General features: G+C 33.1%; 3 protein-coding genes and 1 long non-coding RNA gene across 4 annotated transcripts; 3 read left to right on the plus strand and 1 right to left on the minus strand.

The window, feature by feature from the left end:
• The first annotated feature begins 25,687 nt into the window (after positions 1 to 25,687).
• LOC145559493 (uncharacterized) lies at positions 25,688 to 28,477 on the plus strand. The gene is made up of 2 exons (XR_014092734.1): positions 25,688 to 26,130; positions 28,110 to 28,477. It is a non-coding gene; the product is annotated as an uncharacterized LOC145559493 (long non-coding RNA).
• On the minus strand, positions 26,407 to 37,882 carry LOC145559492 (uncharacterized). The gene is made up of 4 exons (XM_081620911.1): positions 37,463 to 37,882; positions 28,653 to 28,767; positions 28,095 to 28,202; positions 26,407 to 28,000 (listed from the first exon to the last, which is right to left on the minus strand). Coding segments are annotated over exons 1-4 (378 nt in total). The 5' UTR covers positions 37,465 to 37,882; the 3' UTR covers positions 26,407 to 27,847.
• A 13,399-nt stretch (positions 37,883 to 51,281) lies between these two features.
• Positions 51,282 to 55,914, plus strand: LOC145558332 (E3 ubiquitin-protein ligase RZFP34-like). Its single transcript, XM_081619544.1, has 12 exons — positions 51,282 to 51,495; positions 51,976 to 52,063; positions 52,157 to 52,216; positions 53,364 to 53,396; positions 53,487 to 53,564; positions 53,679 to 53,722; positions 54,286 to 54,326; positions 54,416 to 54,498; positions 54,628 to 54,719; positions 55,191 to 55,260; positions 55,379 to 55,417; positions 55,499 to 55,914. Exons 1-12 carry the CDS (start codon positions 51,386 to 51,388, stop codon positions 55,604 to 55,606), a joined length of 846 nt encoding a protein of 281 aa, XP_081475670.1. The 5' UTR covers positions 51,282 to 51,385; the 3' UTR covers positions 55,607 to 55,914.
• A 10,911-nt stretch (positions 55,915 to 66,825) lies between these two features.
• Positions 66,826 to 68,983, plus strand: LOC145558333 (benzyl alcohol O-benzoyltransferase-like). The gene is made up of 2 exons (XM_081619546.1): positions 66,826 to 67,359; positions 67,904 to 68,983. The coding sequence occupies exons 1-2, from the start codon at positions 66,910 to 66,912 to the stop codon at positions 68,783 to 68,785; spliced, it is 1,332 nt and encodes a 443-aa protein (XP_081475672.1). The 5' UTR covers positions 66,826 to 66,909; the 3' UTR covers positions 68,786 to 68,983.
• The last annotated feature ends 3,106 nt before the right edge of the window (positions 68,984 to 72,089 follow it).

The following is a 72,089-nucleotide window of genomic DNA, read 5'->3' on the forward strand; positions in this document are numbered from 1 at the left end:
TATCTTATATAAATTAAATAAATGTGTTAAAATTAGAAGGAACCCATGCCATTTTTTAATGATAAATTAGGGCTTAAAACAAGCTTGATTTAGACCCGCTAGCTCCAGCTCGAACTCAAACTTGAAATGCAAACAATTAAGTTCGTGAACAAAGGTCGAACAAGCCAAATTCTTAATGAGCCCAGTTCGAACAAGATTTTTAAAAGCTCTAGACAGTTCGAATACGAATAATTCTTATCAAGCCGAGCTCGAATAGACTAAAACTCAGCTCGACTCGTATCATTTGTGGCCCTATTAAACACCTATATATCCATTCCTTGTTAGTTGAATTTTTTTCTGGTTATGTTAATATTCCTTTTGAATAGTTATCTTTTGGTATATATATCCATTACGAAATTTAGGCTGAAATTTACACCATGGTACCCTGGATCCCTGGATGAAAATTGTCATTGAAAAAATAAATTAAAATCAGCTTCCTAAATTTATGCTCCTTAATTGAAAGATTTTTGTTATTTTCTTTCTATAATTTTAGCTTGCCATATCCATAATTGTTCATAATCAGTTTTTGAAAAAATAGAGAATTTTTAGGCCCTATTCACTTCACCTTAAAAAAAATAATATTAAGTAAAAATAATTTCAGTTTAGTAAAATTAATTTCAGTTCAATAATTTTAATTCAGTAAAATTAATTTTAGTTTAGTAAATATAATTTCAATTTAGTAAAAAATAAGTTTAGTTCAGTAAATTAATTTAAAATTTAGTTATCTTAAAGAAGAATTATAATAGAAAATCAATTAAAATAATTTTAGTTCAGCAAAAATAATTTCAGTTCAGTAAAATTAACCAAAGTTCAGTAAAAAAAAAAATTTAAGTTCAGCAAATATAATTTTGTTTCTGTAAATATAATTTTAGTTCAGCAAAAATAATTTCAGCAAACATAAGGTGAAGTGAACGGGGCCTTAGAGAAAAAATAAAATTTCAAGAGAAAGAAATAAATTTTTTAGAGAGAAAATGAGGCTCATGGTTAATTTCGTCACGATCTATGATTTTCGATTTGCACTTGATGATCAGCAAATTGATGTTTTTTACAATTGTTTTTTACAATTGATATTAAATTTAGATTTTGTCTCCAAATGAGAAGTAGTTTTTAATTATTTTATTCAATTTATATTTCATAATTTTGTTGCTGATGATGATGTTTAGAGATTATTATATTTGTTCATGGATAATTGTTAACGAATACATCACTGAAAGAAAAATGTAATTTTTAAAATCTTATTTTAGTTGTTTTTACAAAAAAAAAAAAAAAAAAAAAAAAAAAAAAAATTGTGTTATTTTCAGAGGATGAAGATGAAGTTCATTTGGATTAGGATAAATATTCTTTTATCAATTTTTTTATCATATTGATTGGAATGAATTTGTTCATTAAGTTTTATTAATATGCTCTTTGAGTCTAAATTCTATAAGAAAAATTGGCCGCAACATCACCAACTATTATAAAGGTGCGTGTAGCAGCACAACCTTTTAAGGGTGCGGTCTATAACACAAACTATGTAATTGGGTGTACATATTAGTATAAATGACACTGATAAACTAAGCTTCCATGGAAAAAAAGTGGAATCTTTATTATTTTATATAATTGTTTAAATATTATTTAAACTTATATGATTTTCCATCATGCGTACCGTGACTAAATTAGCCTTACCTTCTATTTTTTTTTAAAAAAGCATTTCTTAACCTTCACCATTTTATTAAGCGGATTCCTTCAAAAAAAATTGTGATATTATTTTCCTTTGTTCACTTCTCCAACTGTTTTTTCTAATATCGATCTTACATGATTGACTTAATTTCCTTTCCCTTTTCACTTAGTTAAATACTAAATTGGTAAATTAAAAAAAAAAAAAATCATTTGAATAGCTTATAAGATTTCAGGATACATAGGTAACTTTCTAATACCAAACCCCACAAAATGATTTAAAATACTTAATTCAAAATATAATTTTAGAATGGAATTTTAGGATATGCCAAATTGATTTTCTTGTTTTTGATGTATACAACACTAAAATTGTGAAGGTTGAGAGAGAATAATTTAAAGGGAAAAAATTAATTATAATGGAAGAGAAACTAAGTCAATCATCACAATTCACACGAGAAGTAAACAAAAGTAATTGAAGAAACAAACGATAGAAAATAATGGCGAAAACTTTTTGAAATAATTCAATTTAATGGTTACTCAATTACATGAGATGGAAAATTAAGTAGAATGGAATTAAACAAAAATATATTCAAACAAAAAGCATTAAAAATATTTAAGATTTCACTTTCATAAGAAATCTAAATTTTGCCAATGTTAGTTTGTGATGTTGAGTGCACCCTCGAAAGGTTGTGCTGCTACACGCACCTTTGTCATAGTTGGTGTTGTTACGGCCAATTTTTTCAATTCTATATGTTCTTTATAGTCACAAACTATATTCTTTAGATTTGAACATGTGTTCTTTACACTACAAACTATGTACATCTGATTGCGTATTTTTTTCAAAAAAAAAAAAAAATCATCTAATTGTGTATATGTATATTTTTTTAAATCAGGAACATAAAGGTTGATGAAGACGATATACTTTTGGTATCCCTTTTATAAATGATTGATTTTTTGATAGATCTAAAGAACATTCGCTATATTAATAAAGAACATGATAATATTACTTAAAGAACTTTACTTATTATTTACCCAACATAATTCAGAAAATATTTCACAATAAGTAATGAACATTATGTGACAACAAAGGTACATTAAATTAAATTACAACCAAAGAACATGGATATTTAAAACCATATAATGAACATCATAATAGAGACAATGACCAAGATGAATTTTATATCAATATATAAAAATATATAATTGGTTTTTTTTTAAAAAAAAAAATAAAAAATAAAAAATATTAGAACTTGAAATTTTGAAAATGAATTTGAAATTTCAAAATTTGAAATTTGAAATTGAAATCTTGATAAAAAAATAATTTTATAGAGAGAAATTATATTAAACTGGATTTTTTGAAATGATTTGACATTATATACGTGGTAAAAATCAATTGGTAATTATTTTTAACTTTTTTAAAAACTGTTTCACCAAAATTATCACGTTATTTATATTTCAATGCTATGTTATTTTATAAAGTCGTGATGTTCATTACAAATATAAGTTATGTTCTTTCCGCTAGTTTTAATCTAGGCATGGTACACCTGGGTGTACCAATCAACAATTAATTTAGGCAAGTTAGGGTTGACTATATATGCCGTTGTGAACATCAATAGAAGTTGAGCTGTTTTCTCCAATTCTTCTCTACTTTAACATTATTGTTTAGCCTCTTAAATATTAATTATGATATTGGTTTTATTTGTTGTACAAGTAAGTAGTTATTTTTCTGCTACTTTTTATAAAATTATATTCTTATTTCAAATTTAACACAATTTCTAGTACACGCATGCATGCTAGTATATGATCAGAGCAACTTTGATGGTTGTACGTAGCTATTTTAGGGTCTTGCTTGCAATTTTTTGAAGTCCATAACTACTAGTTTGACCATTGATCCTAAAAATTTGCTTGAAAAAAAAATCCAAAATATGAGAGGTCGATTATTAATAAAAATTTAAATTGAAAAATCTAATTTAAAAATTGGAACTCACTTAAAAGTAGTTAACCAGGCCATTGGGACACAAATTAGCTATAAAGAGATTAGCTTAAAATCCTATATATGTGGTATTATTACAAGCTAATTTAGCAATGAGCATATCACTAGAGGTGCTCTTAATATTGTATATTTTAATAAGTATTATTAACAGTATTAAAAATTGATATTTGCAAATTATGAGTTAAGTATAAAACAAGGGACTCAATTCTTGCAAAATGTGGGGAAAGGGGACTCTATTTATTTTACAGAGGGAAAATGGACTGGGCTAGAATAGGTTTGGGTTTTTAGTGGGTTTTAATTAAATAAGGGAAAGAATTGAGTCCCCTTGGTTAAAGAATTGAGTCCACTTGGTTAAATGATTAAGTCCCTTTGGGTTACCCAATTAAAAAAAAAAAAAAAGTATGTTTTTTATTTTTATTTTTTTAAAAAAATATTTTAATTAAAGACCAATCTAAAATAGAGTCTCTTCTTCCTCTTTATAGAACAAAAATAAGGCATAGAATTACTATACTTTGAATGTTTATTTCCTTCATCATCTTCGATACATCATTGACACGTTAACTCCACATTTCTCTTTAAAATCATGACCATCCCATAAGCTGACTCACCTAGACAGTCAACTCACTATCACCTAATATTTTTTTGGTGTTTAGAGAGCCACAAAGGCGGGTGATGAGAATCAGTCCCAAGATTATCTTTTGGAATTGGGAGGGGAGCTCTAACCACTTGAGCTATACCTCACTCTCCTTAATGACCTCCTGTTGCAATATACAATTGATATATCAATAATTAATTTTTTCTTTTTCCTTTAACTTTTTAATTTTTTATTTTAGGGCTCTACAAGCCTTCACTAAAATTATTGTGATGTGCACTTCTGCTATAGATGCAGGACAAATAAGCTACAAACCAGAGAGATAAAGAACATAATTTGGCTTATTATTATTATTGAAATTAAAGATTTTTTTTTTTTTTGTTTTTTTTTTTTTTTTTTGGTAACAACTATTAAAAAAATTTCAAGAGCAAATATTTTGTATTACTGTTGCACTTTCTTAATTTCAAATGGTTATAATTTTGAAACAATCAGCAGGGATGGTTAATTAAGGGATTGAATTTGTCTGGTTTAATCAAGACAATAATGAAGAGACTCAATTCTTTACAAGGGACTTAATTGTTCTTGGGTTAAAGGTGAGTTAAATCACCTGAAAATGCCACTAACCACTGGAAATTTAACCCCAATCCTCTTTTCCTCTATAAAATAAATAGAGTCCCCTTTTCTCACATTTTGCGAGAATTGAGTCCCCTGTTTTATATGTATTACACTCGTTGTATCAGAGCACACACCATTTTGACGTACTTCACGTTTAGTCCAATTTTCTTTGCAGATAAACATAGGCGGATCTAGGGGGTGGCCTACCCGGGCCTTGGCCCCCCCTATGCCCAGATTTTGATACATATAAATAAAAAATCTTGTGTAGAATGTATAAGTTTTGTAGTTGGTTTAGTTGGTTAGTTACTTGATGTATAGATGTGGGAAGGTCAAGAGTTCAATTCCCCTTGTTTGCACATTTCTTATAAATAAATTCTAAATCCGCCCTTGCAGATAAAGAAAACTAATTACTCCGTAGAACCTTAAATTATTACGTTGTGTAATAATTTAATTTCCCAAGAATCGACAATCGACACGTAGCATTGAAACAATGAATCAAGTCTTCGATTCTTGAACTCCACATTTCTAGGATAAATCATTTAATCAGTTTACTGTTCTTTCTCATGGGATTTATTTGTTTAATCAATAATTAGTTGAACTAACTATATGACAAAATATGTCATCTACTTACTAACCCAAAAATCTATTTATGTACAATCTTGTCGGATTTCGATTTACAGATTCCTTACTAATTAATCCCTTCAATTTAATTGATTAATTAAATAATCTATGGTTACTACTTTCCTAATATGGTGCTATTGGTGAAGCATGCCACCTGCAGGTGGCTTAATTCATGTCGCTAATCTTTAATTTAAATTGTTGTTATTATTATTATTATTTTTTTTTTCTATAAAAATTGTTATTAATACTTAAAATGTGTATAAACCACATGCATTCACGTGTTCTACGCAAGCCGATAATCACAAACATTAATTTAATTTCGTAATTAAAATCGAAAATAGGATGGGTTGTTATTTTATTTCAGCAAATTTGGGTTTTAAAATTTGGGTTTCGGGCCACACAATTTGGAATTTGGGCCATGGATTTTCGGATTTAATTTACAATATTTGGGCCTACAAGTATGAGATCTTGGGTTTTGAACCTCGTATATTGGGCTACAATTTCAAGCTTACATTTTAATTTGTGGTTTGTTATTGTATGAACTACCAAGTCTAAGGTGGACAAATCATAAATCCTTAGGGTGAAAGTTATTTGAATTGTATCCAAAGCCCAATACAATCCAAATCGAATTAGTAATTTACTAGGTTAAGTCCCGTGCCATGCACGATAATTTTTAATACTCCCTCCGCATTCAATTATTTGCAACATTTGCCATAAATAGGTGCTACCTATTATCTGCAACAAATTTTTTTCTTTCCCTTACTTTATTTTATACAATAAAATGACCACCTTACCCTTACTTTATTTTTTAAACTTTGTTTAACATCTTATAATTACACTTACATACCAACTAATTACCACCTTATCCCAATCCAACCATGCCTACCACCACCCCAACCACCAGCCCAGACGAAACCGGAGCACCACCCCCACCGCGACTATACCCCATCCCCGCGCCAATCTCTGACCACACCCTAGCTCGCCGCCCCATTCTCCGACCAGACCCTATCGCACCCTAGACCAGACCCCATCGCACCCTAGACCAGACCCCGCTACTCCACCACAACCACTAATCAGAGTTCGTGGGTTTTGCGGTGGGTTTCGTGGCTAGACTTGGGGTCGTGGGTTGGGCGACAGTTTCGATTCAAGACCTAGGGTCGTGGGTTGGGCGGTGGTTTAGATTTAAGATCTGGGGTCGTGGGTTGGGCGGTTGGTTTCGATTCAAGACCTGGGGTCGAGGCTTTCGTGGTGGGTGTCGGTGGTCTGAGTAAGTGGGGCTGGTGCGTGAGTGGGGGTTGCGTGAATGGGAATGCGTGGTGGTTTTGGTGGTCTGATTTCGGTGGTTTTGCATCCGTCAGTGGGGGTTACGTGGTGGTTTCGGTGGTCTGAGGTCAGTGGCTCTGCGTGAGTGGTGAGGGTTGCGTGGGTGTCGATCGGTGTTTCGTGGGGTTGCGTGGTGGGGGTTGTGTGGGTGTGGGTGTTGGATTAATTATCCCTTTCCTTTCCTCTTAATTTTCAATAATCATGCTTAAGAAATTTTGCCTAGGAGTCCGTAAAAAGTACCATTGTTGCAGATAATTGAAACCGGAGGGAGTACTTAATACTTGTCATTAGTTTAACACTATTATTTAATTATAAAAAATTATACCTAATTGCAAAATAGGATGAAAGTTCTATAATTACAAATTTTTTTAAAAAAATTTATTACACTAAAGAAAACAGAGAGAATAATATATGCACGACTAATAAAAATAACTATGAATTACATTACAAAGTTATAGATAGCAAACTATTATTGCATATTATTGTATAAAAAAATAATATCTTTGTTTGAATGTGTACAAATAGAACATACTTATCAAATAAGAAATGAAATATTATTGCATAGTTTATATTAAAAACTTCTTTAAGAAGCTTTGGCCAAAAAAATAAAAATTAAAAAAAAAAAAATTGGAGGGAAATTTTTTAACCAGGAGATGACATGTGTCATTTCTGGTTTCGCCTTTAGTATAAAGTTATAGATACTGGATTAAATTTTAAATCAGATAGTATTAGACTTAAATTATCTTTATAATTTAATTTTTAGATCGGAATCGTTTAAGGGTGTTTGGATTTAAAAACTGAACAATTCGAAAATATAAATCAATACATTTTACGAGTTATTTCCTCTGTTTCGTTAATAATATGTAATTACAATAGCAGGGCTTGCACAAAATTTTAGGAAATTTATACAGTATAGATCATAGAGTGAATATTATACCATAAAGTATAGTTAGTGAAGATGTATTTAATTATTAGAGAGAAATAATAAATAAATAAATAAATAAATAAATAAATAAATAAATAAGGTATTGGAGTAAGAAGGAGAGAGAAAAAAAATAAAATTACAGTATTTATGTAAGTAGAAACAATGGGAGAGAGGAATAATAAAATGATAATGGATCCTTATTAAATCAGAAGTGTTGCAATTATTATGAAACAGATGTAAAAAAAAAAAAATTGTGATTATTACGAAACTAAAGGTGTATAACTTATACTTATTTAACTTTTACTCCATATTTATACTCTTGAGAAATGGTAATGTAAGTTTTCAATGATTTTGTAAGGCTTGTGGGTTAGTGTTAGGCTTGTAAAGGTTAATTAATTAAATTATTTAGAAAAAATTGCCCGGAATAATCCCACCTTTGGGTCGTCCACTAAAAATAATCCCACCTTTGGATTATTTTTAAATAATCCCACCTTTACCCTCAGTCCGCTCAAATTGGTCCCAAGTAACTTGCAACCGGTTGAGTAAGTTTTTTTTTTTTTTAATTAAGTTTAATTTACATGTGTCACTGCGTGATTGGTCAAAACATAACTTTAAATTTTAATTTTTTTAAAGATGATTATTGGAGTAATTAACATTAATTAATTCTTTTAATAAATGATTAAAAATTTTAACAACCACCACCATCCCCAGCCACCTCTACGCCGCCACCATCAACCCAGACCAAACCCTTCGTCACTCCCAAATCCGGGCCGATTTCTGCTCCTCTACCTACCCCCGTCCATCGTCTTTAAGCTGATGGTGAAGCCGAAACAATTCCCGTAACAATGGTGATGCCGAAATTGATGATGAGTCGAATTTGATGTTGCTGGCCGAATTTGATGCTTTGGAAAGGAAGGGGGGTCGGAATGGGACGAAGGAAGGGGAGGGGGTCGAAATCAGGGTGAGGGTAAGGGTAGGAGGCCGGGAAATGCAACGGGGGAGGGGATTGGGTTGAAATCGACGGGATAGGGGATTGGGTCAAAATCGGGTTGAAGGGAAGGGGAGGGCGTCGGAAAAGGGACATGGGAAGGGGAGGATGCCGGAAAACGTGGTGAGGAAGGGGAGGAGGCCGAACCGCCGAAAATGGGATGGCGGAAGATGACTGGTTGCCGGCGCAGCAGCCTCCCAGCGGTGGCGGCAGGGGCTGCGGGCTTGGACTTTTTTATTTTTTAAAATGTTTTTTTTACTTTTAATTTTTTTTTATTTAATTCTTTATTTAACCAATCACAAGCCGCCACGTGTCACGTAACTTGGTATAACAAGTTAAATGACCGGTTGGGACCGATTTGAGCGGATTGAGTATAAAGGTCGGATTATTTAAAAATAATCCAAAGGTGGGATTATTTTTAGCGGACGACCCAAAGGTGGGATTATTCCGGGCAATTTTTCCAATTATTTATTATTTGGACTAAGATTCATTGGTTAATTTTGTTTAGGCTTCTAAAAAAAGTTGTTTTGATTGATCAGAATTTTTAAATTGAATCCAAACTAACTAGTCCATAATTAGATTGGTTTTGGTGAAATCTCAAATTAAATTGGACTCGAATTCCAAAAACTGAATTTTATTTAAGATTGCATTGAACAACAAGTCCCAAATTCAAACCGAAAACTTTCACCTTCTTCTAAAATATGACGTTCAAGATTTAAAATGTTACGTGACTTGTGCCAGAAATTGAGACTTTAATGTCAAAAAATCCTTAAACACTGTTTGGATAATAATAATGGAGGGAAAGAGAGGGGAAAGAAAAAGAGGGAATGGAAAAGGAGGTGAAGTGAGGGGAGAGAGACGATGACATTCCATTTCCCCTCCAATCTCTCCACTTTCTCCTTTCCTTACTTAAAAGGGGAGGAAAATGGATCCTCCCATTTCTTTCCCCTTTCTTTATTGCATTAGGTATACCTACATAATGGATGATGCATCCCTCCTTTTTTTCTTCTCTTCTTTTTCCTCCATTTCTCTCTATCCAAACATAGTGTAAGGCCTTGGCACTAAAGCCTTGATGTACTTTGACTTTTTTTGGGCTTTAAAGAGGACCTTTCAATCCATTGGCGCGTAGGCCTTTTGGTTGTAATTGAATTGGATTATATCGGCTTTAAGGGGATAGCATGTCATTGTCCTCATTGCTTAAGAGACCGTCTGTTTTTTTTTTTTTTCTTCTTTTCTGAATACTATAGAACTATAGAAGACAATAAATAAATAAATAAATAAAGTACTTTGCATTTTTTTTTTTTTTGTCATTTATTTTAAGGGTAATGTTATATGTAGCCCTGAGGGCTATATATAAGCATTAAATATACTCTTGAAATTGTATAAAATTAGGAATTCATGACAAAAACACACGTAAATCAGTGTTATATTAATGTTTATATTTTGATGATTTCTTAACTTTTTACGATTTTCAAGTGTAAATTTAATGCTTATATGTAGCCCTAAGGGCTATGTATAACATTTTCCTTATTTTAATCCAATGGTTCTAATCAATAAATTTTTTAATCATGGAATTAATGCAAAATTCGAGGCATTACCCGAGCCTAAATACTAGTTGGTTCTTGAAACACAGCAAACACACACTCTTGAATAAGGTGTTCAATTATTAATCTTAACCACTCCTAAAAAAAATATCTGATGTTTGTGTATTACTCTTGAAACTGAATAAATTCTATAATTTTTTTTAATATTGTTTTATTAATCTACAAAACACATTACATTATTACCTTGTATAAGAATTAAACTAAAATAATCTCTGTAATAAATAAAACTTTAACATGACTTCTAATATTTATTACTAGATGTAAGCCCGTGCGATGCACGATTTTTAAATATTTCATTTTGTATATTTTTTTTAGTAATTTCTTAATATTTTTTTTTTGTTTTTATTTTCTATTATATTATTTTAACATTAATTTAAGGTAAAATACTTTGTTAAGTTTTAAATTATTCTTATTCAAATTTAACGTATATAGAACTTGAATTTATAAATTGAAATAAATATTATCTCATTCATCGGATAGTTAGATAAAATCATTAAATTAAAATATATTTTTTAATTTCTAATTATTTTTTAAAATAATATAAATCCTAATGTAAAAGATAATATAAAAGATAATTTTTTTTTTCATAATTTAAATCTTAAATTACTATTTTTTGTTTTCAATTCTCAAATTTCATTTGTTAATTTTTTCTTAAATGGCGACTGAAAATTAAAATTCTAAATTAATATATAAATCTAATTTTTCATTGGTCGAAATATTACTTTTGCTTATGTGGCGTGCGATGCACGGATTTTTATATACATTTTGTATATAAATATTTTTTTGGTGATCTCTTAATTTTTTACTTGCATTATAAGTTTTAAAATTTTGTAAAAAGTATTAACATCAAATGATAATTTATATTTTTTAAATATCAAAATATAATTTTTAGTTTTTTAAATAATATAAATCCTAATATCTAAAGATAATTTTTAGTTTTGTAACAAACAAAAATGATAAAATTTAGTGTTCTTAAATAATTAAAATCCTAATAAATTACTATTCGTCGTTTTTACCTACGTGACAAAAATTTAAAATTTCATTCGTCATTTTTGTTTAGGTGGCGAGTGATTTTTTTAATTCTAAAATAAAATAGAAATCTAATTTTTAATTGGTCGAAAATATACCTTTTCTTATGTGGCGCTCTCAATGCTCTCCAAAAATGCCTACTTTATTTATATATTATTATTATTATTATTATTATTATTATTATTATTATTATTATTATTATTATTATTATTATTATTATTATTATTATTATTATTATTATTATTATTATTATTATTATTATTATTATTATTATTATTATTATTATTATTATTATTATCATTATATCTCAAAAACATACAAACTTATACAACCTATAGAAAATTAGTGGGAAGCCGAGATACAATCTGGGCCCCCACTCCTCTAGCTATAGAAAAGCCGATCCTAGTAAAGATATGAGCTACAGCACGCGCCCCAATATCCTGAGTCTTCGAGAACCTCTGGACCCGCTTCAGCAATGCAACAGCCTCCTTTTCTAACTCCCCAAGAGAAGAGAAAGAGAAAGAGAGAAAGCCATATCCAATCGCTCGACAACTGGATTCGTACTTGACCCGCTTCCGATTAGCCGCATCAGTCACTACCCGTCTAGGAACAAAGTCAGATAGTCCAACTGTGTCAATGGAGAAGACCCTATCAAGTCAACACAGACATCGCGACCACGTTCCCATGAATAAAGTAACACATCTGCAGGTGTGAGAGCTTCGTCGTTCCCTCTAGACAACCCAATGTCCACCTCTTTTCTAGCTGAAAACCTTGACCGATAGCAAACATCAACAAGGGTATCCCGAAAAATATTATGCCGATGTTTAATGCCTACAATACCAGCACAAGACATCACGTGATCACCGAAAATATCTCCAGGAAAAACCCTTGAACAAGCAGAGCACGGCTTCGTGATAGAGAACAATGGAACACCCAATCGGTAGCACAACACACAACAATAAGTCTTGGCGTTCATTGTCTGACCCAACCCTGAAATAGGGACCCCCCGAAGCCAAGCAGAGGTGTGATCTCCCTGCTGAGATTTCCATAATGCTAACTGTCGAGGAGTTAAAGAATAAGCAGATTCTGCAGAAGCGGTAACCTTTGTGAAATATATATCTGCCAATTTCTTCATGAGTTTAGGGGCAGCGACCTTGCTAGGATTACTCAAAATGTCAGACTCTACTGTTCCATTAAACAGACCCAACGCATCCTCAAAGGCTTGTCCAAGACCAACAATGCCAGCATGCCGAAGAAGTAGTAACTATACGCTCCAAGGAAGATCGAAGAGCTCCGTCGAAAGAGCGCTAAGCCGCCTCAAAGCTACTAGGAGGACAAGTACGCAATGCAAAGTAGAGTTTAGAAACTCTGGTACATGCCCTAAGTAACAGCAGCTCACACTAAGGATCATCTAGCATAACAACCTTATCCATAAGGGTAATGGTCTTGGTCACCCTTTGCATCACAAGCTCACCACTAAAACAAGAATCAGAACTAGCGGAACCACCAAGATCGAAACTTAACACCATGCAAAGGTCGAACAATATTAGGTGGAAAGACACCCACAAGCCTGCTTTGAGGGTCTTCTGTAGGCTAGAAAACTTCAGTTTTTTCCACGTTAAGATGTAACCCAGTATGAGGCCTTTCCTCCATAATCAACTGTAAAACCTTCTCCACAATCAACGTGTCACCAATAATAGTGCCGTCATCCAAATACCAAGCCTGAAGACATACATCAAAAGTCTCTCTGATTTTACACACCAGGGGATGTAAAACCAAAGCAAAAAGCAAAGGACCAAGGGGATCACCCTGCTACACCCCTTGAGACGACCATAAGGTTTAGTCCCCATAATATAATCTGGCTGGATTAGAATAGCAGAATTCAACCCATCGCGAAATGCCCGGACAACGGCGACCCTAATATTATTATTATTATTATTATTATTATTATTATTATTATTATTATTATTATTATTATTATTATTATTATTATTATTATTACTACTACTACTACTATTACTATTACTATTACTATTATTATTATTTTATTTTATATTATTTTAACACAAACTCCTAAATACGCTTAACCCTATGTTATTGAGTCCACGACTTAATAATGCTATTATCATGTGTATCATTATTCTGACTTGTAAAATAAACCAAAACCAATAAGGAAATTTAACCAAATTAATTATTCAGAACCTCAACCATCCACATCATTTAGCTCTTCATATCAACATCACATAGCTTCAGCATATCTATATGCAAGATATATAGGAAAAACTATATTAAATGCAAATTATTAATTTTGTTTCAATATATGTTTTCAATGCGAAAAGGGTACACATAGACTTTGTCTATGTGTACCCCACATAGACAAATATTTTTATTGGCTGATGAGCGTGGCCCACTTGGTCCCACCCCAATAGTTTTGAAAATTTCATTCTGAAAAATTTTGAAAAGAAAATTTTGAAATTCAAATTCTAAATTTGAAAATAATTGTACTTTTGGGATGAATATTTGCGAGTAGAGACTTAGGATGGCCGACGACGGTGGGTTTAAGGCGAGGGTCAACGCCGGTGGCTTGCTTTAAGGCGATGGTCAACGATGGTGGGTTTAAGCTGAATACGGTGGCTTCAAGGAGAACGATGGTGTGTTTAAGGCGAGGGTGGACGATGGTGACTTAAAGATGACGGTGGACGACGGTGGCTATAAGGCCAATAAGGTGGTTGAGAGTAAAAGAAGGGACGATGGTTCGATGTAATGAAAAATTGATGTGGTTTAGAGTATGAATTGATGTTCGGCGAAATCATACACTGATGTGGTACATAAGATGGTGTAGAACAACGGAGGGTGAAATAAAAGGTGCCGGTGAGCAAGAGAAAGAGACGACGGCGACCAAGTGTATTGTTGTACTATTGAAATTGTTTAGAAAAATTATGTAATGCATCATTTGTGTTATTTTAGTATAAAAATATATTGTTTTAGGAGTATATGTAATATATTTGTATAAAAAAGAAGAATGTTTTATTTTAAAAATTCATATCAAATTCTTAGTTGTAGTTATGGATATAAATGACAAAAAATGTTATGATGTATGTTGGTCAATTTTGTTAATTTAATTGTTGGACTAGTTGTATAATATGTGATTTTGAACTTGAGAATGAAAAGAGTTTGTGAATGTAGATTACAATTAGTGAATTTAGAAAAGTTAATTATTGTAGATCTGTTAGATGATGAATTGTGCTTTAGTATAGAATTGAAAACATTTGAGAAGAAATGGTGGGTATGTGATCATTGTTGAATTGGTGATATGCGTTGATGGTAGACATATAAATGGAGGAAGTGTTACCATTATGGTGGTTTCAAAATAGGTGTAATTATTGTTGGGTAACTAAATTATTATGAAAAATTGAATAGTGTAATGTAAATTAGAATTTGGACATGTATATTTGGTGAAAAGTTATATAGTACCTACAAGAGTACAAGGTGTGGAATGAATTGAATTGATTTGTGGGTTATTAGGCCTAATTAAAAGGTTAGTTATTATATTTGTGGGTTAGTGTCTGTTCTCATCAGATTAATTAGAGTTTAGTTCATAAGAGTTCAGTTTATGTCTAATGATATTGCTAATGATATAAAGCCACATTTCATACTTTTAAGCTTTTATGACAATAATAATAATTATAATAATAATTATAATAATAATAATAATAATAATAATAATAATAATAATAATAATAATAATAATAATAATGATGAGTATTAAACTTTTGTTCTATATTTCACTTAATGACAATTATACCATATTTCATTATTTGACGAGGTAGGAGTTAAAAACTTAAAATATGATCGAGTTAGTTTTTAACTAAGACCGGGCCAATTGTTTGGTTTTTTTTTATTTGTTACTAATTTATTTTTTTATTTCGAGAATTTTTTAAAAAGAGTTTTGTGTTCATGTGTCATTTTTATATTTGATTTTTTTTTTTAATTATGTAGTATATGTTTTTTAAATGTTTTGGGGTTCCAACTCTTTCAAATGGATGTTCCAATACAATTTTTTTTTTTTTTTTTTGTATATATATATATTTTTTTGTTGGTAGTTTATATATGAAAGGGGAAAGTCAATGGATAGTTGGAAAAAGAAAATCGGGCTTAAAGTAATGGGTCGAAATTCGGTTTGTAATTTGTATTTTTGTTTTTATAACCCCAAACCGAATCCAATATGTAATCCATATATTTAATTTATTCCAATTCAATCCAATCTGAATTTTTTTAAAAAAAAATCAAAACCAAAATACTAATAGGGTTTGGTTTTGGATTTAGTTCGATTTATATCCGAATTAGTTTCACCCCTAAGTGAAAGTAAGTTATAAATTCTGAAAATTAATGAGAAATATGTTGGTAGGCCCATTAATGAACTTTATATAAAAAGGTTAAATGGTAATGGGCTAGTGTATTAAAAGGATAGAAATTGTTGGATAAATGTTAATGGGCTACTAATTAGGCCCATTTTTGTTTCATATTAATGGTTGTTTATTTGATTTAAGTCGTTCTTTAAATTTTTCTTAAGTGGGAGTAATTTTAGTATTATAAACTTTATATTTGTAGGAAAAAAGCAGAGTATAGTTTGTGTCCCATATTATTATTGTCCAAAATAGGTTAATATTGTATTTTCGAATTTAGAAATGAGATTTGTAGGAAGCAAAGAGTGATAAATTTAATTATAAGCATAAAAATACTACATAATGATAGGAAATGTCATTACAAAAGATTTAGTTACATAATTCATAATCTACCTATAAACTATAACATATAAAAGAGTACCATATGATAACACACAAAAGGATGTTGGTAAATCAATACATAGACTTATCAAAAGTATTTACCTTATCATTTTTCATTGTGAGCAAAAGGAAAAAGGGTAAGATAAATGCTAAGAAGATATAACTATTTTAAAACTTAGAACAAGATGATTGTTGTAGATGAAGTTTCCTAATGGTCAGCAGTGAGATCAACAAACACAATTATCCTCTGCCTTTTGAGTGAGAGTAGGTTCTCATCTTCATCAGGTTGTTCAATTTTGACAATCCTGTCATCCACCTCAGGAAGTGAGATTAGCCTTTGACCATTTCCAGTGTCTTTTAAGTCTGAAAAAAGCCAATTTCGTAAGTTGTAATGGTCTAGTTCCTCGTTGAACATCTTCTCTAGGCTTGGTGCAAAACCAGCCTTGGTGACCAATTTCCCAGTTTGAAAAGGGCCAAGAAAGAGGATGTGGTAATGGTTTATATAGTGTCTAGGAGTCATAAATGTGATAGAATATTCCCGCGCAATAAATGAAGCTGATCATTGTAATGATTTGTTTTGTATATAAGGTAATGGAGCATAGAATTGTTAAAGGCGGTATGAAGTACAATATTTTAGTATGAAAAACGAATATTTTGGTATGATGTCACAATTACCAATGACTACAATTTTTCCCACCAATTGGAGTGTAGAATGTTCGTGAAGTAGTGAGATCACATGAGTTTACTCCGTATTGTTTCCATCCTAGTAATAACTAGGCAATCCTGACCCAGATCAGGTAACCCAACCCGAATGTCTCGACCCAGGATTCGAATATAACCCAAAAACATTGACTTACAAAGGACTCGTAATCAGTATTATTCCCGACGCGACCCATACCAGACCCGAAAGTGTAGTTCACCGAATTATTACCCGACATCTAAACTGACCCGAATTGTTTGAGCCGAACAGACCCGATTCCCGAAATTGACCCAAACAAACCCGATACCCAAAATGTCCTGAACTTAAAATAACCTTATAATTTCGGGAAATTCTCACTGGTAGCCTTGTGTTTTTGCTTTTTCTCAATGGTAGCCAATTTTTTTTCCAGTTCTCAATGGTAGCCTCAAACTTTTAAAAAGTTACAAACGTAACCTTATTGTTACAAAAACGTTAGTTGGCCGTTAACTTTTAAAAGTTACGGTTATGATTTTGTGGTTACATTTAAATTTAGTCAGTAATTAAAACTCCCACCAACCCTCTAACTCTCACTTAACCATATCATAATAAAATTAATATATAAAAAAATTAAAAACCGCCGACTCCACCACCAGCAAGCCACCATCGCCCTTTCCCCCTCCCCTGGCTGCAGCCCCCTCATCAACTGAGTCGTGCCGCCATAAATCACCCCAATCCCGGCGACTCACCTCTTCCGCCGGCCGTGACCTCCATCAAATGGCGTTTAATTAGCTTCCATCAACATTTTCCGACGAAACTATTAACGCTGCCGCTGAAATCCTCTCAAACTCCGGCCTCAATTCCATGTCATTCACCCTCCCTTTCATCTCTCAACCCCTCATCTTTCGTCTCTTCCACCACCCTCTTCACTCCATCCGACTACTCCTTCTCACCCTCTAATTCGTCCAAGCAACCCCCTCTCTCCTCCAATTCCATTTTTATTTTAAACTTTAATCCCTCTTATGGAACCCAACTTCGATCCCTGCTCTCCCCTCCCTTACAATTCTCTCTCCATTACTTCCTCCAATTTCAGATGACAATGTCGCCATTAATGGCGTCAAGTTCCACCGCTCCCCTGTTTTCGACGATGGGAAAGGGATGAAGTTTGGTCAGCAATGGAGGTGCGTCGCCGGAGTGAGGGTACAAAGCGGCAGATTAGATGGGGAGGGGGGCTGTTGCCAAGGGATGGGGAAAGGGAGGAGGTGGCTGCCGGGTGAAAGGGGTGGTGTTTTTGGTTTTTTTTTTAATTTTATTTATGGGCATATATGTAACCGTAACTTTTAAAAGTTAACGGCCAACTAACGTTTTTGTAACAATAAGGTTACGTTTATAACTTTTTAAAAGTTTGAGGCTACCATTGAGAACTGGAAAAAAAATTGGCTACCATTGAGAAAAAGCAAAAACACAAGGCTACCAGTGAGAATTTCCCTATAATTTCTTTTGACAAATGTGGTTTGTTAATTTTTTTTATTTTTTTTATAGTGGTTCGGTTTCAATTTGCAAAATCCAGAAACCGAAATCATATGGTTCGGTTTCGGAAATTAAAAAACCGAATAACCGAAACTGAAACGAATGTTTGGCCGAACCCTAAAATACCCTAGCCGAACTCTACATATTATATAAAGAAATAAAAAACTTAATCTTTCTCTAGCCTCTTTCCGCCCTTTCTGACTCCGTTCCTTTTCTCTTCTTTGCACTGCGGTGGATCTGGATTGGTTTGGTTTGGTTTTATGTAGTTGGGTTTGATTAGTGTGGTTTGGTTTTGTTTTTTTTGCTAAATTTCATGTTTATGATGCTTGATAGGAAATTCGGTGCGGTTTGGTTTTATATCTTCCATAAAACCGAAATTTTGGTGGTATGGTTTGGTTCGGTTTCAAACTGAAAGTGGTGCGGTGCGTTTTGCAAAATTCCAAAATCGAAATAAAGTGGTTCGGTTTCGGTTCAGCCAAAAAACATACCGAAAACCGAACTTCACCCCTACAAATTATATACTGCGTAATAAATTATTGATTTGAGGTTGATTCACAAATTAAATAACCCATACATGACCCGACCATATTTTGACATGACCCGAATATGACCTGAATATACGTGACTCGAATTGAAGTTATCTAAACTTAGGGTGAATTCTAACTTATTTTAGTTGTAATTTGAAATTTGGGTAACTGTTATCACGATATATTACACATGAATTGAAGCAATCTGAACTAGGGTGTGTTCTATTCACCTCATTTTGTCTATTCTGAATTTCTCGTAACTTATCTGAAGTTACATGAACTTATCTGAACTTATTAGACGTTATTCAAAGTTTTTTTAGATGTAATTTTACTTTAGTAACTCTTATCTAAACTTATTAAACTTGTACCGACTAATGTGAACTTGTTACACCTAAAATAAGTGAAAATAAGGTATACTAAACATACCCGTAACTGAATTTATCTAAACTTGAAACACCTGAAATACGTGGAAAAGAAGGTGAACAAAATAGATCTTAAGCTTAGATAAGTTCTCTGAAGTTTAGATATGATAGTTTGTTATTTTAGGAAAAATGAGTTTTGATAAGGGTTATCCATCCTTTTTACTAGACTCTATTAAACTCAGTAGAGGAAGCCGGTGCGATGTATGGTTTGTTTGAGTTCTTTTTATCATTCATTTTTGTTTATGTGCTAAAATTTGTTACATATTAAGATAAAATTCCTAATATGAAAAGATAATATTATATATTTAATTAGTTTATACTTAAAAATCTCATTTGTCAATTTCCCTTAACTTAAAGAAATAAATAATCTCTTATTTGTTTGGCTACAACAAAAATTTATAATCCTACATGGCGCACTAAGAAAATAAAATCCTACGTAGAGGTGTTAATTTGGTTAACCGGATGGAGTTCGGGTCGGGTCTACTCGAGTCGGGTATGTTCGTATCGGATATATTTGGGTCAAAATTATTCTTTTAACTCAGATCGGGTCGGGCCGGATCAAATTCGGATCATGGTAAATCGATTCCGAGTCAGATATGAGTTTGATCAACTCTAGATCGGTTCACTTTCGGTTCGGATTCAAAAGGGCTTTTACCGAGTTATTTCGTGTCGATTGGATTTGTGTTAGGTTGATTTCGGTTCGGATGATTTCGATTCGGTCAAGTTCGGTTTGATTAAGATAAGGTTGATCTGTACCCTTGATTCATCATTAGTGTTCAATTTCAATTCAATTCCTTTTTGTGCTTGGCTGGATTTTGGTCGAGTTGACCAAATTCATATCCAAATAAGGTTCCTTTTAAACTAGAGTAGTAGAGTTATTATTGAGTTTTTACCTTATTATTGGGTTTATATGAAGTCGTATCATATAAGTGAAACGATAAAAAATATAATGAGCTAGTGATATATTGACAAATGATAGTTACATATAGTGGTATATAGTATACATATAAGAATGTCATCTTTTTAAGGTTATTATAAATCTTGAATTGTACAATCTTCAATTTCATCTTTTAGATGAGACAAATGTAAAGCTTAGAAAGTAATTTTATACAATTGGTATGTACATGAAGTAAACTTGTTACTCTGGAATATTTTTTTTGTAGTAAAATAAGTTAACTTATTAGTAATTAGTTAATATAGTAGTATAAGAACTAAAAAAAAAAAGTTGATAATTAATTGTGATCGGGTTTTTCGGATCGGGTAAAAATCAAATTGAGTTAAAATCAGGTCGTGTTTATCAGTTCGGGTCAAAACAGATCGGATTTGATCAGTTATTTTTCGGGTCAACTTCGGATCGAGTTGTACTCGGGTCGGGTTAAATCGGTTCGATTTAAGTTCAGGTCGGGTCAAATCGGATTCGTGTTGTGTTCAGTTTGGATCAAATCGGTGCCGGGTTAATTTCAGATCGGGTCAAGTTCGGATTCGGGTCGAGTTCGGTTCAGTTACTGATCGGGTTTGGGTGTTGATTTTATCGGATCAAATCGGATCGGTTACAGTTCGAAACCGATAATTATTTTTGGGTTGGTTCGATTTTGACACCTCTAATCCTACGTCGTGGGTCTCTAAAATGAAATCCTACATTAGATTGGAATTTATAACACCTAATTTAGCTTCATTGGACCTTATTAAAGACCTTTTAGAAGTTATGAGACATTATATTAAACTTATTGGAATTTGTTGGGTGTCATTTATGTTATCATAACCTATTGGACTATATTAAAGTTATACCACTTTATTTATACTTGTTAGATCTTATTAAAGGTATTGAAATTTATTAGACGTGAAAAAACTTATGTAATTATAGTTAATTTAATTTCCATGTTTAGTTAACAAATATCTTCCTAACTATTTTATTTGATATATATTATACCTTTCATATTAGGTAATTCTTAATTTTCAAAAATGATTACATACAAAATCAATAATATAATATAAAAATAGACACCAGAAATGACACGTGTCAATTCCTAGTGTGGTATTTTTCGTCCAAAAAAACCCTTCTCTTTTTTGCTAACATTTTTTTTGAAAAATTTGGTACTCCATATAATATAACTATCATATTATTATTTGAAATATTTTATACGAACTTTTTGTACTGACTCCGTTTTTACATACTTGTTCCACTTTTCTTTTGCGGCCGTTTTTAAATACTTGCTCCATTTTCTTATCTGGAAAGCTTTTATAATATGTAATTCATTTTTCTCAACTAGTAGGACCCAATTTTATTACTTTTAAATTATCTCTCCTTCAATTTACCTTCCATTAACCCCACTACCTCTGTATTTTAATACTTTCTCCAAATTCTCCTAAAACTCCGCCCATGGAGAAATGGAGCAAGTATTTAAAAACGGAGGGAGTAGTAGATATATTGCTTTTTGTTATGATAATATCTAAATATGGATGACTATTATCCCATGTACAATCTAGAATATTCTAAAGTTGGGTATTTGGTCTTATCCATTGATGTAACCCTAGGTAATGTACATTATATATATCCCGTACTAGATGGACTATAAAATACAACGTAACAATCTTCCCTCATCTCTCTTTATTTTCTCTTCCATATTTAACACGTTATCAACACCATTGCTAGTCAACTGAGTAGGATTACCAAACATTTATCTAGAATCCCATATTATTATTATCATGTAAGTATGATCGCAACCCATAACAATTATAATTTTACATTTATCTACTTTTGATGCTTATTTATAAGAATATCAACATATATAACGAATACAGAGCATGATATATAATTTAAGGTTCCATTCTTATTTTTCTCCATGCTAACGTTCTCATCTTCTATTTCGTTCTTATTTATGCATGACTTGTATCAGGTTTATTTACGCATGATTATAACGTTTAGTACATATTTTGGATACTATTTATATATACTTATCTTTTAATATTATTTTGTATAGTGAAAAATATCGAACCTTGCCAAGCTCGAATTTGTGGCCCTTGATATTACCGGAAAGAATTATTTATCATGGGTATTAGATGCTGAAATACACCTAGATGCTAAAGGGCTTGGTGAAACAATAAAATAGGCTAATAAGGCAACACCTCAAGATAAGGCTAAAACCATGATTTTTCTTCGCCATCACCTCCATGAAGGGCTCAAAAATGAATATTTAACTGTGAAAGACCCACAAATCCTTTGGAGTAATCTAAAGGAAAGGTATGACCACCAAAAAACAGTGATACTCCCTAGAGCTCGTTATGAATGGTTGAATTTGAGATTGCAAAGTTTTAAATCTGTTAGTGAATATAACTCAACTATGTTTAAAATAACTTCTCAATTGAAATTATGTGGAGAAAATATTACTGATGGAGAAATGCTTGAAAAGACATACTCCACTTTCCATGCTAATAATATTGTCCTGCAGACACAATATAGAGAAAAAGGTTTTAAAAAATATTCTGAATTAATATCTTGTCTTCTTGTGGCTGAGCAAAATAACGAGCTGTTAATGAAAAATCATGAATCACGTCCTACTAGCTCTACTCCATTTCCTGAAGCGAATGTGACAACCCAGAACGGGAAAGAAACTAAAAACAGAGACCATTCCAGCAGTAGTGGTCGAGGTAGAGGTCGTGGTCGTGGCCAATGGCGCGGCCGGGGTCGTGGGCGTGGATATGGTAGAGGTCGTGGAGGTCATTTCATAAACTCACATTCCCACTAGAAGTGGGAACGTAGGGATGAAAAAGAGAAAAGTGATAACAATATATGTTACCGTTGTGGAGGAAAAGGTCATTGGTCTCGGGTTTGTAGAACTCCAAAGCATCTTATTGAACTTTACCAAGAATCATTGAAGAAAGGAAAGAAAGTTGAGGCAAACCTTGTTCTTGAAGATGGTGAAGGTGATTTTGATTTTCGCAATGCCAATCAATTTAATGTTGGTGATTTCCTTACTTCCTTGGAAGGGAATAATTTTGATTTTGGCAGTACAACTCATTTAGAAGTTGCTGATTTCTTCACTACCCCAGAAGGGAATAATTAAAATTATATTGTTTTATGTCAGTTTTAAGTATTAGACTTATGTTTGCTTATTCTAGTGATTTATTTAAGTTTATTTCTTTCGTTGTAATAAGGATTTTTGCTTTATAAATTTATGAGCTATTTGAGTGTTTTTATTGATTTATTTGTTTTATCATTTTTATTTTTATGCTTAATATTTTGACATGTATTTTATTTCATGAAGAACATGGATATTACTCAAGTTCAATTTGCTATGAATGGTGAAGAATTATGTCTTGCTGACAGTGCAACTACACATACAATACTTAAAAATAAAAAATATTTCTCTCATTTGATGATGAAAAGAACTAATGTGACTACCATATCGAGTAGTAAAAATATCATTGAGGGCTCCTGAAGAGCCACTATAAAGTTACCTTGGGGAACTGAAATTAAAATAATTGATGCTTTATACTCCCCATTGTCTCAAAGAAATTTATTAAGTTTTAAGGATATTCGCAACAATGATTATCATATTGAGATAATTAATGAAGAAAATAACGAATTCCTTCAAATCACAAATATAACTCAAGGCTCAAAACATGTTTTGGAGAAACTACCTACACTCTCTAGTGGTTTGTACTACACAAAAATCAATGCTATTGAAGCTCATGCTATAGTAAACCAGAAGTTTACTGATGATTTTGTTGTTTGGCATGACCGGTTAGGCCATCCCGGTTCAATAATGATGCGAAAAATAATTACGAATTCATGTGGACATTCTTTGAAGAGCCAGCAGATTCTTCATAATAATTTTTCATGTGCTGCTTGCTCAGAAGACAAGTTGATTATTCGCCCATCACCAGCTAAAATTAATTTTGAATCAATTAGTTTTCTAGAACGTATACAAGGAGATATTTGTGGGCCCATACATCCCCCATGTGGACCATTTAGATATTTTATGGTTTTAATTGATGCATCAACTAGATGGTCACATGTGTCTTTGTTATCAACTCGTAACCTGGCGTTGGCGAGATTACTTGCCCAATTGATTAAGTTACGGGCACATTTTCCAGATACTCCCATTAAGACTATTCGGCTTGACAATGCTGGTGAATTTACATCTCAAGCTTTTAATGATTATTGCATGTCCATTGGGATAAATGTTGAACATCCTGTAGCACATGTTTATACACAAAACGGTCTAGCAGAGTCATTAATAAAACGTATTCAGTTAATTGCTAGACCATTGCTTATGAAATCCAATCTCCCAATTTCTGCTTGGGGACATGCTATATTACATGCAACAACACTAATTCGCATTAGGCCAACAAGTTATCACAAGTTCTCCCCATTACAATTGGTTTATGGTCAGGAACCAAATATTTCCCATCTAAGAATTTTTGGATGTGCGATTTATGTTCCAATAGCTCCACCACAACGCACTAAGATGGGTCCTCAAAGGAGGTTGGGTATATATGTTGGGTTTAAATCCCCGTCAATAATTAAATATCTTGAGCCTACAACAGGGGATTTATTTACGGCTCGTTTTGCAGATTGTCATTTTAACGAGTCACTTTTCCCAACATTAGGGGGAGAAAAGAGAGAGCCGGAAAATGAAATTAAATGGAATGAATTATCATTATCCTATCTTGATCCTCGAACTAAACAATGTGAACTGGAAGTTCAAAAGATAATTCATTTACAAAGTTTAGCGAATCAATTGCCAGAATCGTTTGCTAACCCAAAAAGAGTGACCAATTCACATATTCCAGCTGTTAATGCTCCATTTAAAATAGATGTCCCGGAAGGACAAAATAAAATTGTTAATGAGTCTAAACCACGCCAGAAATGTGGAAGACCAATAGGTTCCAAAGATAAGAATCCTCGGAAAAGAAAAGGAGCATTGATTGATGATGGTCAAATTGAAGAAACAATTTCCGAAGGATCACCAGAAGAGACTTTAGACATGATACAAGAAGAAATTCAGGTACCTGATAATGAAGAAATTTCAATAAATTATATCATGTCTGGAATTACATGGAACCGAAATCAAATCGACGTCGATGATGTTTTTGCATGCAATGTAGCATTAGATGTTATGGATAATAATGAGGATCATGAACCAAAATCCATTGAAGAATGTAGACAAAGAAATGATTGGCCAAAATGGAAAGAAGCAATTGAAGCAAAATTAAAATCTCTTGGAAAAAGAGAAGTATTCGGACCAGTAGTCCGTACACCTGAAGAAATTTCAACTATTTAATTGTTGTACAAATGTTATTATTGCAACCCAAATCATCAAAATATATATATTTTTTAAAATTATATATATTTTTTAAAGATTTGACATATATAAAATAAAATTAAAAAAAAAAAAAAAAAGTCCGGCAAAACTAGGAAATAAGTGCTTATTTTATACTTGTAATTTATACTTGTATGTAACAAGTACTTGTAATTCTTTTGGTTTCAAAAAAAAAAAAAAAAAGTAATAATTTTATCCTTTTTTATTAATTATTTCATTAGATTATGTAAAGATTTTAAGCCAACTTTGACAAGACGAGTCTCTGAGTCTCTAGTTTCTCTTCCTACTTCTTTCTCTCACCTCTGTTCCACTTTCATTTTTCATTTCTCAAATTCTCCCAGGTGAGGGTTTTAAGAAAGGCAGCGTGCTCGTACGGCAGTCGGCGGCGGGTTGGTTTGCAGGAACTACAATCAAGCTTGCAACCTTCGTCAAACGTTGATCAAGTGCCGTGTTCGTTGGATCCACTAAACTAATTATGTAAGTAAATTACCTTTTAATTTGTATGAAATATTTATTATTGTCACCCCTATAAAGTTGATGTTTGTGTATGGGATGATTTGCATGTATGTGTATTTCACAATTCTGAGCTTTATTGTCTTAATTCTTCCCAATTTTCCCTATAATGGAGTACACTAGTTTATGGGGTTCGATTGGTGTGTTATGTGATTTCATAATCAGGTGTAATAAACCCATTAAATATAGTATCAAGTTTTGGGGAAAAAGTAGAGAAGTATTGTTTTCATTCACGGTGAGGTTCAAAAGCTTATTTTGTTAGGACATAGAAAATGGTGAAATTTGGGTTTTGTGTGTGTTTAATTATGTGGGGTTGGTGGATTGCAGAAGGTTGAAGAAAGAGTATTCATATAACGGTTAAATGTGAACAAGGTAGTATTAAGAATAAGTTGTTGGTCATTTAAATTTGATTACAACCTATTTGTATGTGATTTAATTATTGTCCATATGATACATGGTCGGTGCATGTTTTGTTGATGAAGCTTATTTTAATGAAATGAAACAAAGTTCCAACAAATTAAGTAGGAGTAAGTTAAAGGTGAAATGATTTGCATGAAAAAATTTAGAGCTATCTTTGCTCAGCTTATACAGGCTTAAGGTGCGTTTTATAAATTAATTTTTGATGTTGTACCTTGATTTGTTTGAATGGAATACTGAAAAAAAATAACTTACTCACTTTTGTCAATTTTTATCAAGAGCTATATCTATTTGAAGAAATACACACAAGTCTTTTTCATTGGCTTAAGGTGGGTTATTTTCTTTGGGAAGATAACATGAATGGGCCTTTTAGGGGACCACTTATTAGGGAATATAGACAATAACACTGAACCTTTTTTTTCATAAAAGTTGGGAATTACATATTTCACGGAACTTCTTTTTCTGCTTCTTCTTCATATACATTCCAATAATGTACTATTCTGGGGGATGATGGACCGCTACCCGGTATAGGCTACCCCGCCCAATACCAAGTGACGTCAATTTTTTTTTTTTTTTTTTTATATAAATAACAGTACTTAATGACTTAATAACAGTATTTGATAAATTAATAACAGTACCTTAATTTAAAATAACAGCTTTAAATAATACACTGATTTTTACTATAGTCCGATCTGATAATTACTTTAAATGACTTTTAACGGTACTAGTTATCACAACTCTACTACTTATGCATCAAAATAAATTATTTTAACAGATTAAAAGCCCACCATGTTTCGCAATAATAGTTATTTAACTTTCTATATTTACAAAAAATACAAAAGCGGATGTTTTTATCCCGTCTCGAAGATCCGCTTTTCCTCGAGAAACAATCCAACGTTCTATGTAGTCAAGTCTGTGGTTTAGTAACAAATTCCTTCTTTAAATCCTTTAGTAACTTAGGAGAAACCCAATTATTCTTAGTCATGCAAAACAAGCATGAAAAAGTAAGTAAGATGAAATGTCGAAGGAACTTCGCTTTGTCCTTAGTCTCCAACAAGCATTCATTATATACGAGGTTGTAGTTCATCCCACCGTAATTGTCGTAGTACTCCTTCACCTCCCGATCAGAACCTAGCACTTCGGGGAAGGTGTATGTGTCTTCTCCGGAAGGCACTCCCGTGATCCAACCCACCATATCGGCATCGATTCGAATATCATATCCTTCACTAATTTTCAGCATTCCCTTATCATGGTCCCACCGACTTTACAACCATGCAATAAATTTTCTATGTACCTTGTCTATTCTCAACTCTAATAGTGAGCCAAAACCTGCCCTCTTTACCCACTTGCGTCTTACAGGGCCCAATTTCTTCACAAGCTCACATACTAGCTTTGGATATACTCTCATCGTTGGGTACTGCAAAATAGGAAAGTGTAAACACAAGTACAATTTAATCCTTGCATTATGACATATATTATTTGTCAAAGTATAGCTCTTAATTGTCACCAACCTGTTTTCCTTTTAGTTTCTCAGATTCTGGTTTAGGGGGTCTTCCGGGCCCTCCATTCCGCCATTTCCCCTTCGTCTTTGGCTCAGGGACAGAATCTTCGTGTACATCCTTCACATAAAGGAAACATTAAGTGCATTGACAATACATTACACAGGTTGGCTGCTATATGTTGCGCTTCTGCCAGTAGTTCATGCTTGATTGCAGCAGGCAGGCCCAGTGTGGAGTAATAGTTAGTTCTGGAGTACATTCATCTTTTCCACTATAAGATGATCTCTATATATGTTCCCTTATAATTTTTTTTAAATGATTCAGTGTAACATGATTGAATCGAGTCCTTTAAAAATTATGGTTTATCGTATTAGAATTTACTTATGACATTATCATTTTTCTTTTCCATTTTAAAGCATTAGGCTTAACAAATAATAATTGTTGCTGCCATTTAAAGACATAACCATTAATATGTTGTGCATCTACCAATAGCAACTACCAATATTTAAGAATCGAAAAACCTCGTCAAAAAAAAAAGAGAATCACAAACTAAATCAATTAGGTTTATACCTCACTGACTTCTGTGTGTTGTGGTTCCCCATCAAGTGCAGCCTCCACATAAATGGAGGCAATAGATGTTATTGTCTCCCAATTCGAATCAACCGGGTCTATCAATGGGACTTCCCTACAATGTTATACGCAAACACGGTCACCCCAACAAAGAACTAATTATAATTATCAAAACATGATAAAATAACAATCATTTGCATAAACGACAATAGAGTACAGTTTTGTCACATTAATATAACTCTAGGCTCAACTACTATGCTTATGAGAGGATTACAAAAAAAAAAAAAAAAAAAAAAAAAAAAAAAAAAAAAACATTTGGCACATTATTAAACAAAAAGCTATAAAGTACAAATATGACAAAAATAAGTTACTTAAATGCTAATAAAGAATAGTAGAGAAAGTATTGCCCACTACCAGGTAGGGACTAAGAAAGTCCATACCACCGTTGAAAAAAAAATTTCGCTAAGTGTTGGAAAAAAGTTATTTCCTATTTTAATACTGTTATTTTATGTTCTAGCCTGTTAAAATAACATTTAATACTGTTATATGTTTCTTTAATATTGTTTTCGAGGTGTTATTTTGATCTTTTCAGCAGTACTTATATATTAAAAGAATAAGTATTTGTGTTAAAAATTAAGTATTATATTTAAATACAGTTATTATATAAGTGAAATCTATTATTAAGAAAGACAATACAGTTATTCTAAATTAGAAACTGGTAAGCTGCGTGATTTGGTATCAGAGCCATAACGGTTAAAAGCTAAATTAAGTTATAAATAATTAAGTAAAACTGGAGAATACTAGGCCCTCTACAGAGTGTAAGAAACCTGATTTTAAGCATTATTATCATATTCCTGAAAATACTAATAATTTTGGCCCAGTCCTTAATTATATAGTAGATCAAATTGGCGAATTAAGATCGGAAGTTGATAACATACATGCTCGTTGTATTAATATCGAAAATAAGATATCAATAAGCACAACCGATATTAATAAAAAAGTAAGCGATCTAAACGAACAGGTTAAACAAGTTCAACTTGCTTTAACAAACGAAGTTAAGCATCAACTTGGAAAAGAAGTATCACCTAATAAAGATAAAATCATCCCATATAAATATAAATATCCTTTTCAAAACCTAGATAAAAATAAAAAGTTTACTATAACACTCCCTAAAAGACCGACTAGTAACCAAGAAAAGAATAAAGAAACCAAACATGAGCCCTCATCTTCAGGATAAAACACTAAATGAATTACAGGGCCTATTCGACAAAGAAGAAGACCCTAATAAGCTTAACGAAATCATGAATTTAATTTCTAAAAAGGGGATTGCTTCTGATAATGAAATAGAGGAAAATAATTGTGCTACTTTAGAGGAAGATTTATATCAACAAATGGGAATAATGAAGTTAAATGATCTTGACTTTTTACCCATAGAAGTTGTTCAACGAAAGATCGAAAACAAACTAGGAAAAAGAGTAATGGATAATAATGATGTTGGAGAAGAAATTATTAATGTAAACAATGTTATCCAAAGACCTAGGTACCAAGGAGAAGGAAGTTGCACACGACCAAGATACATACCAGGGAAGACTACTCGGTTTAGTGTCAAGGTTATGCCTACTCATATACCTAAACAAGAAGAAGTGACTCTTGAACCCATTAGTCAAACTGGTTATAAACTTAAATTAGACGGTGTAAGAGATAGACAAGATGTTTTAGATCAATGGAAGAAGAGTATGAGTAGTGTACTTAATTTAAATACTAAATGGACTTCAGAAAATTTCTTAAACTATATTGAACAGTCTCTACAGCTGTGTAGAAGATTGGTACGATGGAATAGATGAAGAAGTAAAGACTGCATTAAGAGCTAGTGAATCACCTACAAGAATGTTTAGGCAGTTATGTCAATATATTGAGTTAGAGTTCATTGGTCCTAGAACCGATCCTAATGAGAAACGAATGGAATATCAAAGAAAGTTAAGTAATTTATCCATCTGTAATATGAAATATGTTGATGATTATATTATGGAATTTGAAACATATTATTATAAAATTGGTGAAAATGAAACAAATCTTGGAATGTTCTACGACAAATTACCCAATCCTCTTAATGAAGAGATTAGTGAAAAATATCAAGAATGGAGAAAGAAATTTTTAGCTAGGGATGCCCTAGGTAATATAATTGCTTTCCTTAGAAAGTGGATTGAAAAGAAGTGTAGAGAGGTTGCAGAAACTCAACAAATGAAGAGACAATTTCTCACTTGTTGGGATTTCCCAAATAACTATGGATGCGAAAGGAAAAACTATAATAAAAGAAAGAGCTATAAGAAAAACAAATTTGACCGATCAAGAGGAGAAACCTATAAGAAGAAGTATTATAAACATAAATATAGAAAACCAAGTAGGTTTTTCAGAAAGGCAACATATTGTCCTGAGAAAAAGAAAACATGCAAGTGTTGGTCTTGTGGAGAACTAGGACATTATGCTAATGAATGTAAGAAAGCTAATCATAAACTAATGGAAGCCTTAGGAAGTTGGGATTACATAGAAATACCAGAAGACGAGGCTTTAGAATTGGCTTTAAATAACAATAAAGGAATAGTAGAGATCATAGAAGAGGAAAATGAGTATAATGAAGAACCTGAAGTTAATGATGAGTTTGAAGATGAAAATTATGAAGAAATAAATAACATGATGGAAGGAGAAGAATTAGAAAATTCAGAATCAGATGACAATGAGGAAGATAAAAGCAAAATGAAAATAGGTCAACTAAAAAGAGCTGAGTATTCATTTGAAGATAATGACCTAGATCAAGTAAACAAAGAAAGCTGGAATTTTCCCCAAATTACTAAAGATAAAATATTTAAAACTTCTTTCTTTAAGACTAGAACTAAATATGTATGTGAAGAAATGGAAGGAAGTATAGTAATCGAAGATTGTGAACAAAAAGCAGCCGAAATTAATATCATAAACTGGAAAAGTATTAAAAAACATAAAGAAAAGGGGAATTATAGCTATATTTGTATTGGTGCAGTACAAGTATACATAACTCCTTTGCAAGATTTTGGTAAGGATGTTAAATGCTTGAGTTTTATTTGTGATATTAGACATAAAGAATTTTATGATCAAATAATTAGTGGTATCACATGTAACTTAAGTCAAGGAACGGTAAGCTATATATGTGAACCTAGATATTATGTGAGCTTAGAGGATTCCTTTGTGTCAAAGTTCTTAGCTATCAAGATATTAACAGAAGGAGTGAAAATGCATAAAGGAACACGACCCATATAATTAAGATGGAAGGTGGTTTATAAGTTGGTAAACACTATAGACTCATCTTTTAAGAAACAAATAGTCGATGCTCAAAAATATGAGCAAGGAGGAGGTCCTAAGAAGAAAATTACACCTATAAAGGTAAATCCTAATGAAATTGAAATTGAAAAAACTTGGGAAGAATTCTTTATGAACCCTGCAGTTAGTAATAGATCAAGTAAGATGTTAATTGATGAATCAGGACTACTTCATATTGGAATGAATACAAAGCCTAAATTATAGAGAAATATGAGTTTTAGAACACCAAGTCTAAGTAGACAAAATTCAACAATAATAAAAATGAAAAAACAAGGTGATGAAAAGCCAGAAGAGGATGAAGAAGAAATATTAGTTCTACTAAAGAAACTAAATGAAAAATATGAAAGCAAAAAAGCCTTAAAACAACCGGCAAGGCATAGCATTGATATGGGATCATGTTCTAATTTCGAGTTAAATGAAGATCCAAATAATCCTATTGATAAAAGGAAGGTAATTGGATATAAAACCAAAACTGTAAGTGAACCAGTATATGAGGATGAAGTTAATATGCAAATGGAAGCTTGTAATGAAATATCCAGTACTAATCCTAATAGCATTTATATTCCGATTGATATATGCATTGAGGATTACAATAAATATAGATTATGTGCATATATTGATAGTGGTTGTTCTACGTGTTTTGGAAAGAAATCATTATTTCCAGAATTCTTGTGGAAAAAGGCCAAAAATCCTATGCAAGTTAGAATTGCTAATAATAGTGTCATGATGCATACAGAGATAATTGAAGATTTAAAAATAGAAATTGAAGGAGTTCAATGTGTTATTCCCATTTTATGGGCAACTAATCAACCTAGTCATGATATGATAATAGGAAATAATTTTCAAAGATTATACTCCCCATGCACTTAAACTATTGATCAAATAATCTTTACTATTAATGGTCATTATGTTCCCATACAGAAAATAACAAAGGCATATACTCATCAGACAATGGAATTTACGCGCAGCCAGCGTGGTGATAGGGTTACTCCTACACAACGAGAGGTTGCACTTAGAATTTCTGAGTGTGATTCATCATTAATATATCAGATAAATAAGCAACAAGAAAAACTATGCGAAAAATTATATTCAACAAATCCTTTAGAACATTGGGAAAAGGATAAAGCATTTGCTAAGATAACTCTAACAAATCCCAATAAGATTATTAGAGTGAGACAAATGGTTTATACCTACCAAGATATTCAGGAGTTTGATGAACAAATAAAAGAGTTGCTTAATAAAAAGCTAATTAGGAATAGCAAAAGTCCTCATAATAGTCCAGCATTCATGGTAAGAAATCATGCAGAAGAAAAAAGAGGTAAAGCTAGAATGGTTATTAATTATAAACAACTAAATGATAATACTGTTTTTGATGGCTATTATATTCCTAATAAAACTGTGTTATTTAATAGAATACAAGGAGCCACATGGTTTTCTAAAATGAATTGTAAGAGTGGCTGCTGGCAAATTAAAATGGAAGAAGAAAGCATTCCTTTAACTGCATTTAGTGCCCCTCAAGGGCATTATGAATGGCTAGTAATGCCTTTTGGGTTAAAAAATGCTCCACAAATATTTCAGAGAAGAATGGATAATATTTTTAGAGAACTTAATCATTGTTGTTTGGTCTATATAGATGATATTTTAATATTCTCAAAAGATTTAGAACAACATAAGAATGATCTTAAAGCAGTAACTCAAAAATGTGCAGAGCATGGTATAATCCTTGGAAAGGATAAATGTGTTTATGCTAAACAAGAAATTGAGTTTCTTGGATTAGAAATTAAAGCAGGACAAATAATATTGCAAAAACATATTTTAGAAAAGATTGAAAAATTTCCTGATAAAATTGAAGATAGAAAGCAACTAGAAAGGTTTCTAGGATGTTTAACCTATGCTTCTGATTTTATAGAAAATCTTGCTTTATTAAGGAAGCCATTACAGAAAAAACTCAAGAAAGAAATAACTTGGAACTGGAAGGAAAGTGATTCCAAAATTGTTCAAGATTTAAAAGCTATGTGTAAAGACCTTCCTGTACTAACACTACCTACTAGTGAAGATGATTTAATCCTTGAAACAGATGCTAGTAATGAGCACTGGAGTGCTGTGTTAAAAATAAAAGAAGGAGAAAGACTTTGCAGATATAGCAGTGGAAGTTTTAACAAAGCTGAGTTAAACTATCCTACAATGCAAAAGGAAATCCTTGCAGTTATTAGAGGGATCGAGAAGTTTTTAATCTTCTTAGCCCCTAAACAGTTCTTAATAAGAACAGATTGCAAAGGCATACTCGGTTTTGTTAAAAAGAATTTGTCTAATATGCAAGCGCAAGGGAGACTCCTGCGTTGGCAATTATGGCTTAACCAATTCTCTTTTACTGTTGAACATATATAGGGAACAAAGAATTCTTTGGCAGACAGTTTGACCAGAGAATTAGCTAATGTCGTCCAAGAAGCTCAAGACTACACAAAAACCTCCTGCATATCAACTTCAAAAGATGGATGTAGAGAGGAAAACTCTCATTGATGAGACCGAGAAGGCAATGGAGCGGGTTTCACCCTCCAGTTGGGCCTTAATGCAAGGCTTGATCATATCAGCAAAACAACGTTCGCGAGATGGTTTAATTAAGGGTTGCCATCGGGCAGTCCAAAGGATATTGATGTTCGAGATAACAATTATGTTATTTCAGCTCATTCCTGATGTACGAGATATAATATTAAACAAAATAAGAGATAATGATTCTAGGACATGGTACGAGTTGGTGGCTACAAGGTCCAGTAAATTCTTTGATCTTCGAGATCTATGGGGAGAAAGAGTAGAGTTTCCCAAAAACTCTAAAGTTGCATCGTTGCGAATCTACCCATATCCTCTTAATAAAAATGCTCCATTCATTAGTATACATTACAAGGCTTGGGATTATGGAATGGTACATGATTTTTATGAATTCCCTACTCCTAATGACTCTTTCTTTCCAAGACTTACCAAGTTCCAGCAGTACGCATTCAACAAGGTTCGAAAATATTGTGAAGACAAAAAAGACGAATTTCGGTTAAGCGTAAAGGTACAACGTGCTAATATCGAAGTTAAAGAAGGAAAAGTAAGTCCCCCGCATTACTTAATAGTATTTGGGGGAGTGAGGTATTGCAAAGATCCCATACTAATTCGTCAGAAGACGGTTAGAAATCCAACTGAAGCAAGAGGATTGGAGTTTTTCTACATTTCACAATATCTTAACGATTTTATAAAAAGGAAAGAAATTCCTCTTGTCATATTTCGTGTTGGTAACACAACAATTGTGGCACCTAACAAGATGAAAGAATATTTAGTAGATGGCATAGACAATACCGAGTCAATCTATAAATATTTAGAAGATATCGAAAGAGGAAAGTTTCTGTCATTTGAAGGCTATGAGTATCTGTTTGAAGCATTCATGAGTTGGGATGACGAGTATGCAGCCAAGTGTGTCGCAGACCTTTGCAGAGAGAATCCTATTTACGAAGACAGTAAAGATAGTGAGGGAGGCCTACAAGAAATGATGATGGATGAAATTATGAATGCATGAGCCCACACCAGCAATTATTCAAGGCATATTTACTGTAGCCACGTTTTATTAATTGTTTCTATCTTAAAGTATCTTTGTAAAAAACAATGGTGTAGAATTGCTTGCTGAGTCAGGATAAGGGTCCTATGTAAATTTGCTTCCCTATAGAAAGGGACTTAGGTCAAGAAGTGAAGGCAGAGTTGGAAGAGTTAGCTAGAGAATTGCTCTGAAAACATTAGAGAGTCCTCTAGAGAAAGATACTCACCTTAAGAGACAGATTGGTTCTCCATCTCTCTTAAAGTAGAGAAAAACTCTAGTTCAGCTTATGTCTGTTTAAGCTTTTAGTTTGTGTGTTTGTTGTAATATATGAGTGTTGTAATCTTTTCAAATTAAATAAAAGTTTCGTTCAAGAAGGGAACGTTATCCTCTTGAACCTTATATATCAAATGAGATATCTGTCTATTTAGTTCCATCATAAACACAATAAGGATTGTCTAATTAGAGATTACGGTCTAAGGTAGGAAACGAATTAGATCTGTGCTGAGCCTGATCTAAGGAAGATAGGGTTGGGGTTAGCTACCTTGATAAAGCTGGAAGCTCAAAACGCCGGAGGTTCCATTGTCGACTAAGTTCAGGTATTGGTCAAAACTCTCTAGTTAAATAACTATTATTGCGAAGCATGGTGGGCTTTTAATCTGTTAAAATAATTTATTTTGATGCATAAGTAGTAGAGTTGTGATAACTAGTACCGTTAAAAGTCATTTAAAGTAATTATCAGATCGGACTATAGTAAAAATCAGTGTATTATTTAAAGCTGTTATTTTAAATTAAGGTACTGTTATTAATTTATCAAATACTGTTATTAAGTCATTAAGTACTGTTATTTATATAAAAAAAAAAAAAAAAAAAATTGACGTCACTTGGTATTGGGCGGGGTAGCCTATACCGGGTAGCGGTCCATCATCCCCCAGAATAGTACATTATTGGAATGTATATGAAGAAGAAGCAGAAAAAGAAGTTCCGTGAAATATGTAATTCCCAACTTTTATGAAAAAAAAGGTTCAGTGTTATTGTCTATATTCCCTAATAAGTGGTCCCCTAAAAGGCCCATTCATGTTATCTTCCCAAAGAAAATAACCCACCTTAAGCCAATGAAAAAGACTTGTGTGTATTTCTTCAAATAGATATAGCTCTTGATAAAAATTGACAAAAGTGAGTAAGTTATTTTTTTTCAGTATTCCATTCAAACAAATCAAGGTACAACATCAAAAATTAATTTATAAAACGCACCTTAAGCCTGTATAAGCTGAGCAAAGATAGCTCTAAATTTTTTCATGCAAATCATTTCACCTTTAACTTACTCCTACTTAATTTGTTGGAACTTTGTTTCATTTCATTAAAATAAGCTTCATCAACAAAACATGCACCGACCATGTATCATATGGACAATAATTAAATCACATACAAATAGGTTGTAATCAAATTTAAATGACCAACAACTTATTCTTAATACTACCTTGTTCACATTTAACCGTTATATGAATACTCTTTCTTCAACCTTCTGCAATCCACCAACCCCACATAATTAAACACACACAAAACCCAAATTTCACCATTTTCTATGTCCTAACAAAATAAGCTTTTGAACCTCACCGTGAATGAAAACAATACTTCTCTACTTTTTCCCCAAAACTTGATACTATATTTAATGGGTTTATTACACCTGATTATGAAATCACATAACACACCAATCGAACCCCATAAACTAGTGTACTCCATTATAGGGAAAATTGGGAAGAATTAAGACAATAAAGCTCAGAATTGTGAAATACACATACATGCAAATCATCCCATACACAAACATCAACTTTATAGGGGTGACAATAATAAATATTTCATACAAATTAAAAGGTAATTTACTTACATAATTAGTTTAGTGGATCCAACGAACACGGCACTTGATCAACGTTTGACGAAGGTTGCAAGCTTGATTGTAGTTCCTGCAAACCAACCCGCCGCCGACTGCCGTACGAGCACGCTGCCTTTCTTAAAACCCTCACCTGGGAGAATTTGAGAAATGAAAAATGAAAGTGGAACAGAGGTGAGAGAAAGAAGTAGGAAGAGAAACTAGAGACTCAGAGACTCGTCTTGTCAAAGTTGGCTTAAAATCTTTACATAATCTAATGAAATAATTAATAAAAAAGGATAAAATTATTACTTTTTTTTTTTTTTTTTGAAACCAAAAGAATTACAAGTACTTGTTACATACAAGTATAAATTACAAGTATAAAATAAGCACTTATTTCCTAGTTTTGCCGGACTTTTTTTTTTTTTTTTTTAATTTTATTTTATATATGTCAAATCTTTAAAAAATATATATAATTTTAAAAAATATATATATTTTGATGATTTGGGTTGCAATAATAACATTTGTACAACAATTAAATAGTTGAAATTTCTTCAGGTGTACGGACTACTGGTCCGAATACTTCTCTTTTTCCAAGAGATTTTAATTTTGCTTCAATTGCTTCTTTCCATTTTGGCCAATCATTTCTTTGTCTACATTCTTCAATGGATTTTGGTTCATGATCCTCATTATTATCCATAACATCTAATGCTACATTGCATGCAAAAACATCATCGACGTCGATTTGATTTCGGTTCCATGTAATTCCAGACATGATATAATTTATTGAAATTTCTTCATTATCAGGTACCTGAATTTCTTCTTGTATCATGTCTAAAGTCTCTTCTGGTGATCCTTCGGAAATTGTTTCTTCAATTTGACCATCATCAATCAATGCTCCTTTTCTTTTCCGAGGATTCTTATCTTTGGAACCTATTGGTCTTCCACATTTCTGGCGTGGTTTAGACTCATTAACAATTTTATTTTGTCCTTCCGGGACATCTATTTTAAATGGAGCATTAACAACTGGAATATGTGAATTGGTCACTCTTTTTGGGTTAGCAAACGATTCTGGCAATTGATTCGCTAAACTTTGTAAATGAATTATCTTTTGAACTTCCAGTTCACATTGTTTAGTTCGAGGATCAAGATAGGATAATGATAATTCATTCCATTTAATTTCATTTTCCGGCTCTCTCTTTTCTCCCCCTAATGTTGGGAAAAGTGACTCGTTAAAATGACAATCTGCAAAACGAGCCGTAAATAAATCCCCTGTTGTAGGCTCAAGATATTTAATTATTGACGGGGATTTAAACCCAACATATATACCCAACCTCCTTTGAGGACCCATCTTAGTGCGTTGTGGTGGAGCTATTGGAACATAAATCGCACATCCAAAAATTCTTAGATGGGAAATATTTGGTTCCTGACCATAAACCAATTGTAATGGGGAGAACTTGTGATAACTTGTTGGCCTAATGCGAATTAGTGTTGTTGCATGTAATATAGCATGTCCCCAAGCAGAAATTGGGAGATTGGATTTCATAAGCAATGGTCTAGCAATTAACTGAATACGTTTTATTAATGACTCTGCTAGACCGTTTTGTGTATAAACATGTGCTACAGGATGTTCAACATTTATCCCAATGGACATGCAATAATCATTAAAAGCTTGAGATGTAAATTCACCAGCATTGTCAAGCCGAATAGTCTTAATGGGAGTATCTGGAAAATGTGCCCGTAACTTAATCAATTGGGCAAGTAATCTCGCCAACGCCGGGTTACGAGTTGATAACAAAGACACATGTGACCATCTAGTTGATGCATCAATTAAAACCATAAAATATCTAAATGGTCCACATGGGGGATGTATGGGCCCACAAATATCTCCTTGTATACGTTCTAGAAAACTAATTGATTCAAAATTAATTTTAGCTGGTGATGGGCGAATAATCAACTTGTCTTCCGAGCAAGCAGCACATGAAAAATTATTATGAAGAATCTGCTGGCTCTTCAAAGAATGTCCACATGAATTCGTAATTATTTTTCGCATCATTATTGAACCGGGATGGCCTAACCGGTCATGCCAAACAACAAAATCATCAGTAAACTTCTGGTTTACTATAGCATGAGCTTCAATAGCATTGATTTTTGTGTAGTACAAACCACTAGAGAGTGTAGGTAGTTTCTCCAAAACATGTTTTGAGCCTTGAGTTATATTTGTGATTTGAAGGAATTCGTTATTTTCTTCATTAATTATCTCAATATGATAATCATTGTTGCGAATATCCTTAAAACTTAATAAATTTCTTTGAGACAATGGGGAGTATAAAGCATCAATTATTTTAATTTCAGTTCCCCAAGGTAACTTTATAGTGGCTCTTCAGGAGCCCTCAATGATATTTGTACTACTCGATATGGTAGTCACATTAGTTCTTTTCATCATCAAATGAGAGAAATATTTTTTATTTTTAAGTATTGTATGTGTAGTTGCACTGTCAGCAAGACATAATTCTTCACCATTCATAGCAAATTGAACTTGAGTAATATCCATGTTCTTCATGAAATAAAATACATGTCAAAATATTAAGCATAAAAATAAAAATGATAAAACAAATAAATCAATAAAAACACTCAAATAGCTCATAAATTTATAAAGCAAAAATCCTTATTACAACGAAAGAAATAAACTTAAATAAATCACTAGAATAAGCAAACATAAGTCTAATACTTAAAACTGACATAAAACAATATAATTTTAATTATTCCCTTCTGGGGTAGTGAAGAAATCAGCAACTTCTAAATGAGTTGTACTGCCAAAATCAAAATTATTCCCTTCCAAGGAAGTAAGGAAATCACCAACATTAAATTGATTGGCATTGCGAAAATCAAAATCACCTTCACCATCTTCAAGAACAAGGTTTGCCTCAACTTTCTTTCCTTTCTTCAATGATTCTTGGTAAAGTTCAATAAGATGCTTTGGAGTTCTACAAACCCGAGACCAATGACCTTTTCCTCCACAACGGTAACATATATTGTTATCACTTTTCTCTTTTTCATCCCTACGTTCCCACTTCTAGTGGGAATGTGAGTTTGTGAAATGACCTCCACGACCTCTACCATATCCACGCCCACGACCCCGGCCGCGCCATTGGCCACGACCACGACCTCTACCTCGACCACTACTGCTGGAATGGTCTCTGTTTTTAGTTTCTTTCCCGTTCTGGGTTGTCACATTCGCTTCAGGAAATGGAGTAGAGCTAGTAGGACGTGATTCATGATTTTTCATTAACAGCTCGTTATTTTGCTCAGCCACAAGAAGACAAGATATTAATTCAGAATATTTTTTAAAACCTTTTTCTCTATATTGTGTCTGCAGGACAATATTATTAGCATGGAAAGTGGAGTATGTCTTTTCAAGCATTTCTCCATCAGTAATATTTTCTCCACATAATTTCAATTGAGAAGTTATTTTAAACATAGTTGAGTTATATTCACTAACAGATTTAAAACTTTGCAATCTCAAATTCAACCATTCATAACGAGCTCTAGGGAGTATCACTGTTTTTTGGTGGTCATACCTTTCCTTTAGATTACTCCAAAGGATTTGTGGGTCTTTCACAGTTAAATATTCATTTTTGAGCCCTTCATGGAGGTGATGGCGAAGAAAAATCATGGTTTTAGCCTTATCTTGAGGTGTTGCCTTATTAGCCTATTTTATTGTTTCACCAAGCCCTTTAGCATCTAGGTGTATTTCAGCATCTAATACCCATGATAAATAATTCTTTCCGGTAATATCAAGGGCCACAAATTCGAGCTTGGCAAGGTTCGATATTTTTCACTATACAAAATAATATTAAAAGATAAGTATATATAAATAGTATCCAAAATATGTACTAAACGTTATAATCATGCGTAAATAAACCTGATACAAGTCATGCATAAATAAGAACGAAATAGAAGATGAGAACGTTAGCATGGAGAAAAATAAGAATGGAACCTTAAATTATATATCATGCTCTGTATTCGTTATATATGTTGATATTCTTATAAATAAGCATCAAAAGTAGATAAATGTAAAATTATAATTGTTATGGGTTGCGATCATACTTACATGATAATAATAATATGGGATTCTAGATAAATGTTTGGTAATCCTACTCAGTTGACTAGCAATGGTGTTGATAACGTGTTAAATATGGAAGAGAAAATAAAGAGAGATGAGGGAAGATTGTTACGTTGTATTTTATAGTCCATCTAGTACGGGATATATATAATGTACATTACCTAGGGTTACATCAATGGATAAGACCAAATACCCAACTTTAGAATATTCTAGATTGTACATGGGATAATAGTCATCCATATTTAGATATTATCATAACAAAAAGCAATATATCTACTACTCCCTCCGTTTTTAAATACTTGCTCCATTTCTCCATGGGCGGAGTTTTAGGAGAATTTGGAGAAAGTATTAAAATACAGAGGTAGTGGGGTTAATGGAAGGTAAATTGAAGGAGAGATAATTTAAAAGTAATAAAATTGGGTCCTACTAGTTGAGAAAAATGAATTACATATTATAAAAGCTTTCCAGATAAGAAAATGGAGCAAGTATTTAAAAACGGCCGCAAAAGAAAAGTGGAACAAGTATGTAAAAACGGAGTCAGTACAAAAAGTTCGTATAAAATATTTCAAATAATAATATGATAGTTATATTATATGGAGTACCAAATTTTTCAAAAAAAATGTTAGCAAAAAAGAGAAGGGTTTTTTTGGACGAAAAATACCACACTAGGAATTGACACGTGTCATTTCTGGTGTCTATTTTTATATTATATTATTGATTTTGTATGTAATCATTTTTGAAAATTAAGAATTACCTAATATGAAAGGTATAATATATATCAAATAAAATAGTTAGGAAGATATTTGTTAACTAAACATGGAAATTAAATTAACTATAATTACATAAGTTTTTTCACGTCTAATAAATTTCAATACCTTTAATAAGATCTAACAAGTATAAATAAAGTGGTATAACTTTAATATAGTCCAATAGGTTATGATAACATAAATGACACCCAACAAATTCCAATAAGTTTAATATAATGTCTCATAACTTCTAAAAGGTCTTTAATAAGGTCCAATGAAGCTAAATTAGGTGTTATAAATTCCAATCTAATGTAGGATTTCATTTTAGAGACCCACGACGTAGGATTAGAGGTGTCAAAATCGAACCAACCCAAAAATAATTATCGGTTTCGAACTGTAACCGATCCGATTTGATCCGATAAAATCAACACCCAAACCCGATCAGTAACTGAACCGAACTCGACCCGAATCCGAACTTGACCCGATCTGAAATTAACCCGGCACCGATTTGATCCAAACTGAACACAACACGAATCCGATTTGACCCGACCTGAACTTAAATCGAACCGATTTAACCCGACCCGAGTACAACTCGATCCGAAGTTGACCCGAAAAATAACTGATCAAATCCGATCTGTTTTGACCCGAACTGATAAACACGACCTGATTTTAACTCAATTTGATTTTTACCCGATCCGAAAAACCCGATCACAATTAATTATCAACTTTTTTTTTTTAGTTCTTATACTACTATATTAACTAATTACTAATAAGTTAACTTATTTTACTACAAAAAAAATATTCCAGAGTAACAAGTTTACTTCATGTACATACCAATTGTATAAAATTACTTTCTAAGCTTTACATTTGTCTCATCTAAAAGATGAAATTGAAGATTGTACAATTCAAGATTTATAATAACCTTAAAAAGATGACATTCTTATATGTATACTATATACCACTATATGTAACTATCATTTGTCAATATATCACTAGCTCATTATATTTTTTATCGTTTCACTTATATGATACGACTTCATATAAACCCAATAATAAGGTAAAAACTCAATAATAACTCTAGTTTAAAAGGAACCTTATTCGGATATGAATTTGGTCAACTCGACCAAAATCCAGCCAAGCACAAAAAGGAATTGAATTGAAATTGAACACTAATGATGAATCAAGGGTACAGATCAACCTTATCTTAATCAAACCGAACTTGACCGAATCAAAATCATTCGAACCGAAATCAACCTAACTGTAGACACCCATTTGTGTCTCCCTAAAACCAAACCCGGTGATAAGTACCTTTCACGTCGAATCATAATCGAATGAAACGAAAGTGTGGAAAGGTCTAGTGTAGCGGAAAGTTTTATTTCTTTTCTCTTCTCCCTGATTTTGAAAACTTTATTTTAAGAAAACAGCCAATCCAGTTGGTTGGTCCATAATATGGGTCCAATAGTGGTGTAGTTGGATGGGGCTTTCAAAGACCTTTCCAACGATATATTATAAGCCCAATTCCGATGAATATTGAGGAATTTATGGCCAATTTACTAAACTGGGCCCGGTTTGAGCTTTAAGTACGGCCCTATGATCTAGGGGAGGGCCTAATATAATTTATCATTCCTAATGTAATTAGGAATGGTTTTAGTCTTCTAGAACATTCTAGAAGGTCTTATCATTCTTAATTCAATTAGGACTCTTCAGATCAAATAGCATTTTCGATTGAAATTATATTATTTTATCTTCCAGTACGGTAAATTTATCAGATTTTCGAAAACGCGTTATAAGCCGGTTTGGCGTCCAACCCCAGGCCTTGGCGCCTGGAATCGGGATTAGCGCCAGACGCCAGCATTGGCGCCTGGCGCTAGCCACTGGTCCTGGCGCCAAGGTGGTTTTGTGGTCTTCAGACTCTGTTTTGATAAATTATCTTTTTTGGATGATTTTCTCTATAAATATCGTATCAAAAACTCCGTTTTCATTCACCAAGATTCACCAATTATCAATATTCATTCATCTATTCTCCCAATCATTCATCAAGAATCATCAATTCTCTTTCTCATTCACAAATCATTCTTCTATAATCATTCATCTCTATTTTTCATTCTTTTCTTAATTTTTTCTTTCAAATAAATAATTCCGCATTCACAAGATCTTGAAACACCTAGCCATATTCGAAGTTGCCTTCGCCCTAGACGTGAAAGGTTTTAATTTCTGAGGGTTTGGTCCCAAATCTCTCTTTCAATTATTTAATTTAATTGTTTTGATTATTATTTTCCTTGAAGTTACTAACGTGTGTATTTTGTTATTAGAAAGAGGTACGAGGCATCCAAGTAAGTGCTTTAATTGATTAATTGATATTATGATGTAGAAATCATGCTTAGATTGTTATTTTGGTTCCTAGTATCATGTCTAGGGTAATTTTAATATTAAATATGATTGCTATGATGCCTTTTATTCTCTTCCTAATATTTATTCATGTTAGTATCATGTTAGGGCTAAAGCTTTGATTTTTATTGTTTAGTGACATGCTAGGGTTTGTTATTAATCTTGTTAGTATCATGCCTAGGATCTTGCTATTCTTTAACATTATTATGATTATGATTATTATTATTATTATTCATGATGTTGATTATTTATTATGTTGCTTGATATGTATTATTATTTATATTCTTTATTGCTTGATCACCTTTATTGCATGTTAAAGGGAATTTGGTACTTGTAATCACGCTTAATAAGATAATTAATAATCTTGTTTAGGGTTAATTGTGATTATAATTCAAGTGATCGTCAATAATAGTTTATTTGTGCATTATATTCAACCAACATAGATAAACAGGTTTAGGGTTAATCCTATTGATTGCATGTTAGTCAGAAAGCGCACATGAATACGAGCAGAATAAAGTAGAGGCCTATTATTAGGGCAGGTTCAATCTCTTTTAGGTTGGATTTGTACCATCATCCCCGAACCCTTATTTGGTTCATGACCTTATGGAGTTGACGATCTCTTGGATCGTTAAGGGGTGTAACCTTCACCTCGTGAACGGTTTACAAGTTCCTTAAAAACTTGTTGGCGACTCTTTTGCTCTATCTTCTTCCCTTTTGGACGCCACCGTACTCTAGTGTATGATCACAGTGGGGTTCAAGTTAGTGGGATTTTTAAGGCTTGAAATTATTCCTTACACTAACACAAATCCAATCGACACGAAATAACCCGGTAAAAGCCCTTTTGAATCCGAACCGAAAGTGAACCGATCTAGAGTTGATCAGACTCATATCTGACCCGGAATCGATTTACCATGATCCGAATTTGATCCGGCCCGACCCGATCCGAGTTAAAAGAATAATTTTGACCCAAATATATCCGATACGAACATATCCGACTCGAGTAGACCCGACCCGAACTCCATCCGGTTAACCGAATTAACACCTCTACTTAGGATTTTATTTTCTTAGTGCGCCATGTAGGATCATAAATTTTTGTTGTAGCCAAACAAATAAGAGATTATTTATTTCTTTAAGTTAAGGGAAATTGACAAATGAGATTTTTAAATATAAACTAATTAAATATATAATATTATCTTTTCATATTAGGAATTTTATCTTAATATGTAACAAATTTTAGCACATAAACAAAAATGAATGATAAAAAGAACTCAAACAAACCATACATCGCACCGGCTTCCTCTACTGAGTTTAATAGAGTCTAGTAAAAAGGATGGATAACCCTTATCAAAACTCATTTTTCCTAAAATAATAAACTATCATATCTAAACTTCAGAGAACTTATCTAAGCTTAAGATCTATTTTGTTCACCTTCTTTTTCACGTATTTCAGGTGTAACAAGTTTAGATAAATTCAGTTACGGGTATGTTTAGTATACCTTATTTTCACTTATTTTAGGTGTAACAAGTTCACATTAGTCGGTACAAGTTTAATAAGTTTAGATAAGAGTTACTAAGGTAAAATTACATCTAAAATAACTTTGAATAACGTCTAATAAGTTCAGATAAGTTCATGTAACTTCAGATAAGTTAAGAGAAATTCAGAATAGACAAAATGAGGTGAATAGAACACACCCTAGTTCAGATTGCTTCAATTCAGGTGTAATATATCGTGGTAACAGTTACCCAAATTTCAAATTACAACTAAAATAAGTTAGAATTCACCCTAAGTTCAGATAACTTCAATTCGAGTCACGTATATTCAGGTCATATTCGGGTCATGTCAAAATATGGTCGGGTCATGTATGGGTTATTTAATTTGTGAATCAACCTCAAATCAATAATTTATTACGCAGTATATAATTTGTAGGGGTGAAGTTCGGTTTTCGGTATGTTTTTTGGCTGAACCGAAACCGAACCACTTTATTTTGGTTTTGGAATTTTGCAAAACGCACCGCACCACTTTCAGTTTAAAACCGAACCAAACCATACCACCAAAATTTCGGTTTTTTGGAAAATATAAAACCAAACCGCACCGAATTTCCTATCAAGCATCATAAACATGAAATTTAGCAAAAAAAAAAACAAAACCAAACCACACCAATCAAACCCAACTACACAAAACCAAACCAAACCAATCCAGATCCACCGCAGTGCAAAGAAGAGAAAAGGAACGGAGACAGAAAGGGCGGAAAGAGGCTAGAGAAAGATTAAGTTTTTTTATTTCTTTATATAATATGTAGAGTTCGGCTAGGGTATTTTAGGGTTCGGCCAAACATTCGGTTCGGTTTCGGTTATTCGGTTTTTTAATTTCCGAAACCGAACCATATAATTTCGGTTTCTGGATTTTGCAAATTGAAACCGAACCACTATAAAAAAAAAAAAAAAAAAATTAACAAACCACATTTGTCAAAGAAATTATAAGGTTATTTTAAGTTCAGGACATTTTGGGTATCGGGTTTGTTCGGGTCAATTTCGGGAATCGGGTCTGTTCGGCTCAAACAATTCGGGTCAGTTCAGATGTCGGGTAATAATTCGGTGAACTACACTTTCGGGTCTTGTATGGGTCGCGTCGGGAATAATACTGATTACGAGTCCTTTGTAAGTCAATGTTTTTGGGTTATATTCGAATCCTGGGTCGAGACATTCGGGTCGGGTTACCTGATCTGGGTCAGGATTGCCTAGTTATTACTAGGATGGCAACAATACGGAGTAAACACATGTGATCTCACTACTTCACGAACATTCTACACTCCAATTGGCGGGAAAAATTGTAGCCATTGGTAATTGTGACATCATACCAAAATATTCGTTTTTCATATCAAAATATTGTACTTCATACCGCCTTTAACAATTCTATGCTCCATTACCTTATATACAAAACAAATCATTACAATGATCAGCTTCATTTATTGCGCGGGAATATTCAATCACATTTATGACTCCTAGATACTATATAAACCATTACCACATCTTCTTTAGATATTAACCCTAACTCACATCTTCCCTAAAAAATTAGAAAAAAAAAAAAACTCTTCTAAATTCTTACTTCAATAACACCATGGGTAGAGGAAGAAACAATAATGCTGACATTAAAGGTTAAAAGTACCTTTCATTTATTCATACAGTCATATGCATTTATGTTTTGTTGCTTATAATTTCATTAATGTTTGTCCTGTCTAATAATTTGGTTACTTTTTTTTTTTTTTTTTTTTTTTTTAATAGTTGGAAGAGCCCTTCAGGCAAAAGCTCCGGTGACGCGAGCTTCAGTGGCAAGACGAAAAGTTACGGACGAAGAGTTCAAAGAGGCCTAATTGTACAAGGAGAAACTTACATTTAGGTTGTTCATGCGTCAAGTAATGTCTCATCTTGGCCCTATCAAACTAGGAAATTGGTCACCAAGGCTGGTTTTGCACCAAGCCTAGAGAAGATGTTCAATGAGGAACTAGACCATTACAACTTACGAAATTGGCATTTTTCAAACTTAAAAGACATTGGAAATGGTCAAAGGCTAATCTCACTTCCTGAGGTGGATGACAGGATTGTCAAAATTGAACAACTTGATGAAGATGAGAACCTACTCTCACTCAAAAGGCAGAGGAAAATTGTGTTTGTTGATCTCACTGCTGACCATTAGGAAACCTCATCTACAACAATCATCTTGTTCTAAGTTTTAAAATAGTTATATCTTCTTAGCATTTATCTTACCCTTTTTCCTTTTGCTCACAATGAAAAATGGTAAGGTAAATACTTTTGATAAATCTATGTATTGATCTACCAACATCCTTTTGTGTGTTATTATATGGTACTCTTTTATATGTTATAGTTTATAGGTAGATTATGAATTATGTAACTAAATCTTTTGTAATGACATTTCCTATCATTATGTAGTATTTTTATGCTTATAATTAAATTTATCACTCTTTGCTTCCTACAAATCTCATTTCTAAATTCGAAAATACACTATTAACCTATTTTGGACAATAATAATATGAGACACAAACTATACTCTGCTTTTTTCCTACAAATATAAAGTTTATAATACTAAAATTACTCCCACTTAAGAAAAATTTAAAGAACGACTTAAATCAAATAAATAACCATTAATATGAAACAAAAATGGGCCTAATTAGTAGCCCATTAACATTTATCCAACAATTTCTATCCTTTTAATACACTAGCCCATTACCATTCAACCTTTTTATATAAAGTTCATTAATGAGCCTACCAACATATTTCTCATTAATTTTCAGAATTTATAACTTACTTTCACTTAGGGGTGAAACTAATTCGGATATAAATTGAACTAAATCCAAAACCAAACCCTATTAGTATTTTGGTTTTGATTTTTTTTAAAAAAATTCAGATTGGATTGAATTGGAATAAATTAAATATATGGATTACATATTGGATTCGGTTTGGGGTTATAAAAACCAAAAAGACAAATTACAAACCGAATTTCGACCCATTACTTTAAGCCCGATTTTCTTTTTCCAACTATCCAACGACTTTCCCCTTTCATATAAACTACCAAATATATATATATATATATATATATATATATATATATATATATATATATATACATACAAAAAAAAAAACAAAAATAATTGTATTGGAACATCCATTTGAAAGAGTTGGAACCCCAAAACATTTAAAAAACATATACTACATAATTAAAAAAAAATCAAATATTAAAATGACACATGAACACAAAACTCTTTTTAAAAAATTCTCGAAATAAAAAAATAAATTAGTAACAAATAAAAAAAAAACCAAACAATTGGCCCGGTCTTAGTTAAAAACTAACTCGATCATATTTTAAGTTTTTAACTCCTACCTCGTCAAATAATGAAATATGGTATAATTGTCATTAAGTGAAATATGGAATAAAAGTTTAATAGTCATTATTATTATTATTATTATTATTATTATTATTATTATTATTATTATTATTATTATTATTATTATTATTATTATTATTATCATAAAATCTTAAAAGTATGAAATGTGGCTTTATATCATTAGCAATATCATTAGACATAAACTGAACTCTTATGAACTAAACTCTAATTAATCTGATGAGAACAGACACTAACCCACAAATATAATAACTAACCTTTTAATTAGGCCTAATAACCCACAAATCAATTCAATTCATTCCACACCTTGTACTCTTGTAGGTACTATATAACTTTTCACCAAATATACATGTCCAAATTCTAATTTACATTACACTATTCAATTTTTCATAATAATTTAGTTACCCAACAATAATTACAACCTATTTTGAAACCACCATAATGGTAACACTTCCTCCATTTATATGTCTACCATCAACGCATATCACCAATTCAACAACGATCACATACCCACCATTTCTTCTCAAATGTTTTCAATTCTATACTAAAACACAATTCATCATCTAACAGATCTACAATAATTAACTTTTCTAAATTCACTAATTGTAATCTACATTCACAAACTCTTTTCATTCTCAAGTTCAAAATCACATATTATACAACTAGTCTAACAATTAAATTAACAAAATTGACCAACATACATCATAACATTTTTTGTCATTTATATCCATAACTACAACTAAGAATTTGATATGAATTTTTAAAATAAAACATTCTTCTTTTTTATACAAATATATTACATATACTCCTAAAACAATATATTTTTATACTAAAATAACACAAATGATGCATTACATAATTTTTCTAAACAATTTCAATAGTACAACAATACACTTGGTCGCCGTCATCTCTTTCGCTTGCTCACCGACACCTTTTATTTCACCCTCCGTTGTTCTACACCATCTTATGTACCACATCAGTGTATGATTTCGCCGAACATCAATTCATACTCTAAACCACATCAATTTTTCATTACATCGAACGATCGTCCCTTCTTTTACTCTCAACCACCTTACTGACCTTATAGCCACCGTCGTCTTTAAGTCACCATCGCCCACCCTCGCCTTAAACACACCGTCGTTCTCCTTGAAGCCACCTTATTCAGCTTAAACCCACCGTCGTTGACCATCGCCTTAAAGCAAGCCACCGTCGTTGACCCTCGCCTTAAACCCACCGTCTTCGATCCTCACCCTTAAGCCACCGTCGTCGGCCATCCTAAGTCTCTACTCGCAAATATTCATCCCAAAAGTACAATTATTTTCAAATTAGAATTTGAATTTCAAAATTTTTCAGAACGAAATTTTCAAAACTATCTATTGGGGTGGGACCAAGTGGGCCAAACTCATCAGCCAATAAAAACATTTGTCTACGTGGGGTACACATAAAATAGAAACATATCCACATGTATAAGACAATATTTTTTTTTTTTTTTGGCTTTGTTTTAAGACAATCATTAATCCATTAAAAATAATTTAAAATATAATGATGGTAGGTTTTATCCAATCCACGTCAGCTCTGACGCGCTTCCAATACAACTAGTACTGTCGACCAAATCCTGCGTTTCATATAAATGTACTCTTCAAAATCGCAGCCTTTACACTTTAACCACTGTTTTATCAACTTTTTTTTTTCAACTATTGTACACTTTTTGAAATTAATTAATTGGTTGATTGATATTTATTGAAGTATCTTACATTGTAAAAATGAAGTTTGGGTTTGAGACGCAATTAATTATGGATTGCCCAGAACAAATTTCAGTGAATTCATCATCTTCTTCTGTCGATTTGATGGAGCTTTCATCTGGGAATTATGGGTATTTTTCATCTTTAAATCATCTACTTTCTTCCGCATTTTAGTGGGGTTGTTTCCTTTGATGTTGTGTGATTGTTAGATTGATTGTATTTCTGATACTTTCACCAAATTCTTCAGCTGAATCACTTAAATTTACTAACTTTACTATTTTAAAATGTTCGGATAAGATCTATATCAGACCAGATTAATAATCACGTATACTATTTTTCAATATTGAGAAAGAATGGCTAAAATCTCTCTTATTGTTGGTTATAAGAGGTAGGGACAATGTGACAACGCAACAACTAATTCCGGATCGAGTAATTGTTTTTGTTGTAGTGACATTCTGATATCAAGACTTTTAAGTCTTCTTTTGTGGGGTTTATTTAGTTAGTTGTGATTGTTGTTAAAATCTGCCTTTTTTGTTTCTTTAGTTTTCCGATTTTGGGTTTGTGAGAAATTCCCTGATCTTTTAACTTTGAACTGGGATTTGTGGATTCAGATGCAGGCACTACAGGAGAAGGTGTAAAATTAGAGCACCTTGCTGTAATGAAAAATTTGATTGCAGACATTGCCACAATGAAGCAAAGGTGATCTTTTGGCTGTTTAATTTTATAGCTCTTATAACACTTGAATTTTGTTGTTCTGAACTCTGACACTACTCCTGCATTGAAATTGCTCAGAATTCTCTTGAAATTGATGCTTTGGATCGACATGATATTCCTCGACATGAGATTAGAAGTGTAAGCTAAATTTATCCATAAGTTCTGACTCTTGAAGTCTTTATTATTCCCTTGAGCTAGAAAAGGTTGTTACTTTGGTAACAAATAGTGTATAGTTGAATGGCTAATGACTTAAAGAATAAAGATTTCACTATGTAAACTTTAGGAAAGTAATGCTTCATAATGTGGAAAAGGATGGATTAAATTTAATGAGAATCACATCCCATTCTTTCATTACATAAAATTCAGTTATGAGCCCTTTTCATATCATAAGATACTTGGATTCCTCTGCCCTTTTTGCTATTAGATTGTCAATTTCCAAATTCTTTTTACTGAAATGGATTAATCTGCTGACCAAAGTTCATGGTAAATAACATCATCTTTTTTAGAATGCACGGCATAACCAAAAAAGGGTGCATTTCATTATCACTTATTTGGACAAAGTCTTCTTTTGTTTAACTTAATTTCACTTATTTGAGAAAATGTAAGTCCATATAAATTCAATTAAGGGTTAAAGACCGGGAAAAATAAGGGTTACCCAAGTTTAATTTACAACAAATAGTTGCACCATTAACTGAATTTATCTGAATTTCAAACTAAATTGATTTATTTTATGTACTAAGTTGAGGAAAAAAGTACATGTTGATGATTATGTTTGATTTTCTTGACTGTCAATGAGATTGTAAGCTTGTAACAAATGAAGTCATTTTTTTTTTTTTTGACAGAACAAATGAAGTCATTAAGTAAACTTGACAATGTGCTTTAATTAGATCTTCATACTTATATGGAAAGTTGAACTTCATATCAGCACTAAACATCTCTCTTTAAATGACAAATACAGGCATAAATTCTACGTACTTTGTCCTTTTATAATAAGCCACATTTTAATTCTTGTTATAGTAAGTTGAAATTTTGATTCTCCCATGTCACTCATTAAGGTTACGCTTAACCAACATTCAAATGAAAATTAACATTGATTTGATACATTGATGGAGATAAAAACATTAAGTGAGTAACTGATAACTATGCTATTCTGTTCTCAATTCCTTGGTTACCCCCCAAGCAAATATGGCCTATTATAAAGGGAGGAGTAGTACTCTTTATATTGCTCTGTCACCAGTTTTATCTTTCCTTCTTTGGTAATGTATCTTTGTGTGGTTGTTTACAGGTGATATGCTCCCTTTGTGGTGTAGAACAAGATGTAAGTTCTAAAATTTTAAAATATGGATACTGGTATTCAGTATTATTAGGACCTTAGAGAATGAACTCATGTATAATCGGACTGCTGCAGGTTCAACATAATTGTACTAATTGTGGGATTATTATGGGGAAATACTTCTGCTCAAAATGCAATTTCTTTGATGATGACGTAAGCATCTTAGTAAATTTTAAATAGCTATGCTTGCTTGCTCGATCTAGATATGATTTTAGCTGACAATTACAGGGTATATCTTGATACAAAATTGCTGTTATTGGGTTTCAGGTCTCTAAGAAACAGTACCACTGTGATGACTGTGGAATTTGCAGGTATGTGGCTAAGTGGCTTTACTTATATTACATCTTTCATTTGAAATTTTGATCTATTGTTAAACCACCCTCTTAACTACGTTATTTATTAGAAGAAAGGCTATATTGAGCACATATTTCTGAACACAGTTTGATGTAGCATTGAACAAATCAAACAATAATGTATTTGTGACAGCCTAATGGAACAATAGTCGCAAAAACCTCATTTGTCAGGAAGCATATATTAGTTTTAAATAGGATGGTTGCTAAGATGGGATTCAATGCCAGCATTCAGCAATGAGGATGGTCACTTCTCTTTGATAGTGTTAGTCTTCTTTTGAAACAATTTTTGGTCAATGCTTTTAATTCTAGTTTGCATCAGTGTCACCGACTCATAGTTTTATCCACTGTAATGTCAGTTACATAATATTTGTCATGGTCAGACACTAAATTGGCAATTTTTTCAAAGTTTTATCCTAAGCTAGTTATTCTCTGAAATGTAGGCTGTTACTGGTTTTATTACTGGAAAGAATTGTGAATTTTTTATATTCATCTCTCATCTCTGAATGGTTCTGTTTGTGCAGGACCGGAGGCAAAGAGAACTTCTTTCATTGTTCATCATGTGGTTAGACCATAGAACCTTGCTTGAAACTCTCTAAGCCTTTTTATGTTGGTTCTAAAATCTGTAACTGTTTTACATCTCACTTTGATTAGGCTGTTGCTATCCAAAGATTATGAAGGGTACACACAAGTGCTTGGAGAAAGCAATGCATCATAATTGCCCTGTTTGTTGTGAGGTGGGAATTCTTCCTCCGATTCTTCCCTTTAGGTTTTCTGTGACTTATGTCTGTATAATTATCCAAAGAATACTTCTGTATGTTGAGCTTTATGTCATTAACATTGCTGCCACATTTCTATATTTGCAGTATATATTTGATACAACAAAGGAAATTAGTGTACTTTCTTGTGGGCATACAATGCATTTGGAATGTGCTAAACAGATGGAACAGCATTACCAGTAAGAAATTTAGGACCTTGATCTTTGGATTTAATTTTTTTTTTATTGCTGTATTTTTTTTAACAATTGGTTTTCAAGCTATTAATTAGTAAATTTTTGGAGAGCCAGATGAATCATGTCATCCCCATATTCAATCAAAAGGGGAAAGCTCTTTTCTTGAAACAATTTAAGGATAATTACTGTTCTTAAAAATCTTGAAACTCGATTGGAGTCTTGAGATTCCCTGAATCAATATCTTCTTGGCAGAATGTAGATGCTTCATTTTTTTTAATTTTTTTTTGCTTTTAGAGAGTACTGAGAAGGTAGAAAAAAACACAATTCGTCTTGAACTGATAACCTTGCATAAAACTTTTACAGCCTTCTATAGCTACGAAAATTAGAAGTTGTTACATGGTTTTTAATTTTTTAAAATTATAGCAGTGAATACATTTCTGGCACCTATTTTCAGCCATTTGATATCTACTCTTGCAGGTATGCATGCCCTATCTGCTTGAAGTCTATGTGTGACATGTCGAAAGTCTGGAGGAAACTCGATGAAGAGGTTTGTATTCAATATTTCAAGCTGCTTCTGTCCAAATGGACATTCTCTTTACCAGCAATTTGTTCTCTATTGTGCACCAAGTTTTAATCTTGACATCCCATAAATCAAAATGTTCCAGGTAGCAACCACTCTATTGCCTGAAGAATGTCAGAGGATGGTAAGTGATTATTCACTTAAAGTATACTTCAGAAGTTTTGGTTTATGCAACCTAAATTGTTTTCCTTGCGGACATTATTAGGTGCAAATTCTGTGCAACGACTGTGAGACTAATTCTGAAGTCCAGTACCACGTATTGGCACATAAATGCTTAAACTGCTGCTCCTACAACACAAAGTTGATAAGATGAGCTCCTACAGCACAAAGTTGATAAGATGAGCTCCTACAAGTCCGAATTCAATTTTCATAGGTTGAAAGATAGAAAGCACATTATTGGAATTCGTAATTCTCAGGTTGCTTTTTGATGAAAATCATACCAGGGAATACGGTGCTGGGATAGCTCAAATTCGTCAGTAGATTCGGGCTTCTTACACTTAGAAGTAGGGAATGGGATTATAATCATTGTTATATAAGACTGTTATTCTTACCATTGTTGTATTTTTTGGGCTGCAATTCATCTATTGAGTAAGGCATCATGCCGTCATTCTTTTCTTTATAGATTACCGTTTGTGGAAATATATTGTAGTGCTTGCATTATTATTTCATTGAACTCATACAGCAGCATAGGCGCATATCTCATCTATCTCAGCGTTTCAGCTTATGATTATCGTGGGCTGTGGACTCTGAATGATTTTACTTGATCTTAGTGATGGAATAATGGGTTGTCGAATCAAGTGTTAGATCGGGTTTGGGTTGGGTCATATCATATATGGCTAATATGCTTATTTGGGTAATGCTAGGCCAATGTGTAAATGTGTATCAAAATTTGGTGTCTTTCCGGTGAAATGACGAGAAGATCGGCTATTTTCAATAGTTGGATTGATGAACTCGATTTGATTGAAGTAGAATTCACAGGTGCTGTGCACACTTGGTCGAGGGGTAATAGCAAGGAAACTCGAAGAAGTGGAAGATTAGACCGAGCGCTGTGCAATAGTAAGTGGGTCCTCTGATTTGATCAAGCAAAGATGAAGCACCTCCCGGCTGTGCATTCTGATCATTGCCTATGCAATCCCTCCATCGCCCTTTGAGGTTCCAAGCAGCATGGCTATTGGCTAACATATGAAAATTTTAAAAATTTTGTGGAGAAGGAATAGAGAAGGTAATTTGATGCCCGCATTATCAAAGCTATCTTCGAAGTTGCAATGCTGGAATCGTGTTGTGTTTGGTAATGTTTTAAAGCAAAAATGAATCCTCTTGGCTCGTATTGGTGGTGTTAAAAAAATAATAAATTTGGCAGGTGCGAGTAAAGGATTAATTAAACTGGAGGCAAGGCTTTGAAAGGAGCTTGATTAGATATTGGATAGAGGAGTCAATTTGGTATCAAAAATCTCGAATTGATTGGTTAAAAAATGGGGATTGCAACACAACGTTTTTGCATCTTAGCACCATTATTCAGATATGGAAAATAAAAGTGTAGCTCTCAAGGATGACAATGATGAATGGCTTGAGGATAAGTTGGAAATACAAAATCACATTGTTCAATATTTTTCCAATTTGTTCACAGGAGGGCCGAGTGTGTTTGATGTTTATATTTTCCCGGAACTTTCTTCGCAAGATTGGAGTGGTTTGGTGAGACCATACTCTACTCTTGAGATCGACACAGTGATAAAAGAAATGAGTGTACTTAAGGTTCCCAGACCGGATGGCTTTCAAGCTTTGTTTTATCAGAAAAATTAGAAGATAATGGCTAGTACTGTGTACTAGACAATCATTCCTATATTGGAAGGAAAAGGCATCCCAGATTGACATAATGATACTCTCATCTCGCTCATTCCCAAGATTGATAATCCGGAACTAGCCTCTCAATTTTGTCCAATACGTTTATGCAATGTGGCTTATAAGGTGGTTACAAAGGTTCTTGTTAATCATCTAATAAAGCCGATTCTCCTTCATTTAATCTCGAATAAGCAAGCAAGCTTTGTGTCGGGGAGACAAATCACGGATAACATTGTTATAGTATAAGAAGTCATTCATACAATGAGGAAGAAACAAGAAGGAAAAGGGTTCATGACCATCAAAATATGATCGCTTGCGTTGGTCTTTTATTCGTGATACAATGGTTCAAATGAACCTTCCAATATTGACGATTGAGGTTATTATGGAGTGTATTACTACGGCATCTATTCAAGTTCTTTGGAATGGAGAACCCTCACAAAGCTTCAAACCTAGTAGAGGGATTCGATAAGGAGACTCTTATCTCCTTACTTGTTTGTTATGTGTGTATGCAGAGGTTCTATCAAGTCATTGAGCAATCAATTGTGAATAAAAGGTGGAAACCGATTAGGGAAAGTCGTGATGGCCCGACCTTGTCCAACCTCTTCTTTGCAGATGACATTATCCTTTTTGCAGAGGCTAATGTGGACCAAGCCGAAATTGTTCACTGTTGCCTTGAACGTTTTTATTGAGTCTTGGGTCAAAAAGTTAGTCTCAATAAATCATGGGTATTATTTTTGCCAATGTTGACCTTGAAGCACAAAATACAATTAGCTTGGCCTTACAAACGGAGGTAACAAGCGATACTGGGACGTATTTGGGAATGCCTACTCTCACTAATCGAGTGACTAAGGAAACGTTTAGTCATTTATGCGAGAAAATTAAAAGGCGTTTAGCTGGATGGAAGATGAAGTATCTCTCTTTAGCTGGCTGAATGACTCTTGCTAAATCCACAATTTTCACCATGAGTTTTTATTCGATGCAAACTGCAAAAATTCCAAAAACCACTTGTGAAGAGATCGATAAGAAGACTAGAAAGTTAATTTGGGGAGGTAATGAGGAGAAACGAGGGGTAGACCTACTGTCATGGGAGGTATTGCAAAGACCTATAGATAAGGGCGAAATCGACATATTTTCTGCAAAGCAAGCCAAGCAATGCCTCTTTTTTTACCAAGTTAGGTTGGAGGATGTTAGCCGAACCTAATGCTCTTTGGACCCGAGTGCTACGAGCTAAATATTAGAAGGATCGTTGCGACATGGACATGTTTGAACCAAAGTCGGGGATGTCTAATGTATGGAGCGGTATTCCTAAAAACGCTAAAACCTTGAATGAAGGCTTGAAAGTGGCGATTGGGAATGGTACAAAGACCCTTTTTTGGGATCACAAATGGGCTACTGACGAGCCCCTTATCATTGTAGTGGTGCAGCCACTTCCTATGGTGCTTGCGGGTGCTACGGTTGAAGAAATATGGGAAGAGAATGTTGGCTGGAGATGGAATATCTTTTCACCCTTCTTGGATCAAACCGTGCTAAAAAATATTCAGAACTATGAGGTGTGTGCAGACCCGAGTATTATGGATTTTGTCTATTGGAAAAATGGTGACTCTGGAAAATTCACAATCAGGTCTCTAGTGAGCATTATGCCGCATCATACAAATACACTTGATGAAGAGTGTTGGGATGTAATTTAGAACACCCCTGTGCAGCAACGAATTCGGGATTTCCTACCATGATCGCATTTTGGGAAGCCTGAATAGATTTAGGCGCAAGATGACTGATGATCTGAAGTGTTATATTTGTGGCGTGATGGAGGAAAGTGCTCTCCACATTATTAAGGATTAACCTGCAGCTCGAATGACATGGAGAAAGACTCTTAGTCCTTCCATAAGTGATTATAACATTAAGCTACTAAACCAATCTTAGCTTGAATACTTTTGAAAACTTATTGTTGAAACACTAGTGGTACTCATTGAAAATTGTTTGTTTGCTAACTACTAATAAGTTGTATAATGTATAAGTAAAAATTGTTCAAAAAAAATTATATTATGAAAATAAATATCATAACAATCCAATTACATATTCCATAATAAATAAAAATAAACTTACAAGAATATGCAAATAATGCATGAATCAAATTGATTCAAATATTAAAAATCGAAAAAAAATTCCTTTTAAGAAAGTAATTAAAATATTATGCAAATTGAAATCTTTATTGATTTTTTCAAATGTCCAAGTTATTATTGGTTTTTATAACAGAATTTATATTTCGTATATTGTTAGATTAATTAGAGATGATCACACTGAGCCCGGCTCGATTTTGGGCGGGTTTTGTGCAAAATTTTCCGGCCCGATTTAAAAAAAAAGTTTGGACGGGTTTGGGAAATGGATTTTTTGCATTTTTAGTTGATTTTTTTGGCCCGGCCCAAAACTGGCCTGAAAAGCTCGTATTGCTCGACTAGTTTGGGCGGGTTTGGGCACACGTTTTCCTGCACGAAGCTTGGTTTGGCCCGAGAAATGGGCAAAATTTTGTGACCTTGACCCGACCACCCATTTATCACCTCTAAGATTAATAATCAATTTTTTATTTTCCACGACTCCGCGATGAGATTGAATTCTTGCATATTTAATTTCATTTTTTTTTATTTGTGGGCAAAGTAATATTATTCCTCAAATGTATATTGGGATGATACTATTTTGGGCAAAGTAATATCATTATATATATATATATATATATATATTTGCTATTGTACAAATAACAAAAATAAACTATATGTATAATGACTTCAAGGATGATGGGATGAGCCATATTTTGGGCAAACACTTCCCTAAATCAATAACTGACCCTTGTGTTTAGCACTTTAGGAGAGTTTTAAAAAGTTTGATTCATGTTTACTTTGTTTCATTTTTGCCTACCGACCTTACACATTTTCTCAAACAATCATATCAGTCATTCTAAATATCACTTTTTTTTAGACTAGGTTTCCTTATACAAGTACTTACTTTTTTTTTTTTTTTTTTCTAGAAAATGGAGTATAATAAGTCCGAGCTTAAAAAAAAAAAATAGTATCTTAGCTTATATTGATATGGGTTACCTATTACAAAATAAATAGATGTAATAAAAATAAGTTAATGTTTCAAATAAGTTATCAATTTAGTATGTGCAATTCACAATTATAATATAATTTTTGTTAGGTTGGTGAGTATGTATGCTTTGATTAATGCCAATCATTAATATTTATAATTGAACATGTAGGTTGAAAGAAATTACTAGATTATTCTATAACTTCTATTCTTCATCATTCTTGTAGTCATATCACATATCATATATTCTAGCTACTTCTCTAATGGTTTGCATGATACAGAGCTTGTAGAAAAATCTAGAGATATGAGTAGTACTAATTTACTAACCATATACTACATAATTCGAAAACTTCACTCTAGAACATGCATAAATATTTGGAAAATTTACGAGGAAGGTCCTTTTATGAGGTCGACCTTGTGTGGAAGGTGGCACGAAAGGTCCTTATATGAACATTGGGTTGTGAGGAGGGTCCTTTGACCAAATTCCGGCGTTGACCAATTTTTTCCGGCCAAAAATAATTACGTGATGTGCACGTGACCACTTAAATGAGGTTTTTTTTTTTTTTTTTTTTTTTTCCTTTTTCCCTCTTTTCCCTTGATTTCCCTTTCCCCCTTTAAATTAAGCTCGGAAACAACAATTACAATTAGAATTATGGTTGTTAATTGTTATAGTGTTTGATTTCACCAGAACCAGAACCGGCCACATACGAAAACCACCCATTAAAACCCACACCTCGAACATCCACCACCTAAAAAACCTCATTTAAGTGGTCACGTGCACATCACTTGATTATTTTTTGCTGGAAAATCTTGGTCAACGCCGGAATTTGGTCAAAGGACCCTCCTCGCAACCCAATGTTCATATAAGGACCTTTCGTGCCATCTTTTTCATAAAAGGACCTTCCATACAAGGTCGACCTCATAAAAGGACATTCCTCGCAAATTTTCCTAAATATTTCACCAAACAGAAGGTTTTGCGTGAGGCTGTTTCACGTGAGTCCAGTTTGTAATACACATCCATCTCTCCCACCCACTGCCATTGCCACTACCTAGCCACTTGTCGGCGGCCGACAACCACCCTCCCCCTCCCATCTCCCGGCGCCGGCGACCCTCCCCCACCCATTCCCCGACGCTGTTTGTTAATTTCAATTCGTTGTTTCTGGCAGTCGATAGTGAGGACAAGATCAAACAGGTCATCAACTTGGTAAAGCACCATCTTCAGCCTATGAAGCCACTCCTTGATGGCATCACTGTCATCCGCTTCTTGGTGCCTCTCAGCATCGCGAACTCGAGCTTGGATCATCCTGATGGTGTTCTGCAGCTTCTTCAAATCGGCTCGTGCACCCCACCAAGATGCAGCCTGTTTAAAAGCTGCTTTACCCAAAACTTCCAAGGCTTTTGTAGCTAAGTCAGAAATAATTTCCTCTGCCATTTTTCTTAGTTATTCTTTACTCTGAGCTCTCTTTTAGTGAATATTGTCTAATATTTGATAATTATAACCTAATTTCTGACTATAATAATCTAATTCCTGACACTTTTAATCTAATATCTGATAATTATAATCTAATTTCTGACAATTACAATCTAATTTCTGATAATTATAATCTAATATCTGATTATTATAATTTAATTTCTAACAATTGAAACCTAATATCTAGACTGTTTTTTAAAAGCCTTTGGTGATGCGATTTAGATGTATGATCAGGTCTTACGTCTTATAACTTGCTGTTTAGTTGACTGGAAGATGTGCAAAGGCTAACAAGGTGCTGGCTACTAATGACAAGCTCCCTATATTGATTGGCTTGGCAGTGTCAAATTTGTATGCTCAATTATTATGGAGTTGACGCAACTCTAGCACTGAGGAGAGGGTAGACTTTCAAAGTACAGTAACAGTTTTGAAGCAGAAATAGTATTGCAGTATCCAAAAGTGGGTGGCCTTGGTGTTTCTGCTGTAGCTTGTATTTTACTTATTGTAAATTTGCAATCTATTTGTGATTCATTATGGTTTTGCTGAGACTAGAATTTTTGTAGATTATTGCTCAATTTTGATAATCTTGTATGATAGATCAATCTTCCGAGATGGGTAATGTTGATGCATTAATTGTAATTCTTCTGACTATTTTTTTAAAGTTAAAGGGAGCCTATTTGAAAGTATTTTGAGGTGAGAATAACATCATTCAGTTATTCAGCATATTACTCTCCCTACAATGTCTGTTTCTTCAATATGATTCTGTATTGAACTAGAATATTAGTTATGTAATAATATGACACTTATAATATAATATGTGATAATTATAATCTAATATCTTATCGTTATTATCTAATTCATGACACTTTTAATCTAATTTATGATATTTATAACTTAATATCTGACCATTTTAATCTAAATTCTGGTAATTAAGAATTTATTTATTTATTTTTTTCTATTTGTATGACCGGACTCACGTGAGTCACACAATATTTTTCCTTCACCAAAATACCCACCAAAGTTAAATTACTCCTTTGCTTCTAAATAATTTACATGTTTAACTTTTTTCAGTGTTCATAACTTCATACCAACTTTGACCAACATTTTTGGTAACATATAAAAACCAAATTTTATCATAAAAATATCGTTAAATAGATATCAAAATAAAGTTTCACAATATCAAATGTTTAATAGTTTTTAGGAAAAATTGACTAGAATAATCTCAACTTTGCTAAATTCGCCAAAAATAATCTGAATTTCTGATTATTTTTTAATAATTCGAACTTTAACATGAATTTACTTCAAATGGCCAAGGTGACAAGTAACCTGTTGAATAGTAAAGAAAAGAGTATTAATTACTAATTAACACATTATTATTCTTGTAAGGAAATTAACACTTAGCTAAAACTCAACAATGAACTAAATATTCTAAAAATAATTTTTTAAAAAAAACCACTCTTCCCCTTCCCCCACATGCCCTAGCCACTTCTCCGGCCCCTTCTCGTCAAGCCCTAGGCCACCGGGTCCCACCGCTTCAAAGACCTCTTCCCTTTTCTACCCCACCTTTAGCTTCCCCCTTAACCTCTATACGCCCACCCCAAAATCCATCCCCCCCACCCACACAAAAAAATAAAAAACTTTAAAAAAAACCCTCCTACCACCTCTAAAATCTCTAATTGCCCCTCCCCGAAACCTTGAAACCCCTATTCGCTAAGGTTCCGAGGTTGGGGGAGGTGGAGGTCTGCGGTGGCCGGGGGAGGTTTTTTTGTAGGGATTTCGGGGGTGGGCATGGCGGTTTTGGGGTGGGGGGACGCTAGAGGGAAGGGTGGTGTCGTTTCTAACGTATGGGATCGGAGGTGAGTTAGGATGCGATCGGAGATGGGGCAGGAAGTCACTGGGCTATGCGGGGGTATGGTGCTGGAAAGGTGGCTGGGGCTGCCAAGGATCGGAGGGGTGATGGGTTTTTACTTTTTAGTTAATTAATTTTTTATATTATTTATTTATTTTCTACTAATCACGTCCTAACACATGTCAGGTGACTTGTTATAACAAGTTTGATAACCGATTGATAACATTAGAAACAAATTCATATTAATGTTCAGATTATTAAAAAATAGGAATTTTTGTCAAAATCTACATAATAAAACCAAGATTTTGTGAAAAAAAACTATCTGATAAAAAAAGAAAAATACATTTTATTAATCCCAACTTTGGCCAATTTACTTTGAATAATCCCAATTATTGATTATTCTACAATAATCCCAACTTTCACTTCTGTTTTCTTCTATCAATCCCAAAAACCGGTTACCTGTTAAAAAGTTTTTTTAAAAAAAAAAAAATTAAAATTCCACGTGTCACTTATTCACTGGTCTAAAAAAAATAATAAAAAAACCCACACCCAGTCAGCCACCCCTCAATTCTCCGATCAGACAACCAGAAACCATGCCCTTTCCCCTGCCTCGTCCTCTCCACCCTAGATCACCAGAAAACCATCCCCCATCCCCAGCCGGAAGCCCCAATCGTCTATCCTTTGTCGCAAGGACGCAACCACCAAGGGAACCAGGCCACCATAGCCAACCAATTCCTCGTTCCACCATACACCAACTGTCATCCACCATAGCCAACCTCGTCCTCCTCACTGCCGTTAAATTCTCTCTCCCCCGGTGCATGCCCGCAAACCCACAACCATCAATCCACCTTAGCCAATGTAACCTCGCCTTGTCCTCCACCGTAAGCCCGCAACCACCAGTCCAGCATTAACGTTTTTCTCCTCTTGTTTCCCGTTTTTTTCTCCGCGATTTGGATCACCTTCCAATATTTCACTTTCGCTCTCATAGATTCGAGCAGTGACGGTGATGGAAACGGCAGTATCGTTCCCGGCCTTCGTTCTCGCATATGGGAGTGGTTTCAAGGATAAGGGGTTAGGGTTTTGGCCGATTTCGACGGTGGATCTGAAGAGAGGGTGTCGTTTTCGATTGGGTGGTCGGGGAAGGAGATGTTCTAGGTGTGTTGCGGCTGGCGGTAATAGGTTAGGGGTGGCGAATGGGGTGGTTGTTTGGCTGAGTTAGCAATTCTGTCAAATTTACTCTTTCTTATTTTGGTTTTTTAAGTTTAATTTTTTATTTTTTGGACCATTCATGTTGCAACACGTGTCTAGCAACTTACAATAGAAGGTTGTTGACTTTCGTTGACCGGTTTGGGATAGATAGAAGAAAACGAAGGTGAAAGTTGGGATTATTGCAGAATAATCGATAATTGGGATTATTGAAAGTAAATTGGCCAACGTTGGTATTAATAAAGTGTATTTTTCCTAAAAAAATGTTGTAATGAACTACCTTAAGGAACCTCAAAACACTCTCGAAACCACCGTAATCATTCCTAAAACTAACACAACTTGCTTAAAATCTGCCCCACCATACCTAAACCACCTTTCAACCCCAAAAACACCACCTCTAATCCAAAAACCACCATCCCTGAGCACTAATCTACTACCCTCACCAACTCGAAATGTCCTCCAACCACCCGGAAATAAACCTTATCACCTTGAAAAGCAACCCTCATGGTGGTTTCAAGGATGTTTTAAGGCAGATCAATGTCGTAAAATTAAGTCAACGGTGAAAATTCGATCAAAGGTAGTATCTTACAACATTTTACCTTTTATTAGTTAGTTTCTTATAATTTTTTTTATTAGGTAGTTTCTCACAAAATTTTGGTTTTATTAGATACTCAAAAAGTTCTAAAAATTAATTGAAAGTTGGGATTATTTTCGCGAATCAAGCATAATTGGGATTATTTCAGTCAATTATTCCTATTTTTTTTTTACTAATATTCAATCACATATATCTAAAGTCAAAGTATTGCATTGACATGTGTATTAAGTTTTTTGAAACAGAGACAGTACAATTTACTAAAACAAAACATGGCTGACGTCATCAATCCTTAAACTATTCTACGTGTCATTCTCACGTTAAAATTTTTCCCTCCATTTCTACGTGTGAGGTCATCAATTATTAATTTTTTAAAATCTACACTATGTTTTTTAAACAAAAAATAATTGTCACTCTATTTTTACACAAATGAAAAAAAAAAAAAAAAAAAACTATTTTTTATGCATAACAATAAAATTATTCAAAATCATGCAGTTGCATTATTCAAGTCGTACGGGTTTAATCTACTTATTTCTAATGATATCAGACAATTTTTGCTTGATTGCTCATTGAATATTTTCCGATAAGAACTATAATGAATGCATATCATGAAATGGATTTCAGGTAAAACATCTCAACTTACTGTATATACTACTGTCTAGAATAGTTTTTATAAAAAAAAATGTTTTGGTGTAATTGTGTAAAAGAAGAAAGAAAAAATTATATATTGATAGAGTAAACGATTGAAGGATGGGTAGTGTAGAAAAATTGTACATAATTAAAGTATGAGAGACTAGTGAAACATGTATGTGTATACAATTTAGAATACAACAATAACGGTCTATTCTGATTAACTGAAATGAGCTTATATGAACTGAACTAAACTAGACTGATTAGAGCTAAACTAAACTAAATATTTTATGAGAGAAGGAAATTAAATTAGAAACTGAAGTTAAATGAGCTGAACTGATTGGGGCCAACTGAGCTGAATTGAATAGAAAATAAGCTGAAGAGAACAGGTTCAGTCGAATTTTCTAAATGCTCAAATACAAAAAATTACACGAACTTTTAGAAATACAGAGAGTAATCAACTGCTGTGTACACTCATTGGCCTCATGGGTTAATGGGTAAGCTATTAGTATAATGTAAAATAAGGGTAGATGCCAATTGTCAAAGAAAGTTGACGTCTTTGAATAAACGTAAAGAAAATTGTTAGTGTTTTCATGGTCCGTCAACTTGCATTATTGAGGCTTGGCATCATCTTAGCACCTTCCCAACTTTGACGAAAATACGCTCACATATGAAAATATACTCACCAACTCATGCACCCACCAACTCCATCCTATCCACCCCTTTTTCATTTATCCAAATATTTTCAGTGTTAATACGTGGCCCCAATTGTTACCTTTAATCCACCTAACTCGTCCACTAAACACACCACTTACATACCATTATATATAGACGTTACATAGCACTAGTATTTCTCAAGCAACATAAAAAGTTCATAGCCCTTGTTCAACTATACACACCAAGATATATATAACCTTTTTATAATCAAACTCCAGGGTTAATTTATTTACCAATATGTCTCTTATGACACAAGAAACGACTCCCCTAGTGTTGAACGTAACACGAGGGGAGCCTGAGTTGGTGTGTCCGGCTAAGGACACACCACGAGAACAAAAATTGGTTTCGGATATTGATGACCAAGAGGGTCTCCGGTTCCAAATGCCGGCTATTATGTTTTACCGAGCTGACCCTTCCATGCAGGGTAAGGACCCCGTGAAAGTGGTCAAGGATGCTCTTGCTAAGGCTCTTGTGTTTTTCTACCCTTATGCTGGTCGACTGGTAGAAGGATCAAAGAGGAAGCTTATTGTCGATTGCACCGGTGAAGGTGTACCCTTCATCGAGGCTGAGGCCGATGCTACACTCGAGGATTTCGGTGAAATTCATCCTCCATTTCCTTTGGAAGAGTTGCTATATGAAATTCCCAACACTGATGCTATGGTTGGCACTCCCTTGCTCATAGTTCAGGTACATATATACTGTTTTATTGTCTAATATTCTTAAATTCCTTATACTTCTCAGTTATACACAAGTATATTGAACGTTTATCCCTTAAAGTCGTTAAAACAACAATTATGTGTTTGCATTGCTATCTAACACCGACTACACTTATAAAATTTTTACTTTAGATAAATAAATTAAAAATTCATCATTTATGGAATACCTCCTAATCTTGTGAAAGATAGTGCACAATAAGACCTCACCATTAGTTGAAGTAGGTATATTTTTCCTTCCACCATAGCTTAAATATTATCGAAATAAGATAATAAAGTTGGTCTTATGTACAACTCTTATTTCTGTTAGTTACATTCAACATTCATAAATTTATTATGAACTAAGTACGACAATCATGACAATTCAAGAGAACAAATTTAAATTGTTCACGTAATAAAAACAACACTTGTTTGTTGGATATTTTCCTACTTACCATATTATTTCATATGTTAATGGTCCGTGTTAATTAGTCGAATAAGAACAAATTGTAATAATGTATTTGTTCGTTATGTGATAGGTAACCCGTCTCAAATGTGGTGGATTCATAGTAGCCCTTCGATGCAACCATGTCATAAGCGATGGCACGGGCGTAATGCAACTAATGAACGCGGTAGGTGAGATGGGGCGGGGCTTTGCCGCCCCATCCATCCTCCCGGTATGGGATCGTGAACGCTTACTCGCTAGAGACACCCCAAAAGTCACCTTCCCCCACCCCGAATACGACCAACATGAAGAAGTCGATCACCACTCGAATGGTGAAGCCGACTTAGTCCAAAAATCCTTTCTCTTTGGACCAACCGAGCTTGCTGCCCTACGTCGCCATGTCCCTTCACACATCAAACAATTCTCCACCTTTGACGTCCTTAGCGCTTCCCTATGGCGTTGTCGTACCATAGCACTCGGGCTTGACCCCGAGCAGGAAATTCGTCTTCTCTTTGCTGTGAACGCAAGGGGTAAGTTTAACCCGCCCTTAGAGAAGGGGTACTACGGGAATGCTTGCGCATTCCCGGCCGTTTGCGCTAAGGCGGGTGATATATGCAAAAATGACGTAGGATATATTTTAGAAAAAATAAGGAGCGTTAAAAGTGAAGTGAACGAGGAATATATGAGGTCTAATATGGACCTTATGGTAACAAAAGATAGGCCACATTTTACCGTGCATCAAACATACGTGGTGTCCGACCTAAGGCATTTAGGGTTCGCGGATGCTGATTTCGGGTGGGGAAAGCCCGTATTCGGAGGGCCGGCGAGTAATGGGTCGATACCGGATGCTAGCTTCTTTATTTCCTTTAAGAACAAGAAAGGAGAGACTATGGTCATGGTGCCTGTTTCCTTGGCTCCCCCTAAAATGGATGTTTTTATTAACGAATTGAGAGGGATGCTTCAAACACAACTTTAAATTTTCGGATTATTATGTATTTTTTTTAATGTTGTTAATTACTTGGTTTCTTAATCTCATTACGTGTTAGTATTACCTTTTCTATAAATGTTAGCCCGTTTTGAGCTGTAATGTGTATTATATTGCCTTTGACATTGTATATGATCTAGTTGTAACTCATTTGCAAGCAATATTATTACATTGTTCAAATTATCTTTATATTGTTATCTTTGACAAAATGTTTTTTAATTTGCTTAAATTTAATTAGAGTTTCTAGTCAATAGTCAATGTTTCGTTACACCTTTTCAAAGGTCACTTTTGCCACTAATTGCCAAAGCCACATACTCTAACAAACGTAATTGCATTTATGTTCACATGATTTCATTGAGAAAGTAGTCAATATTGGCAACGAGCAAACAAGGAGGTTTGATAAAACTTTACTTATCAACAAGCTCAAGCTAATTTCTAAAGTATTATGCTTATGAAGGAAGTCCATTGGTAATTCACAAAGTATTGGGTGCAAAGCCGCGCCTAATATTTTGTGTGTTGGCAACTAATTGTACGTATTCATTATCAAATAACATATCATATCCTCCAACAAGTTGCGTTATAAATATCCTCTATTAAATAATACACATTCTCCACCAAATACTATGTATTATATATATATATATATATATATATATATATATATATATATATATATATATATATATATATATATATATATTTGCCACACGAATTCTTAGTGCGGCCAATACCTTTTCTTGGTAATTTGATAGTGTATAAAGTAGGTTGAATCCATGCGAAAGCAATGTGGATAAAAACAATAGTCATCTTTGTTACGGAATAGAATGTAGTCAAAACATTAAATTGGTCTAAATGAGCATGGCTTCTTTGATTAGTAGACAATTTTGAATTAAAACTTTAGCTTAATATTTACTTATGTCTCCATCTTTATTTTATTGCACTTATTATATAAGTATAATTATAAGTATAATTATATATCATGGTTTCGTTTTTTCATCAATGATTGCAAAAACAAATACGGAGTAGAAAAAATGTGTCTTTGGATAATATTATTGGTTTGGATAGCGACTTACCAATCGAGATCACTCACAAAAAAAAAATCATCCATATGTTCATCTTCTTTTACAACAAATTTAGCCTAAAGAGGCTTTGAGACTTTACTTAGAGTTGAAGTATCATTTTCCAAAAAGTAAAAGGTTCTTATCAAAAGATTATATTTTCTAAAAGATTAATATAATCGTAAAATTGTCCTACATGCAAATAATCATTAATTTGTGACTTTGAAATTAATAAGATCTCATGATTCCATTTTTGTCGTCCATGGAAATATCGGTTTTGGAATCATAAAAATGTGTGTATAGTTGTAAGTGAAAAATTTATTTGGGGAAAAAAAAAATCGAGTCCAAGAAACTGATTTTAATTTCTTTTCTTTTTAGAACCCTAGAGTTCTTGATACCATGTATGAGTATTTGGGAAAAATACGGCTACCCTCAATAGAAAGCCTCGGCGATGTATATATATATATATATAGATACATACATAAGACCTAATACACTGAAAATGTCGTTCCATCCTACCTTATATACTCTAGTAGTTCCTAAATATATTTCTAAAACTTATTAAATTTATTATTTGTTTTATAAGGATAAAATTGATAATTTGATGTATTTGTTTGAAAATATAGCCACCACATGTAATGTTAACCATTAATAATTTTTATGTATATATAAAAAAATAAAATTATAATCATCACCCGCTAAGCATCCGATCCACCCATTTCACCCGCGGATGACAAATAGATCGGATGCGGGTGATGGGTTTTGCGGGTGGATCGGGTGGAGCAGATGGAGTGGGTGGATTCGCATCCGACCCGAATCTGATCCTTTGTCATTCCTAGTGTTTGTTTAGGTAAAATATGTTTGGGTCAAATTGTTCTTTAATTCGGATTGGTTCGGGTTGGGTCAAATTCGGGGTGAAATAATAGGTATGGTAATTTTGACTATTCAATGGCTACCCAAAAATTCTGATCATTGTATTATTTTTCAATCTAAACCCTTTATCTTTTAGGAGAAAATCTTACCCATTCATTTATTTGACTTTTTTTTTAAAAAAAAAAAAAAAATTCAAAGCAAAAAAAACCAATTAAAAACTGCTATTACCTAATTTATTTATTTTTTTTTTTTAAAAAAAAAAAAAAAAAAAAAAAAAACTGCTTCTCCATTAACGTACTTAAAATTAACTTCTTGAAATACTCCGTATAAGTTTCAATTTTCACACGTGGTTTCCACGGACCTTTCTTTCAATAGAAGATTGGTTAATTTCCATACACGTAATATAATAGCATCAGGAGTACAGTTCTAATTATAAAATCAAATAGCAAATACAGAATAACTATATACTCGGTAGTGTTAGATTACAATTTATATATAGATGAAAAGTATAAAGGACATGATTAATGGTGAAAATAGACGGATAATGAAGTTTTGATTTCTGTTGAACAAGACCTTTGATTTTTTGAAGATAAATTCATGGTAAATGGAGTAGTATGATAAAGTAACTAATTTTTAAATTAATGATAATTGATAAATAAAAGAATTTGTCAAGTCAACTGAATGAATGATGTTTATTAAATAATGACAAATGTACGTTTATGATTTAAAATTACAATGACTACAAAATTTATGTAGCTATCGTAAAATTGTCCTTGTTTCTTATTACTATGTGTTTTGAAATTTGTAAAGTCCTTATGTTATTACTTGTTATATTTTATTTATTTGGTGTTGTTTGGGCTCCGACCAGGTCTGAAACCCAATTTGATCCTGTCCATCATCCATTAGTCATTAAAAGTACAGATTAATTCTTAATTTGGCCAAGTTTTGTCACTTAAAAGTACATCTATAAATAGCAGCCAATGCTTAATGACAGATAAAATTTTCTAATATCTCTCATTCTCTCTCTATAAAGTACATTTCACGGACTAGAGAGTCGGACGGGCATTTCCGGGTCAACCCCTTGGGTCAGCTTACTATCTCTTTCTTGCAGGCATAGCTCAATCTCAGACATCCCTGCAAGGCGTAGCTCAAGTACGTTCGAACGTTGGACATCAAACCTTAAACATCTTGATACCCGAAATACCTTGCACCGAGTAGAATTATGTTTCCAGAAATAGATGTTAACCGATCAATTATTTTATAAATGACTTTTCAATTCTTATAAATTTTATTTTATTTTCAATACTTTAAATGTCAACCAAACGAACACTAAATAAAAATGTCTCTAATAAAAAGTTGGTAAG

The sequence above is a fragment of the Chenopodium album genome, chromosome 9 (genome assembly GCF_948465745.1).
Source record: "Chenopodium album chromosome 9, dcCheAlbu1.1, whole genome shotgun sequence".
NCBI classification, from domain to species: Eukaryota; Viridiplantae; Streptophyta; class Magnoliopsida; order Caryophyllales; family Amaranthaceae; genus Chenopodium; species Chenopodium album.

Bases quoted from the DNA above. Each gene is read 5' to 3' on its own strand.
- LOC145558332 (XM_081619544.1), top strand. From the start codon at position 51,386: ATGAAGTTTGGGTTTGAGACGCAATTAATTATGGATTGCCCAGAACAA. The intron at 52,064-52,156 runs GTGATCTTTTGG...GAAATTGCTCAG, and splicing joins ATTGCCACAATGAAGCAAAG to AATTCTCTTGAAATTGATGC. The intron at 55,418-55,498 runs GTAAGTGATTAT...GGACATTATTAG, and splicing joins CTGAAGAATGTCAGAGGATG to GTGCAAATTCTGTGCAACGA.
- LOC145559492 (XM_081620911.1), bottom strand. The intron at 28,203-28,652 runs GTATAAACCTAA...CTTTATGTGAAG, and splicing joins AACACACAGAAGTCAGTGAG to GATGTACACGAAGATTCTGT. The intron at 28,001-28,094 runs GTTGGTGACAAT...CCTATTTTGCAG, and splicing joins AGAAACTAAAAGGAAAACAG to TACCCAACGATGAGAGTATA.
- LOC145558333 (XM_081619546.1), top strand. From the start codon at position 66,910: ATGTCTCTTATGACACAAGAAACGACTCCCCTAGTGTTGAACGTAACA. The intron at 67,360-67,903 runs GTACATATATAC...GTTATGTGATAG, and splicing joins CTCCCTTGCTCATAGTTCAG to GTAACCCGTCTCAAATGTGG.